Source organism: Lepus europaeus, chromosome 3, assembly GCF_033115175.1.
Source record: "Lepus europaeus isolate LE1 chromosome 3, mLepTim1.pri, whole genome shotgun sequence".
Taxonomy (NCBI): domain Eukaryota; kingdom Metazoa; phylum Chordata; class Mammalia; order Lagomorpha; family Leporidae; genus Lepus; species Lepus europaeus.
Window position 1 is genome coordinate 29,864,423 of NC_084829.1, and position 72,089 is coordinate 29,936,511.

At 38.6% G+C, this 72,089-nt stretch overlaps 1 protein-coding gene and 2 pseudogenes across 1 annotated transcript; 2 read left to right on the forward strand and 1 right to left on the reverse strand.

Annotated features, from left to right (window-relative positions):
- Positions 1-13,822: 13,822 nt before the first annotated feature.
- On the reverse strand, positions 13,823-23,165 carry LOC133756453 (aspartate aminotransferase, mitochondrial-like; annotated as a pseudogene).
- Positions 23,166-29,485: 6,320 nt separating this feature from the next.
- On the forward strand, positions 29,486-30,487 carry LOC133756454 (olfactory receptor 14J1-like). Its single transcript, XM_062187138.1, has one exon. It carries the CDS (start codon positions 29,486-29,488, stop codon positions 30,485-30,487), a length of 1,002 nt encoding a protein of 333 aa, XP_062043122.1.
- Positions 30,488-44,228: 13,741 nt separating this feature from the next.
- LOC133756794 (zinc finger protein 24-like) lies at positions 44,229-46,790 on the forward strand (annotated as a pseudogene).
- The last annotated feature ends 25,299 nt before the right edge of the window (positions 46,791-72,089 follow it).

The following is a 72,089-nucleotide window of genomic DNA, read 5'->3' on the forward strand; positions in this document are numbered from 1 at the left end:
CAACCCTACCCAAGAGATAGCCACTGTAGAAAGAAGGAAAATTTTTGCATATAATTGACAGGTTAACCTCAGAAGACCAGGCACATCAATAGCCATGTTGTCATTGTCACCTTTCCAATTTCCTCTCTGCTCACTTTTTCGTATATTTATCCATTTCCAACTTTTATCACGTTAAATCATCCTTTTGTCTACCCAGTTATTCCAGTCAGATTGTTTAATACTCCCTTTTACTCAACCACCATTTTGAACCAATCAGTGATTATATTTTTTCTCATTACTGACATTTATTAGTCCAGATAAACATTACAGGTGCTTTGTAACAGCCTCATAACTGACTCTCACAAACTTTCTATTTTGAATGCAACATGTGTTTAGATGACATTTATGAAAAAAATGTATTTCACTGATTTAAGGCTTACAAATCAGTGAATTTTGACAACTATCTACACCCATTAAACTACCATCAGAATCATACAAGATGAAGAACCTTTTTAACACTCCAAAGAGATCCGTTTATGTCATGTAGTCAATCTTTTCCCTGCCCTCTGATTTCAAGTAGACTATGACCTAGCAATATAGATGCCTGTATCCCTAGGGCCTGCACTGTGGCATAGTGGATAAAGCTGTTTTTGTGACTCTGGTATAATATGGGCACCTGTTCATACTCCTGGCTCCTCCACTTCTGATCCAGCTCCCTGCTAATATGCTTAGGAAAGCAGCAGAAGATGGCTGGCCCAAGTCCCTGTGCCCCTGCACCCACATGGGAGACCTGGAAGAACCTGGCTCCTAGCTTCAGCCTGGCCTAGCCCTGACTGTTGTAGCCCTATCTCTCTGTAATTCTTCCTTTTAAATGAATGCATACATCTTTTAGAAAAAGATGCCTGCATTCCATATCAGATTGCATAGGTTTGAGTCCCAGCTCTGCTCCTGATTCCAGCTTCCTGCTAACACAGACCCTAGGAGGCAGCAGTGATGGCTCAAGTAGTTGAATTCCTGACACTCACCCACATGGAAGGTCTGGATGCTGTCCCTGGCTCCTGGCTGTGACCTGGGCTACTGCAGCTATTGCTGGCATCTGTGCAGTGAACCACCTGTTGGGGGCTTTCACTACCATCTACCACTTGTTTCTTTCTTCCTGTGTGTGTTTCTCTGATCTTCTACTTTTCAAGTAAATTTTTAAAAATTTAAATAAATCATTAATCTAATATCATTATTACACATTAGTTTTCTTGATTCTTGATTTTTATACAAATAAAATCATATGCACTTAATAGTACTGAACTTCTTGTTCTAAGCATAGTAGTTTTGAGATTGAGCATGTGATTGCATTCCCATTTATTACTGAGTTGTATTCCTTTACATAGATATATTATGCCATTTTATTTATTCATTCATTTATTCATGAGCAATTGAATTTTTACCTTTGGGGCTATTGCAAATAAAGTGCTTATAAACACTTATATACCAGTCATTTTGTCTTTTTAATAAATGCTTGGGAGTTGTATTGCTATTCATATGGTAGGTATTTTATAATTAACAAAGAGACGCCATATTGATTTCCAGAGTGGTTCCAGATTACAACACCTATGTAAAATGGAACAGTAATGTCAAGATTCCATTTATTCCACATATGTGAAAACAATTATTATGTCACTATTTTAAACTTTTAGCTAAAATTTACATGAAGTGGTTCCTGAAGTTTATGGAAAGTGAGTTTTATGAAAAGATTATGTACAGATTCAAAATTTGTCTGCACTAAATTAAATTATCTTTTATTTCCATTTTTCTATGAAATCTTTCCCTCATATTTAGTGGTATATCACTGTGACTTAAACTTCTATTTCCCCAATGATGGAGACTGAATATTTTGTTCATGGACTTCTTGGCTAGTAATATATCTTTAGCTGTAAAGTGTTTATTCAGATCTTTTGTCCATGTTTATGTGAGTTGTTGGTCCTTTATTATTGAGACACTTACATGTATACACACACTCACACGCATGTACATATAGCGTAGGTAATTCACTTGTCAGATTTATATGAACTACACATATTTTCCCAGTCCTCTGTGACTCTTTCTTTTCAGGATTATTTAGAGAACAAAACATTTCAATTTTGATACAATATGTTTTATCAAAATTTTTCTTTTGTGATTCATGTTTTGGTGTCTTATCTTTTAGAAATGCTTCCCTAAAGTCACAAAGATATTTTCCTATGACTTCTTTAAGAAATTCATATTTGTACTTTTACACAAGTTTCTGATCCACATTAAGTTAACATTTGTGAATGTTACAATATCTTTCTTACCCTTTCTAATCACTGTATGATACTCAATAATATACTGAGAATTTCATACATCCAAGATAGTTTTTTTCTTCAAATTTGGTCTTGAAGCTTCTTTCTAGAGAGTAGCTATAACCTGTAGCTCTGTGCCATTGTGACTCCAGGGGAGCTGACCATGGGTATTGGTAATATATCCTTCACAGAAAAATTTTTTATTCTGGTGGACATCCTAATGCCTAAGAGGCCAACCTATGACCTCTGTTCCTCTAACAGGAGATTTGTTGATACTTGCAGATGTGCTTGTGGCTCTTATCTGACCTATGTCCACTTTATTTCTGAAAGATGGTCATTCCCTAGTACAACCTTGACCAGAAAGAAAAACAGGTCTGGAAGTGTTAGTCAAATGAGACACATAAGAGGCAACACAAGAAAACCACATGAAATAATAGAAGCAATTAAGCAATTTATCACTCACAGGTCTATGAAAAAAACATATAAACAAGAGAAATACAGAGACAGTAGGGTACTCAATCAGCAGGTGGAGTATGAGAAATAGAGGATTTGTGGGTCAAGACTGGATCCAAGGTATTACAGAAGCAAGTGTCCCCTAAGAGGCTGTAATTGGTGGGTAGAACAAACAGTTACAAGCTCTGTGAGATTTTGCAGGGACTGGCAGTGGTGACTGTAACATATCTGGGCTGCACATGTGGTATATGGAGTCAATGGAGTGAGTCAAGCAAGTTGTAACTATGTATCCTATGGGAAAGTGATCACTAGGAAGCAATTGCAGAAGGCAGATGCCTGGAACTGGGAGTATGTGAAAACCTGGAAACTGTGTCAAGGGTGACTAGCTCTACTTCTGTGTGTGGAAATTAGACATGGACCAGGAATAGATGGCAAAGCAATATAAAATTTGTTAATGCAGGGCCGGCGCTGTGGTGTAGCAGGTAAAGCTGCCGCCTGCAGTGCCAGCATCCATATGGGCGCCTGTTTGAGTCTCAGCTGCCTCCACTTCTGATCCAGCTCTCTGTTATAGCCTGGGAAACCAGCAGGATATGGTCCAAGTGCTTGGGCTCCTGCACCCACATGGGAGACCTGGAAGAAGCTCTTGGCTCCTGGCTTTGGATCGGCATACTAACGGACGTTGCAGCCATGTGGGGAATGAATCAACAGATGGAAGACTCTCTCTCTCTATCTCTCTCTCTGTTTCTCTCTCTCTCTCTCTCTCTCTCTCTCTCTCTCTCTGCCTCTCCATAACTCTGCCTTTCAAATAAATAAACAAACAAATAAGTCTTTAAAAAAATTGTTAATGCATCCATTTTCTCATTCATGAACATCTGGATTGCTTCCAATTCCTCATTATCACAAATAATGCTGAAATATACATTTACATGTAAGTGTCTACACTAATCTATAAGATTAATTTGAGAGCTATACCTGGGAGCATAGCTGCTCAGCTCCAAGTATAAGACACTTAAACTGCATATTCATGACTAAAACATGCTTCAGAATGGATCCACCAGGTGGCACTCCCACTATCAGGGCAGTAGTACTTCCTGACATAATCTTCACTGCTCCAGTAGAATACAATATATAATACAATGCTTTAATCTTGAACTAATTTTAGACTTATAGAAAATTAGCAGATAATACAGTCATCCCTTCTATTGTTAACATCTTAAATAACTAAAGTATTTGTCTACTTATAAATTATCTTGTGTTTTTTAATATATGTTTGTAGCTTTTGGATTTTCTTTGTATTATATTCCTTGTTCATCTTCCTAGGTTCTACTTTCTTATGTATATTCTTTTTTTATTTTATTTTTTTATTTTTTATTTATTTTTTTTTTGGACAAGCAGAGTGGATAGTGAGAGAGAGACAGAGAGAAAGGTCTTCCTTAGCCGTTGGTTCACCCTCCAATGGCCGTCATGGCTGGCGCACTGCAGCCGGCGCACCGCGCTGATCAGATGGCAGGAGCCAGGTGCTTCTCCTGGCCTCCCATAGGGTGCAGGGCCCAAGCACTTGGGACATCCTCCACTGCACTCCCGGTCCATAGCAGAGAGCTGGCCTGGAAGAGGGGCAACTGGGACAGAATCTTGCTCCCCAACCGGGACTAGAACCTGGTGTGCCAGCACCACAAGGTGGAGGATTAGCCTGGTGAGCCACGGCGCTGGCAATCTTATGTATAGTCTAACATACAGGAGCAATTATAATTACAACAATGATATTTAATTTCTACTTATTATAAGTATTATTCTAAGCTTCGAATATATTATCTCATTTGATCTTCACAATAAGTTTTTGAAGTAGGTAATATTATTAGTCCTAATATACAAAAAAGAACTTGAGGCACAGGTCATTAATTAACTTATCCAAAGTCACCAGTTAATTAGTAGTTAACCAGGGAATCAAACTCAAGGCTGTTTGGCCCCAAAGTCTCCATTCTTTAACATCTTGATATTTTAAGTAAAAATTGGATATTATTCTACAAATACAGTTCTAATTTTTTTGCGATGTCGATAGAGCTTGGACATTTTGACATGCAGAAATGCACTAGTCACTCACTATTTGTAAAAGGCTAACTCAGGACTCTTGTGTTGGTCAAACTCTGCACCTTCCTAAGAAAAGATTATCCCTGGGACTGGCTGCTGGCAGGACAATAGGAGATAAGCTCTTGCTCTAGGAAGATTCTGCCTGGGAACAGCATTTTATTTAAGCCAGAGACCTTGAACTATATCATACTAGTTTGATTAGATAGGTTATGCTTATAAGATTGCTTATAAAGAACACTTACTTTTGCTCTGGTAGATTAGAGCATGAGGACCTGAGGTCAATCACACACATTTTGCAGGCTTAAGTGTCTAACTCCCAATGAAAGCTCCGGACATCCAGGCTTAGGACATTGCACATGTCACATATTAGTTACAGGGAGAATTGAGCCCATCTTTGTGAATCTACTAGGATAGGACATCTGGAAGCTTGCACCCAGTCTCTCCTGAACTTTCCAAGGGTAAATTCTCCTTTTGCAAATTTTGATATGAGAATTTGTTCATAATTTTGTAGAAACAAATATGTGGACACACACACATACCCACTCATATTATTAGCAAATTTCACATACTTCTTAAGTAGACATTCTAAAACAAATAATATCACATTAGAGCACTTGTTTAAATTCCATGTGTCCATAATTCTAAATTCTTTCCATGAAGAACTTAAATTAATATTCACTGTTAGTGATTATAAATTCAATTTAGATATATTCATGTGCTGGAATATATTAGCAACATCTAATGAAGGTAGTGTAATGAGAATGGATTAATTCCTTCTTTTATATCTTTTTCTTTTTTCCTTCTTTGCCATTTAGGAAAACACTTTGAAATAGGTTTCAATGTTGGCCAGTGCCATGGCTCACTAGGCTAATCCTCCACCTGTGGCACCAGTACTCCGGGTTCTAGTCCCTGTTGGGACGCCGGATTCTGTCCCGGTTGCTCCTCTTCCAGTCCAGCTCTCTGCTGTGGCCCGAGAAGCCAGCGAAGGATGGCCCAAATGCTTGGGCCCTGCACCCACATGAGACACCAGGAGGAAGCACCTGGCTCCTGGCTTTGGATCAGCGCAGTGCACCAGCTGTAGCGACCATTTGGGGGGTGAACCAATGGAAGAAAGACCTTTCTCTATGTCTCTCCCTCTCACTATTTAACTCTGTCTGTCAAAAAAAGAAATGGGTTTCAATGTGCTTAGAATCAGGAATTCCTTTTTATTTTCAGCTTCATTTGAATGATTAATAGAAAGAATCATGGGTAAAAATTAAAATAAAATGAAAATTTAAAACAGATGAGGAAATGAAACAAAAGTGAAAGAAATGTTAGCCTTCCCCTAAGAAAACAAGCAAATTTGAGATCAAATAGCTGTAGCATTACAGGCAGATTCCCTACTTTTGCAAATATTTTCTTTATTTTTTTTACTTCAAGGATATAATTACAAGGAACAATGTAACCAAAATCTACATTTCAACTCAAAATAACAACTATTAGCAGTTTATAATTTGGCTATCAGTCATTTTTAAATATAGAACTCATTATGAATAAAGTTTATTTCATTTTATACACATCTACAAGTTCCTTTTCCTCCTTCCTTGTTTTTCAAATATATCCATTATTAAATTCCCCCAAAGGTCATATTCTTCCCTTTCACATATAAAAATTTCCTGTGCAGTGTAAAATTATTCCAAGGTAGTTTTAGCAATGTACACCCTCAATGACTATATAAAAGAATGCTCATGGTTTTAAATACTTACCTGACTTGGCATTGCACTGACAATACCCACAGGCATTAAAGTGAGAGCACATCAGAGTTTTAATTGCCTCTTTAACTTAATCAAATATTTGCAGTTTATTAAAAATGTTTGGTTATTCAGTTTTTTAGTGACCATCTTGTCTTGTTTTTGAACTTTGCCTATTCAGATTTAGATCATTTTCTTTTTCTCATTGATTTGTAAGAAGAATTTGTATATTCATGATATTAGATCATATCATTTAGAAAAGTGAAAAGTTTTCTGTTTTTCATCATGAATGTATACTGACTTTCATGCAAGGATTTTTTTCTGTTTCTATTGAGATGACCACACAGTTTTTTCATTCATTCATTACTATTTCCATCATTCTTCTGTAGTTTTATATTCTGTTTGTTTATGGCTTTGTTTGACAAAGATGTTCTAAGTGTAGATTGTGCAATTTACTAAAATGAACATTTTATTTTCACACAAATACTTTTTCTGTTATTATGAAGTGATTTCCTACCCATTGGGTCATAAATATAATCACCTTTAGGTAATCTTATGGTTTTGGAGTTTTCACTTTACTGTATAAATCTTTGCTCCACCAGGACTTTATTCATGAATATGAAGTCAGGTAGGAGTTCAACCTATTTGTTTTTCTTTTTATTACAGAAGTAACCAATGCTCCAGTGATGTGCAATGCATACGCATGTGAAGATCCCACCTGAGCCCTCTATTCTAGTCTAGACATCTATTCCCCTGCTGATACAGCACTCTCATAATGACTGTACTTGCACAATACAGATTTAGCTATCTAGTGGGACAAGTTCCTGCATGTCTCAGGATGGTTTTGTTGCTATAACAAAATATATTTTGCTGGGTTACTTTCTGCATCACAGCATAGCAGATAAGCAGAAAGGAAACTAGCTGCATGCAGAAGGGGCAAAGCACATGCCTCACTTTATGACTAATCCAATCATAGTCCAGCACACTCCTGCAAGACAGCACTAATCTATCCATGAAGGTGGGGCCATCATGACTTAGCCGACTTCCACTGAACCCCACCTCTTCTAGGCTCTTCTACCTGAGTATCACCACTCTGGGCACCAAGCTTCCAGCTCATGAGTCTTTGGAAGGACTAAACATACCAAACCACAGAATTCCATTTTGTCCCTCAAATGTTTCTCTGATAATTTATACTCTGCTATGTCTGTGTGAATTTTGGAATTTGTATATGAATTTTTTTCAAATCTACAGTAATTTTAGTGTAGTAGAAAACCACACTGCAATAAGCATATGATTAGAGCAGATGATTGCTATGTTTCAAAAGGGTGAAGCCTGGATCCAATTGGCAGCACACAAAGCCCAGAAAATCCTCTTCCCTGATACCACTGTGCATGGCCTGTCACAATGTGAGATGAGTGACTATGCAATCACAAAGACTGAGAAAGCGTCAAGGTCCAATTTGGCAAAGACAACAAATACAAAGAAAAGACAATTTAATAATCATTGGAAGGTCGGAGCCGTGGCTCAGTAGGCTAATCCTCCGCCTAGCAGCACCGGCACACTGGGTTCTAGTCCCGGTCGGGGAGCCGGATTCTGTCCCGGTTGCCCCTCTTCTAGGCCAGCTCTCTGCTGTGGCCAGGGAGTGCAGTGGAGGATGGCCCAAGTACATGGGCCCTGCACCCCATGGGAGACCAGAATAAGCACCTGGCTCCTGGCTTCGGATCAGCGCGATGCGCCGGCCACGGCGGCCATTGGAGGGTGAACCAACGGCAAAGGAAGACCTTTCTCTCTGTCTCTCTCTCTCCCACTGTCCACTCTGCCTGTCAAAAATAAAAAAAATGAAAGTTTAATTTAATAATCATTGGAAAAGATGATGAATTTCAGGCATGGAAAGCCAAGACACTGTGGCAAACGGTGTGCTACACGAAGGACCTCTGTAGGTGAGACCCAGTGGAAAGAAGTGGTCCTCAAAGAAGGATGTACTTTTCTCTGAAGGGAAGAGAGAATTTCTACTTTCCTTATGACTTTGTCTAAATCCCGGAGAAGTTTGTGGATTTAAAAGGCTTCCATAGCCTAGACAGCTCATGTCAGGAGCCTCAGTGATCACTGGTATCATATATAAGAGTGTTAATTGTTAAATTAACAACAGGAGTCATTCTGTGTGCTAACTTCTCATGCAGGACCTCTGTCCTCAAAGAATTGTATGATGAGAGTTAATAGTAAAACTTGTTCTCAAAGATTTACTTCTTTTTGGTGTATTAAGTGGAGGATATTCTTATATTTCATAAGATTTATATAAGCCAAGTGCCCAATTCCATCACTTATTTCTTTAGGTGCTTCTTTAATTAATAATAAAACTTGTTCTCAAAGAAAAAAGTATATTATCACAAAAATTAAAAGAAAAATAAGAAAGGAAATAGGATGAAAAGTAGGAGTAAGGGAGGGGAGAAGCATGGGGTGGAAAGTGTCATTATGTTCTCAAAACTGTATGTATGAGATACATGAAATTTGTTCCATTTATATAAATAAAATTAGAAAATTTTAAAAAAAGAAAAAGATGCTGAAATAAATAGCCATTATCTAATTTTCCACTATTCTTTGCTGGGAAAGGTGAGGATATGGCAAATGCAGAAAATGTTCTTAATTTTTGAATAAATCCTGATAGGGTGGAATTGATGGACAACCAACAGTATGGAGATACCTCAGAAAGTTGAAAAGAGACCTACCATATGACTCAGTCATCCTACTCCTGGGAATTTACCCAAGGGAAATGAAATCAATAGCTGAAGCATCTTACAGTGATAAGGGCTTCCCCGTGGTTCCAGTACTGTCTTCCACAATGGCTGCACCAGTTTACATTCCCATCAACAACAAATTAGGGTATCGTTTTCCTCATATTGTCACCAGTATTTACTGTTTGGTGATTTCCGTATGAGAGTAATTCTAACTGGGATGAAGTAAAACCTCATTGTGTTTTCTTTTTTTTAATTTAATCAATATAGCCGGCGCCGTGGCTTAACAGGCTAATCCTCCGCCTTGCGGCGCCGGCACACCGGGTTCTAGTCCTGGTCGGGGCACCGATCCTGTCCCGGTTGCCCCTCTTCCAGGCCAGCTCTCTGCTGTGGCCAGGGAGTGCAGTGGAGGATGTCCCAAGTGCTTGGGCCCTGCACCCCATGGGAGACCAGAATAAGCACCTGGCTCCTGCCATCGGAACAGCGCGACGCGCCGGCCGCAGCGTGCCAGCCGCGGTGGCCATTGGAGGGTGAACCAACAGCAAAAGGAAGACCTTTCTCTCTGTCTCCCTCTACTGTCCACTCTGCCTGTCAAAAATAAATAAATAAAATAAATAAAAAAATAAATTTATAAAAAATAAAAAATAAAAAAATAAATTTAATTTAATCAATATAAGTTTCCAAAGTACAGATTATGGATTGCAATGGCTTCCCCCCACCAAAACTTCCCTCCCACCTGCAACCCTCCCCTTTCCCGCTCCCTCTCCCCTTCCATTCACATCAAGATTCATTTTCAATTCTCTTTTTTTTTATTTTTAGCTTTTATTTAATGAATATAAATTTCCAGTGTACAGCTTATGGATTACAATGGCTTCCCCCTCCCATAACTTCCCTCCCACCCGCAACCCTCCCCTCTCCCGCTCCCTCTCCCCTTCCATTCACATCAAGATTCATTTTCAATTCTCTTTATATACAGAAGATCAATTTAGTATAAAGATTTCAACAGTTTGCACCCACATAGAAACACAAAGTGAAACATACTGTTTGAGTACTAGTTATAGCATTAAATCAAAATGTACAGCACATTAAGGACAGAGATCCCAAATGAGGAGCAAGTACACAGTGGCTCCTATTGTTGACCCAACAAATTGACACTCTAGTTTATGGCACCAGTAACCACCCTAGGCTGTCGTCATGAGTTGCCAAGGCTATGGAAGCCTTCCAAGTTTGCCGACTCTGATCATATTTAGACAAGGTCATAAAAGACAGAGTGAGGATAGTAACCAATGATCCTAAGAGTGGCATTTACCAGGTTTGAACAATTATACAGCATTAAGTGGGGAAGAGGACCATCAGTACACACAGGTTGGGAGTAGAGCCATGGGTGGTAGAGTAGAGGTTATGATTACAAAGGAATGAGGCCCAAATGTGCTAGACAGGGCCTAGAACAAAGGACAGAGTCATTATTAGAGGAGCTAAGAAAGGTGCTGTCTAAGCTACAAGTAATTTTTCTGATTGAGAGGCAAATAGAACCTGATAGAAGGGGCTTGATAATAATCTGGTGGGCTTTAGGCCTTGTAAGTTCAGAGGCCCAGACCTATCTATCTCTTCACATGGGGTATATCCTAAGGGAGGTGTGAACCTCCTAGGGGAAGGCACTCTGTTGACTTTCATTACTTGGCTGGCCTGGGAGGAGAGCTGGCCAGGTAAAGGCAGGGGGCATCTCTAACAAGAAATTTACAGTTCTGCCTGCAATGTTGCTGACCCTACTTGACCAAACCCTCAGCTGCAGTGGTCACTTTGGAAGTTGGGCTGAGTGAAGGGCTTTTCAGCTTAGAGCCAATAAGATCTGTGGCTCTGACCTGAGCATCCTTCGACTCCAGGGCAGGTCCATTTCCAGTGATCCAACTCTTGGCAGTGCTGCCAGGGCTCTTCACAAGCTGACTTCTGCTGAAGCCCAGGCTTACCACATTGAAAGCCACTGCAGTGGACTGGCCTGTTGGGTCTCCTTGAGGGCAGATCACTGTACAGATCAGCCATTAATAGGCTTGCCACCCATTGCTTCTGATGCTTAGCTTTCTTTTCCTCCTGGTTTGTGTTAAAGCAGACCAGAGGATGCAAGTCAAGGGAGTGCCCAATTTCCCATCTCTAATCTTCGGTGGCCTGAACTACAAGTCTATAGTCACAGGCATGTTCTAAGGTAGACAATGCCCATGAGGAAAATTATATTCTCACTTTAAAACTTTCTTTCCCTTTGGTCTGAAAGGGAGGTTTTTTCTACTTACTGTATACTTCGCTGATGGCGAAGTGAATCTAGCTATGAGATTATTATTTAAGTTCTTATTTTGGCTCTGCTATTACAGAAAAATGTTAGCCATCTCTTTTATAAGGTCTAAAGATTAAATTGTGCGTCCTACAGATTCCTTCATAATAGAATTAGTTTCCTACCTTGAAGAGAATAGAGAAATGAAAGAACAAGTTGGGCTTAGAATAGAGAAATGAGGGAGCAAGTCCTAGATCGTTTGCTGACAATAGCAATATTACATGAATACTTAGCAATTAGTTTCAACTATTAGATAACAACTTAAGAAAACATTTACCAGAAGGTCCAATGCCTTCTATAAATTTTAAGAATCATGTATTTGAAAACACCTCTTAAATATCTAACATGGTGTAGTTTGTTTAGCCAGTAAACTTAAGCACAACCATATAAAATGTTTTTAGTTTCTTTCAACCAACAAGTATAAAACATATGATGCAGAGATTCAGGTCACATGAATTAAAATGTATCTTTGATTGATGTTAGCAGCTTAAATTTATGGACAATCTTATCTATAAGCCAATTAAAATAAAATTCTTAATAAAATTTTCCCATGTGGACATACAATATGTACACAAATATAACATAGTATAGTAGACCAATATAGCAATTTTAATAATAGCTTTTAAAATCTTTAACTCTTTTTGTAGATTGCCAATTGATTTGAATTGCTTTTTGTTTTTAGTAACCTCAGTTAACCATACTTTCTCTCAGTTGGTACTGTTAATACATTATTGGCTTCATCTGTTTACAGAGCCATCCCAAAGTACTGAATACAATAGAAGTGGCTGGAAAAAGTCCATAGGAACCTATAGGAGGACAGCTAAACACAGAACCAACAACGCTTTAGTTTTATGAGCAGCTAATCATATATAATTGTGGATGACAAAAGACTTTAAGTCACCAGGTTTAAAATTATAAACTCATCAACCAACAAGAGGCACTTGCTTACTTCACAGTATTTTTTTATTAAACTTTTATTTAATGAATATAAATTTCCAAAGTATAGCTTATGGGTTACAATGGCTTCTCCCCTCCCACAACCTCCCTCCCGCCCGCAACCCTTCCCCCTCCCGCTCCCTTTCCCCTTCCATTCATGTAAAGATTCATTTTCAATTCTCTTTGTATACAGAAGATCAATTTAGTATATATTAGGTAAAGATTTGCACCTGTAGGATTTTACAAGTATTTAACCCTTTAGGCCTCTGGGGCTTTCTCATTAAGATAACTATCATGTCTAGTAACACAAGATCATTAGACTTTTTAATTCTCAAACATTTGTATTAATAGCATTTTCCATTATAGAAACTTAAAATTTAGTACCACGTCACATCTTGACAGTACTTCTAATATAATCCAAATAGCCTGATTAGTTGGTGCCTCTATAAGATGAGAGATATAGGTCTCTCCCATTTTACAGTCTTTCTACACTATTTGTTGACCTCTTTATTTAGTGTAGGGTTAATCTTATGAGAATAAAGTAAAAATAGATATTTGTAAAAATTAAAAGTGTGAATAGGAGATAGAGAAGGAAGAAGGGTAGGAAAGTGAGTGGGAGGGAGTGTAGGGTGAGAACCACTATGCTCCTAAATGTCTATATAAGAAATGCATGAAATTTGTATTCATTAAATAAAACTCTTTTTAAAAAAAATGATGCTTCAGTTAAAGTTTCTGAAATGTTACAATTGTGTGATTGACAAATTTTTTGTTCTATGACTTTCTGGTTTTTTGACAGGCAGAGTTAGACAGTGAGAGAAAGAGAGACAGAGAGAAAGGTCTTACTTTTTCCATTGGTTCACCCCCCAAGTGGCCACTATGGCAGGTGCACTGCGCTGTTCCGAAGCTAGGAGCCAGGTGCTTCCTCCTGATTTCCCACGTGGATGCAGGGCCCAAGGACCTGGGCCATCCTCCACTGCACTCCAGGACCACAGCAGAGAGCTAGACTGGAAGAGGAGCAACCGGGACTAGTACCTGGAATCCCAACCAGGACTAGAACCCGGGGTGCCAGTGTCACAGGCAGAGGATAAGCCTAGTGAGCCGCAGCGCTGGCCGTTCTATGAGTTTCTTGCACTTGGAAACTTTTTGGGAGATTCTGGAGATAAAAGGATGTAGGAAAAAGCTTTCATTTTGAACCACAAAATTCCAGACACCAGTCACAGATGCTTCTGACCTTTCTCACTACATATGCTTTTCTGAGAAACACAATCACTGAGTATTATCCACTATGGTTGAAACAATCCACCTTCCCTTCATGTGACTCTCACAATAGCATGGGGTAAAAACAGAAATTGCTTGGGGACTAAAGAGAAATTGCTTTCTGACCTGATGAATGGCTTGGGTAAGATAATTCACACTGCCTGAGGTGACATCTGCCACAGAGATGTGACCATCATGTGACATGTGGATAGAAAACTCCTTGGTTTATTGTTCCATGTGTGTAGGGTTTATCCCTGTGAAATAAAGCACGCCAATTTTGTCTACGATATGCTGCCAAATAGCCCTCCTCCTTGAGTCTGGAGACCAGCTGGGTCTACATGCTAATATGCAGTCACTAGCCTTTAATTTCTTGCAAACATTGTTTCCACAAATCCAGGGAAGTCAGAATCATACAGGTAATTTAGGCTCCATTGAGAAGATGTTGGAATACATGGACCAATCAAGATCTTCAAATGTGACTCCACCCTTTTGACTTCATCTGAAAATCACAGTGAACACTCCCATGGGCTTACCATACAAGACCATGCTCTTGGGTATGATTGGCAGAGACAAATGAAGTAGCACACAGCCCCTGCACTCTTCACCATAAACACTGGCAGAAACTTGGTAGACCATGCCGAAGAACTCAAAGAGATTTTTTCTTCTCCACTATTGTTATTTTCTTCCACTGCTCAGGACAATGGTCCACTCCTGCGGTGTTGTAGGCACAGGCATGCAAGAAAAGAATATTTTGTTACTGCATTCTTGAAAAGATCTCTATAGCACCCATGAAGTCAAAACCACAAGTCTTGGGCCGGCACCGTGGCTCAATAGGCTAATCCTCCACCTGCGGCGCAGGCACCCCAAGTTCTAGTCCCAGTTGGGGTGCCAGTTCTGTCCCGGTTGCTCCACTTCCAGTTCAGCTCTCTGCTGTGGCCTGGGAGTGCAGTGGAGGATGGCCCAGGTCCTTGGGCCCTGCACCTACATGGGAGACCAGGAGGAAGCACCTGGCTCCTGGCTTAGGATCGGCACAGGGCGCCAGTCATAGCGGCCACTTGGGGGGTGAACCAACAGAAAAAGGAAGACCTTTCTCTTTCTCTCTCTCCCTCTCTCACTGTCTAACTCTGCCTGTCAAAAAAATAATAAAAAAACACAAGTCTTGGAATCATTGTATCATTAATCTGTCCTTAATGTGTTGTCCAATGTGAAGTAATGCTATAACTAGTACTGAAACAGTATTTTACACTTTGTGTTTCTGTGTGGATGAAAACTGATGAAATCTTTACTTAATATATACTAAATCGATCATTTGTATATAAAGAGAATTGAAAATGAATCTTTTTTTTATTTAATGAATATAAATTTCCAAAGTACAGCTTATGGGTTACAATGGCTTCCCCCTCCCAAAATTTCCCTCCCACCCACAACCCTCCCCTTTCCCGCTCCCTCTCCCCTTCCAATCACATCATGATTCATTTTCAATTCTCTTTATATACAGAAGATCAGGTTAGTATATATGCGGTAACGATTTCAACAGTTTGCCCCCATATAGTAACACAAAGTGAAAAAAAATACTGTTGGAGTATTAGTTATAGCATTAAATAAGAGTGTACAGCACATTAAAGACAGGGAACCTACATAATATATTTTTTTAAAAATTAATTAATTTTCTATGCCATTTCCAATTTAACACCAGGTTTTTCCTTTTTTCGTTTCCAATTATCTTTATATACAGAAGATCGATTCAGTATATAATTAGTAAAGATCTCATCAGTTTGTACCCACACAGAAACACAAAGTGTAAAAATACTGTTTCAGTACTAGTTATACCATCACTGCACATTAGACAACACATTAGGGACAGATCCCACATGGGATGTAAGTACACAGTGACTCCTGTTGCTGACTTAACAATTTGACACTCCTGTTCATGGCGTCAGTAATCTCCCTAGGCTCTAGTCATGAGTTGCCAGGGCTATGGAAGCCTTTAGAGTTCGCTGACTTTGATCTTATTCCGATAGGGTCATAGTCAAAGTGGAAGTTCTCTCCTCCCTTCGGAGAAAGGTACCTCCTTCTTTGATGGCCCTGTTCTTTCCACTGGGATCTCACTCACAGAGATCTTTGATTTAAGTCTTCTTCTTTTTTTCTTTTCCATGGTATCTTGGCTTTCCATGCCTACAATATTCTCATGGGCTCTTCAGCCATATCCGAATGCCTTAAGGGCTGATTCTGAGGCCAGAGTGTTGTTTAGGACGTCTGCCATTCTATGAGTCTGCTGTGTATCCCACTTCCCATGTTGGATCTTTCTGTCCCTTTTTGATTCTATCAGTTAGTATTAGCAGACACTTGTCTTGTTTGTGTGATCCCTTTGACACTTAGACCTATCAGAGCCATCGAATGTGAACTGAAATTGATCGCTTGGACTAGTGAGATGGCATTGGTACATGCCACCTTGATGGGATTGCATTGGAATCCTCTGGCACATTTCTAACTCCACCATTTGTGGCAAGTCTGATTGTGCATGTCCCAAATTGTACATCTCCTCCCTCTCTTTTTCCACTCTTAAATTTAACAGGGATCACCTTTCAGTTAAAATTTAAACACCTAAGAGTAATTGTGTGTTAATTACAGAGTTCAACCACTAGTATTAGAACAACAACAACAACAACAAATACTAAAAAGGATAAAGTATTACATTGTACATCTAGAGTCAGGACAAGAGCTGATCAGTTCATTGTTTCTTATAGTGTCCATTTCACTTTCACAGGTTTTCCCTTTGGTTATCAGTTGTCGCCAATCAGGGAAAACAAATAATATTTGTCTCTTTGGGACTGGCTTAATTCACTCAGCATGATGTTTTCCAGATCCCTCCATCTTGTTGCCAATGACTGGGTTTCATTGTTCCTTACTGCTGTATAGTATTCTATGGAGTACATGTCCCATCATTTCTTTATCCAGTCTACTGTTGATGGGCATTTGGGTTGGTTCCAGGTCTTAGCTATTGTGAATTGAGCTGCAATAAACATTAATGTGCAGATGGCTTTTTTATTTGCCAAATTAATTTCCTTTGGGTAAATTCCAAGGAGTGGGATGGCTGGGTTGTATGGTAGGGTTATGTTCAAGTTTCTGAGGAATCTCCAGACAGACTTCCATAGTGGCTTAACCAGTTTGCATTCCCACCAACAGTGGGTTAATGTCCCTTAATCCCCACATCCTCTCCAGCATCTTTTGTTGGTAGATTTCTGAATGTGAGCCATTCTTACAGGGGTGAGGTGAAACCTCATTGTGGTTTTGATTTGCATTTCTCTGATAGCTAGTGATCTTGACCATTTTTTCATGTGTCTGTTGGCCATTTGGATTTCCTCTTTCGAAAAATGTCTTTTGAGGTCCTTGGCCCATCTCTTCAGTGGGTTGTTTGTTTTGTTGTTGTGGATTTTCTTGATTTCTTTGTAGATTCTGGTTATCAACCCTTTATCTGTAGTATAGTTTGCAAATATTTTTTCCCATTCTGTCGGTTGCCTCTTCACTTTCCTGACTGTTTCTTTTGAAGTACAGAAACTTCTCAATTTGATGCAATCCCAAATGTTAATTTTGGTTTTGACTGCCTGTGCTCCTGGGGTCTTTTCCAAGAGGTCTTTCCCTGTGCCTACATCTTGCAGGGTTTCTCCAATGCTCTCTAATAAATTGATGGTTTCAGGTCGTAGATTTAAGTCTTTAATCCATGTTGAGTGAATTTTTGTGTAAGGTGATAGGTATGGGTCTTGCTTCAAGCTTCTGCACGTGGAAATCCAATTTTCCCAGCACCATTTATTGAATAGACTGTCCTTATTCCAGGGATTGGATTTGGATCTTTGGTCAAATATAAGTTGGCTGTAGATGTTTGGATTGATTTCTGGTGTTTCTATTCTGTTCCATTGGTCTATCCATCTGTTTCTGTACGAGTACCATGCTGTTTTGATGACAACTGCCCTGTAGTATGTCCTGAAATCTGGTATTGTGATGCCTCTGGCTTTGTTTTTGTTGTGCAAGATTGCTTTGGCTATTCGAGGTCTTCTGTGTCTCCATATGAATTTCAGCATCATTTTTTCCAGATCTGAGAAGAATGTCTTTAGTATCTTGATTGGTATTGCATTGAATGTATAAATTGCTTTTGGGAGAATAGACATTTTGATGATATTGATTCTTCCAATCCATGAGCATGGAAGATTTCTCCATTTTTTGGTATCCTCTTCTATTTCTTTCTTAAGGTTTTGTAGTTTTCATCGTAGAGATCTTTAACGTCTTTGGTTAAGTTTATTCCAAGGTATTTGATTGTTTTTGTAGCTATTGTGAATGGGATTGATCTTAGAAGTTCTTCCTCAGCCGTGGCATTGCCTGTGTATACAAAGGCTGTTGATTTTTATGCATTGATTTCATATCCTGCTACTTTGCCAAACTCTTCGATGAGTTCCAGCAGTCACTTAGTAGAGTTCTTTGGGTCCCCTAAATAAAGAATCATATCATCTGCAAAGAGGGATCGTTTGAGTTCTTCCTTCCCGATTTGTATCCCTTTAATTTATTTTTTCTTGCCTAATAGCTCTGGCCAAAACTTCCAGAACTATATTGAAGAGCAGTGGTGAGAGTGGGGATCCCTGTCTGGTACCAGATCTCAGCGGAAATGCTTCCAGCTTTTCCCCATTCAATAGGATGTTGGCCGTGGGCTTTTCATATATTACTTTGATTGTATTGAGGAATGTTCCTTCCATACCCAGTTTGCTTAGAGTTTTCGTCATGAAAGGGTATTGTATTTTATCAAATGCTTTCTCTGCATCCATTGAGAGAATCATATGGTTTTTCTTCTGCAGTCTGTTAATATAGTGTATTACGTTGATTGTTTTGCGAATGTTGAACCATCCCTGCATACCAGGGATAAATCCCACTTGGTCTGGGTGGAAGATCTTTCTGATGTGTTGTTGCATTCTATTGGCCAGAATTTTATTGAGTATTTTTGCATCTATGTTCATCAGGGATATTGGTCTGTAATTCTCTTTCAATGTTGTGTCTTTTTCTGGCTTAGGAATTAAGGTGATGGTGGCTTCATAGAAAGAATTTGGGAGGATTCCCTCTTTTTCGATTGCTATGAATAGTTTGAGAAGAATTGGAGTTAGTTCTTCTCTAAATGTCTGGTAGAACTCAGCAGTGAATCCATCTGGTCCTGGGCTTTTCTTTGTTGGGAGGGCCTTTATTACTGTTTCAATGTCTGTGTCAGTTATTGGTCTGTTTAGATTTTCTATGTCTTCCTGGCTCAATTTAGGTAGGTTGTATGTGTCCAAGAATCTGTCCATTTCTGATAGATTTCCCTGTTTGCTGGCATACAAGTCCTTGTAGTAATTTCTGATGATTCTTTTTATTTCTGTGGCGTCTGTTGTTACGTTTCCCTTTTCATCTCTGATCCTATTGATTTGGGTCTTTTCTCTTCTTTTTTTAGTGAGTTGGGCCAATGGGGTGTCCATTTTGTTTATTTTTTCAACAAACCAGCTCCTCGTTTGGCTGATTTTTTGTAATGTTTTTTGGATTCAATCCTGTTGATTTCTTCTTTGATTTTAATTATTTCTCTTCTCCTACTGGGTTTGGGTTTGGTTTGCTGCAGATTTTCTAGATCCTTGAGATGACTTGAAAGCTCATCTATTTGGTGCCTTTCCAATTTCTTGATGTAGGCACCTATTGATATAAACTTTCCTCTTAACACTGCTTTTGTTGTATCCCATAGGTTTTGGTATGTTGTGCTGTTATCCTCATTTACTTCCAGAAAACTTTTGATTTCTCTTTTAATTTCTTCTATGACCCATTGTTCATTCAGGAGCATGTTGTTCAATCTCCATGTGTTTCCACGTGCTCTAGGGATTCCCAAGTTGTTAATTTCCAATTTCATTCCTTTGTGGTCTGAGAAGCTGCATGGTATAATTCTAATTCTTTTGAATATGCTGAGACTTGCTTTATGGCTTAGTATGTGGTCAATCCTAGAGAAGGTTCCATGTACTGCTGAGAAGAATGTAAAGTCTTTAGATGTAGGATGAAATGTTCTGTAGATATCTGTTAGATCCATTTGGGCTATAGTGTCATTTAAATCTGCTGTCTCCTTGTTGATCTTCTGTCCTGTTGATCTGTCTATCTCTGAGAGTGGAGTATTGAAGTCCCCCAGTACTATTGTATTGGGGTCTAAGTCTCCCTTTAAGTCCCTTAACAAGTCTTTTAAATAAGCTGGTGCCCTATAATTAGGTGCATATACATTGATAATCGTTATATCTTCCTGTTGAATGGATCCCTTAATCATTATATAGTGCCCCTCTTTGTCTCTCCTGACAGTTTTTGTGGTAAAGTTTATGTTGTCCGATATTAAGTTGGCTACGCCCGCTCTTTTTTCATTTCTGTTGGCATGGTATATATTTTTCTAGCCTTTCACTTTCAGTCTGTGTGCATATTTGTTGGAAAGATGTGTTTCTTGTAAGCAGCAAATAGATGGGTTTTGTTCCTTAACCCGATCAGCCAATCGGTGTCTTTTAACTGGACAGTTCAAGCCACTAACATTCAATGTGACTATTGAGAAGGAGTAACTTTGCCCTGCCATTTGCCAAAGATATTTTCTAATATCTGGTTTGAGATTCCTGTGATCTTTTGCTGTGAGGTTTCCTTCCTTTACCTTCTTTCATATTGGTGACCATGTTTCTGTGTTTCTGTATGTAACACATCTTTAAGCATCTTTTGCAGGGCTGGACAAGTGGCGACAAATTCTTTCAATATCTGTTTGCTGTGAAAGGTCTTTATTTCACCTTCATTCATAAATGAGAGCTTTGCAGGATATAATATTCTGGGCTGGCAGTTTTTCTCTCTTAGTACCTGGGCTATATCTCGCCATGCTCTCCTAGTTTGTAGGGTTTCTGATGAGAAGTCAGCTGTGAGTCTAATTGGAGATCCTCTGAGAGTAATCTGGCATTTCTCTCTTGCACATTTTAGGATCTTTTCTTTATGTTTCACTGTGGTGAGTTTGATTACGACGTGTCGTGGTGAGGATCTCTTTTGGTCATGTTTATTAGGGGTTCTATAAGCCTCCTGTACTAGGATGTCTCTGTCCTTCTCCAAACCTGGGAAATTTTCTGCTAGTATCTCACTAAAAAGGCCTTCTAATCCTTTCTCCCTCTCCATGCCTTCAGGGGCTCCTAGGACCCGAATGTTGGGTTTTTTAATAGTATCCTGTAGATTCCTGACAGTATTTTTTAGATTTCTGATTTCTTCTTCTTTTCTTTGGTTTGCCTGTTTCCTTTCCTGTTCTCTGTCTTCTAATTCCGATATTCTCTCTTCTGCTTCACCCATTCTGTTTTTAAGGCTCTCTAATGTGTTTGTCATTTGATCTATTGAGTTCTTCATTTCATTATGGTTTCTTGTCACTATCACAGTTTCATGTTCTACTAGTTGTTTCATTTCATTTTGATTCCTCCTTAATATTCCATTTTCACGAGAGAGATTTTCTATCTTGTCCATTAAGGATTTCTGTAGTTCAAGAATTTGTTTTTGAGAACTTCTTAATGTTCTTATCAGGTTTTTGAGATCCGCTTCTTGCATTTCCTCTATCTCTTCATCTTCATAATCTTGGATTGGGGTGTCCTGTTCATTTGGGGGCATCATAGTGTCTTCCTTGCTCTTGTTACCTCAGCTTCTACGTTTGTTGTTTGGCATGTTGGAGATAATTTATGTTTTTTTTTTTTTTTTGCTGTGGTGTTTCTTTCTCGTTATACTATGCCTCTAAGTGGGCTGTCTGCTTTGATGGATCCTTAGAGGCTGTGATGGGTGTGGCCAGAGAGCTCTGCTTGATTCTTCAGGTTTAAGGCTGTGCAAAAAGTGACCTATCTTGCTCCTTGCTGGATCTCTCTCTCTCTCTCTCTCTCTCTCTCTCTCTCTCTCTCTTTTTTGACTCAGTTGGGAAGTAATTCCGAATGGCTGAGTGGAATTGAGGGTAGTTGAAATCTGGCCTCTGTGAGTATTCGTTTGAACTACCCCTTGGACCACACACAGTGTTTATGCAGCCCTCAATGTGTTCTCAAGTTTCACCTTAGATCCAAAGTTACTGTTTGTGTACTCATTGCCACTTTACATATGTATAATGGTGCCTGCTCTTTGTTTTGCTCAAATGAAGGGAGGGGCCTCTGCCTTTCCCCACTAATGTCTCCCGTTTCTGAGGCTTTTGTCTTACCTCCCGTTCGTTCCCGCGCTGGGGAGATTCTGCGGCTCGGGTCCCGCGGTTAGATTTCCACGCGGTGGGCTCCTTGTAGGTCCTCTGTGTCACATCCACTAGATCCGGAAGCATTTCCTCTGCAGTTTTTTTCTTGAATCTTTTCCTGAGGCTAAGGTCCACAGGCAACTCAGTTTCCTCCTCAGAGACATGGAAGGACGCGGAGGCTGCCCACACTGCGTGGGCCGTTTAACAGCTCGGCAGTGCCTTTTCCCCGGCCCGGGGACCACGCTCTCTCTCCCTGGGCTCCATCCTCCTGCCCAGGCTCGAGCCCGGCGCGGGGATGCCCTGCAGGCTGGGTCTCCGAGGGAGGGACACACCAACCGGACTTGTTGGCAGCAAAGCCCCGGGCGACCTGAAAATGAATCTTGATGTGAATGGAATGGGAGAGGGAGCGGGAGATGGGAGGGGTGCAAGTGGGAGGGAAATTATAGGGGGGGAAGCCATTGTAATCCATAAACTGTACTTTGGAAATTTATATTTACTAAATAGAAGTTGAAAAAAAAACACAAGTCTTGGAATCATTGTATCATTAATCTTTTTTTTTTTTTTCATTTGAGAGGTAGAGTTATAGACAGTGAGAGAGAGACAGAGAGAAAGGTCTTCCTTCCATTGGTTCACTCCTCAAATGGCCACTATGGCTGGTGCTGTGCCAATCTGAAGCCAGGAGCCAGGTGCCTCTTCCTGGTCTCCCATGCGGGTGCAGGGCCCAAAGCATTTGCTCTCCCGGGCCACAGGAGAGAGCTGGACTGGAAGAAGTGCAACCAGGACTAGAACCCAGTGCCCATATAGGATGCCGGCACTGCAGGTGGAGGATTAACGCAGTGAGCCACGCCACCAGCCCCTCATTAATCTTGAAGCTGCATGCCGGCGTCCGTGCAGATGTATGTGTGATTTCCCCGGGATAATTTGAGTAGAAGGACATTTCTGCTGATCTTAAAAAATCTTTGCAGAAAACTGGCTCCCATCAAGGCTCCAAGTCCAGAAATGGTCTATACAGTGAAAAACTGGCTGCTTTTCATCACTTCGTTTTCTCAGTGCTAGTTCTGTGGATGCCTTGTCGAATGCATGTAGGTCAGGGAGCATGGACAGGTGGCCCAAAGGCCACACTCCCTGGAGGCACAGGACAGCCAGGGCCAACAATGAAAAAAACCAAAAAGAATAGCTGGGCCCACCATGTCCCAGGCCTTGAATCCACTTCTAAAGGGGAGTGGTTAATTAGTCTGATTGCCGGTGGGCACACACATATGGTCAGGTAGGAGCATGAGGTCACACAGAGGCATGGTGAAGGCATGATCTTCCAACTCACAAACCTAATCAATTTTATTCTATTTGCCTGCCTACAACAGTATCAATTCCCCAACAATTGCCAAGGAAAACATTCATATTTATGTAGATCATTGTTAATGTTTTTCAATAAACTCTCATAATAATTTTGAAATGTCATTTTTGGTTTTTATTAGATTTATTTCTGGGTGTTATTATTTTAGAGGTTATAAATTATAGTTTTTAAATTATATTTTATTCTTTATTACTAATATGTAGAAGCAATAGATTTTCTATTTCAGCCAAGAAATTTGCTAAATCATCTTATTTCTAGTGATTTGTCTGTAGGTTCTTAAGATTTTCTATGTAAGAAAATATAGCTTGTCATTAAAGATTTTGATTCCTACATTGAAATTCCTGATGGAGCAAAGACAAAAAGCCTTAGATCCACACTGACCTCTCATCTACATAGCAACAAGCAGGCCCCCATTTCTCTGTACAACTAACACAGCCCCACCCTGCCTTGACTAACACTGCCCTATCTGTATTGGTAAACACAGCACTATCTGAAGAGCCCAGCTATCAGCCTAAGCTCTCCCCACTCCTCCCAATCCCTCTCCCTCCAACTCAGCAGTTCAGCCTCAAGGTCCAGCCTCAGCCTCAGCCCAAACCCCTTCCAGTTCACACTGCTATCTCGAAGGACCTTTAGATCTAACCCAAACTCTCCCATTATCCCTGCAGCCCAGTTCTAGTACAGACCCCAAGTCCCCCCTGCTCCACTATTTTGTACTACATAAACCACTAGTCTGTAATGGAGGGAGCTCTCTCTCTGCCATGTGTTCACCTGGGAATGAGCCCCTGCCAGGCTTTGTTCTGAATAAACCTGGTCTGCCTGTGGCTTCATACTCTGGCTCTCTTTCCTGACAATTCCTATACTTTTCTTTACTTTCCTTGCCTCATGTGAGTACGTTCAGCAATGCAGTGAATTTATAATGAGTGAATGCTTACTTTTGTCATATTTTTCCTATATCTGTTTGTATAGTGAAAGTTTCTTCTTTCGTGTGTATGTAAATCTTCTCTTTTGTGTGTCTGATTTTATTTTTAATATTATATTACCATTATGAAAATATTTCCTCTTTTTCATTTTCTGGAAAATTTTATGTGATAAAATTTTAAATAAAACATCAAGAAGCATTACACTTATCAACAAATGCCCAATTATTTTGGGGTCATTCTGTTGACATTAATTTTTTAGTTAATACCCTCATGAGCAATCAAAGATTTGAAGTTATAATTCAAAGTCACTTCAAAGAAATTAAATGGCAGAGCCAGGACTCAAACTTAGGCGATTGGATTATATATGAAACAGTGCACATTCTGTTGTTTAGCAAAAAAAAAAAAAAAAAAAAAAAAAAAAAAAAAAAAAAAAACCACCACGCACACACACAAAGAATAGTCCTTTTCTCAGAAAGACTACTGGCAATTACTACTAGAGGCAATAATATAACAATCTGCAATAATTTTAGCAAATAACTTGGTTATACTTGAAACCCATAAAGCTTTTTCATAGCCTTAAGTTCAGTAACACATCTCAATTTTATTTTAATAAAAATGTCAACTGTACAAAATACTATTTATAAAAATGATCATGCTAACATTACATGTTGTTATATTATTCATAATTAAGAAAAATACTTACAGAGTTTTTATACCTGTTTTAGGTGAATGTGATAATGACTGCTACATACTAATGCTATTTATAATGTCAACAAATTGGAAAATTGCCTGAATCACAATAGGCATTCAATAAATATTTAAGGAATACATCAATAAACAAAATTTTTCTGCAAATTGTGATCTATAATCTGAGAAGAATGCTATATAGCTTTTAAAAATATAGTGAATATGCACCAGGACTGTGGCATAGCAGGTGAGGCTATAGGCTGCAGTGCAGTCATTCCATATGGGCACCGTTTCAAGTCCTGGCTGCTCCAATTCTGTTCCAGCTCTCTGCTGTGGCCTGGGAAAGCAGTGGAAGATGGCCCAAGTCCTTGGGCCCCTGCACCTGGAAGAACCTCCTGGCTCCTGGCTTCAGATAGGCACAGCTCTGGCCATTGCAGCCAATTAAGGAGTGAACCAGAAGATGGAAGATCTTTCTCTCTCTCTCTCTCTCTCTCTCTCTCTCTCTCTCTCTCTCTGTGTGTGTGTGTGTGTGTAACTGTGTTAACTCTCACTTTCAAATAAATAAGTAAATCTTTAAAAAAAGAAAAAAATATATAGTGAGAATGCTCACAAATCCACTTATTTTCAGAGAAAACTTTGGAATGTAAATTAAACAAACTATATAATTATTGCTGAGAAATACCAATAGAGTATGTAAAAGATGGTTAAAAATTCAGAATTTATGTCTATTTCCAATTACTTAGAAAGTTACTGTGAAGATTTGTGTATGTGTGAATTAAAGATTCAGTGTTTAATATATTTCTGATATACATCTTTCACTGAATAAGCAATTTGAGCACTAATTGAATTTTATTATTGCAGAATATTTAAATAACAAATATATAATGGACTGAGCCACATTATGAAGTTTTCAGATAATGTTGCCAGATTTGTTGTCATATTTTGTTTTAGTGCATGTTGCACAATTGCTAGAGATCGAAATGGATCATCAATGTTCTTGTTCAAAAATCTGAGATTTGAAGCATAGTCTCAATTTCTCTTTTTTTTTAAGATTTATTTTGTGTATTTGAAATGCAAAGTTAAAGAGAGAAAGAGACACAGGCAGAGAGAGAGTGTGAGAGAGAGATATATCTTACATCCACTGATTTGCTACCTAAATGGCCATGATGTCCAGGGTGGTCCAGGCCAAAGTCAGGGGCCCATTTCAGTTTCTCCCATTGGAAGCAAGGGCCTAAGTACTTGGGGCCATCATCTTCTGCTTTCTCAGGCACATTGATAGAGACCTGGATCAGAAAAGGAGCAGCTGAGATTAGCACAGGCACTCAATATAGGGGTGCCAGCATTGCATATGGAAGCTTAAACTGCTGCGTCACCACACCCACCCCTGTAGCCTCAATTTCCACCAGAAAAAATAACTGCAAATATTGATTTCTACTTGGACTGGAAGCCTGGCATTTGAGATGCATTTAGAGATTCTTAAAAAGTTTAAATTTTCCTGTTTGTCAGTCAGAAAAGTGATTCATCAAGAGTTGGCAGTCAGACCAGCTGCCAGCAACAGAACCTGGGAGCTTGTTAGCAGTTAATTCGTGCTTGTCATCTGGGACCTTCTGAATCAGATTTTATGAGTATGAGGTACAGGTACCTTTGTTTCACTAAGCTCTCTGGTGATTTACATGTCTGCTAGAGTTTGAGAGCTACTGAACCATATGGACAAAAAACAAAAGCAAAACAATCAGAAAACCCCACTTCTTGCTGATTTATTACACCTTTGTGGGCAAATTTCAATGGCTCCAAGGTCCATGTGACAAATGACAGAAAAAAATCAATTAGTTATATCATTCAATTCAGGCTTCTAACATGAAAGATGCCAAAAGAAAATCAACCAACAAACCAAACAGAACAGCCTGTTCTCAAGGGAAATGTGTTTTTTAAAACTCTGTGTGATTATAAATAAGAAATTTCAGAAACTCTACGATAGCTACCTATACAAGAAGTACATCTGTGGTGAGTTTTCCAATCTTGAATAAAGAAGGGATGGAATTTTATGAAACACCAACAAAACTTATATTCTTCCAATTAAGTTTAGGAAAGAAAGTGTGAATTCTAACAAGGAAAGAAGCTCAATTTCCCAAAAATGAGCACAGCAATAAAGTTATCTATTTAATTATAAAGTTATATATTTAATTCCTATAAGTGTGCTATAATAATGAACCACTTGAGGAAAATGAGTGAACTGGAAATAGTTAATATTTTATGTTTATATTAAGAAAACCTCAGTAAAGCACTTCTTCAAATAGTCTGTAATATCAGTATGGAAGACAATGCCTTCCATGATTACTAAATCAGTGTAATTGTGGCTATTTTCTTTCATAGCCTTCAGTAGTATCTCTAGATGCTGGGTGTGGGGAAGTGGTATGAATTACAAAGGTGAAGGAATTGAGACTCAGACCTCCATTCTGTTAGTTAAGTATTCTGATCCTGAATTTTTCCCTATAAAAGTAGAGTTTAAAACATTTAACTTCCAAGAGATAAAAATATCTGTGTGGATTAATTCATATCTTCTTTATAACAGATTCTGTATAGTGTCTGTCTCATTAAAATGAATACTCAATAAAATAAATACTCAAAAAATACTCAGTTGTTTCTAATTACCAGTCTGTTGATAATACTTGTGCAAATTTTGCAGATATACCAAATTCAAAATCAAGTATGACAGTATAGTTTACCATTTTATCAGCTCAAGAAAAGGGGACAGTACAGCAGAACATAGATAAATTATGTTAGAAGCACATTTTTGTTCTCAAATTTTCCTTATTTTCTATTATTTGCTGTGAGGTTTTGATGGAAATCAATAAATGTAAGAATCGATTAATTCTGTGATTCATATTCACAGAGTAAGAGTGAAGAGGTCTTCAAATGTAGCAGCTAAAATAAAAGTTTAAGATTTTGTTTACGTTAATATTCATTTTTATCCAGTTTAAAACCAGCAACCACTGTAAGACAGAACAATGTAGAAATGGAGCATTTGGATGCTAATTTCACTCTTTACAGAAATGAGAAAGGCAGAATAAGTCTGGAGTGTGAGAAAGAGAGATTAGCATCAGATAAGAGAAAAATGGAGCAAATGAGAGAGGCTGTGGAATGACTAAAAGAAGCCTCTCACAGACAGAAAGAGGAGGGATGGGTTATTGGTCTCAAAGTCAGGAGTCTCCCAGATATCATTCCTAAGAAGAGAAATATCTAAGATACAAAAAAAAAAATCTGAAGGGACTTTTTCACATAGTCTTACTATAATAAAGTCCAAAGAGACTGTCTAATATGGCAGTTTTTCCAGTTCTTCCCTAGATCTGACAGATGGAAGAGAAAAAATGCAGGAACATGAGACACTGAATACTGGTGAGTCACTACTCACCAGTATTCATATATTAACATGTATTTTATTGAGGAAAGAATATTTGTTTAATCTCTTCCTGAAAAGTCCAAAACATTGGCCCATAAACAAAATTTGGTCTCTACCTTCTCCAAAATATAGGTTTATTTATACCTTTTTAGTTTCTTCCTTACATTGCACATTGGGCATATGAATAGTTTTCTTCCAACTTTTAAACTACTTCAGGTGAAGCATTGTCTTTCTCTTCTCTGCAAGTGCCTTTGATTGTACTCAATGGTCAAAACTACTCAGTGTCTTAAACTAAAAACAATAAGAAAATAGTGAAATAAAATGAAGATTCAGAGAAAGCTATTAGATTCAAGAATATACTCTACACAATCACACTAAACACTGTATCAGAAAGTGACATATAAGGAAATATTCCCTTTGCAAAAGGATTTTTCTCTTGGTTGCAACAAAATGTCTATCCAACAAAATGTTAATTGGAAGAGTAATAACGCTACTCAATTTATCCCTTGGCTTCACAATTACTGGGTGTGTGCTGTTAGTTAACAGAAGTGTCTTTCAGGAAACAACTTCTGGTATTGCCTTCACCAACAAACTAACCCCTTGTTTCAATTCTTTTACTTTCCTCTAAAAGGCCAGATCATCTACTAAAATAGAGCAAAGTCCACTCAAATGATGCCCATTAGGTTTCCAGAAATCTCTAGTCAAAAGTCTATCACTGCTTTTCTCTTGACCAAATCAACAGGTTTCATCTGTAGAAATGGAATTGTGTTTTTTCTGGGGGGTAAATATAATCATTTTTCCTTGACAGTATCAGTGACTTGACAGCATTTGTACTTCACTAAAACTACTGGTTTACTAACATGGACTGTAAACTCCACGCATATAAGAAATGCATTACTTCACCTTTGGGTCCCCAACATCTAGAGCACAACTGCTGAATAGTACATACTTAAAAATTAAATGTTAATGATAGATGTATAATTTCTTTTAATGTCTCTCTACTACATTCTGCATATCTCTTTATCTTCCAGCTGTCACCTCAATTTGAATATGCAAAATGATTATGACAAATGTAACCACAATGAGTGGATTCCTCCTCAAGGGTTTTTCTGATGATCATGAGCTGCAGATCTTACACGCTTTGTTTTTCTTGGTGATATACCTACTGGCTTTGGCAGGTAACATTATTATTATCACCATCACAACCCTAGACCAGGGTCTCCAATCCCCAATGTACTACTTCTTGAAGCACCTGTCTCTCCTGGACCTCACCTTCATTTCTGTCACGGTCCCGCAGTCCATTGACAACTCACTGGCAGACAATGGCTATATTTCCTATGGTCAGTGTGTTCTTCAGGTTTTCTTCTTCACATCTTTGGGCTGGGCAGAGATGGCAATTCTCACTGTGATGTCCTATGACCGTTATGCATCTATTTGCCTGCCACTGAACTATGAGGTCATCATGGATCCTAGAAACTGTAAGTGGTTTGTGATAGCTGTATGGCTAAGTGGAGGCATATCTGGAATTTTGTACACAGCAGCCACATTTTCTATTACATTCTGTAGAGCCAAAATAATTCATCATTTCTTCTGTGATGTCCCTCAGTTGTCAAAGCTATCCTGCTCTACCAACAACATGGGGGTTATTGGAGTGTCTCTTTTTGTGTCTGTGATTGCATTTATCTGCTTCATCTTTATTATCTTCTCCTATATCCACATCTTCTCCACAGTCTTAAGAATACACTCAGCTGAGGGCCAATCGAAAGTCTACTCTACTTGCCTGCCGCACCTCTTTGTTGTCTCATTTTTCCTCTGCACAGGAGTCTTTGCATATCTAAAACCAACTTCAGATTCTCCAACTACTTCTGACCTTGTGACATCTATCTTTTATACAGTAATACCTCCAGCACTCAACCCTATTATCTACAGTCTGAGGAATGAGACTATGAAGGCAGCTTTAAGAAAGTTACTGTTGGGTGAAAAGCTTACAAGGGAAAAAACATGTTTTTTACATTGTAGATGGATGTCCAATACAACGCACAAAGAATTATTTGAATAACTGGTTTTCTTCAAAACATAAAGTGGATTAAAATCAATAGCTTTTTTCTGTAGGTAAATCATGGAATATAACCATTTTCATGATAGAAACTCTCGGTGCCAGCACTGTGGTGTAGCAGGTAAAGCCACCACCTGCAATGATGTCATTCCATGTGGGCGTGGGTTTGAGCCCTGGCTGTTCCACTTCTGATCCAGCTCTATGATATGGCCTGGTAAAGCAATAGAAGATGGCCCAAGTCCTTGAGCCCCTGCACCCACGTGGAAGACCTGAAAGAAGATCCAGGCTCCTGGTTTTGGATTGGTGTAGCTCCAGCCCTTGCAGCCATCTGGGGAGTGAACCAGCGGATGGAAGACCTCTCTCTATCTCTCTCTGCCTCTGCCTCTGCCTCTCTGTAACTCTGCTTTTCACATAAATAAATATATCTTTAAAAAAGAGAAACTAGTCGTCTTATTTGTTCACCTTTTTAGTCATTTAAACTATGTTCATGATATTTTAAAGTGACAGAAAGTGAACAGTTATAATCTTGTGATATAGGCCTTCAACTCCCTTTTCTTTCCTAACAAACATACATGCAACTACATATACATACACAAACTCATCAACATAGCACATGTCATAAAGTCCTCTGCACAGGCAATAATATAACAAAAATAGGAACTAAAATACGATAATTTACTCAGAATTCTACCCATCAACTATTTTTCCTTCAATCATTTAATTTAAATTTTTGTCTTTATATATACCAATATTTTATATTTCTACAAATTTGTATACCTTTTTTTGTACACTTGTTTTTATTATTGTAGTTTTCTATTCTTGAATGCACAGCATTGAATGGAATTAACACCAAAATACATTTGACAATTCATCTGATTTATATGTATTGGTTATTTTCAACTTTTCATTCTTTTAAGAAAGGTTAAAAATTGAAGTTCTCCTCTTCATAATTCCAAAAAATGAGGTTGTTGAATCAAGGAATACAAAATTTCAAGCATCTTGAATATATAACCATATTGTTTTATAAAAATATTAAAATATTTTAAATAGCCATTGACAATGTATGGGCATATAACTTCTCCTCAATATTTCACATGACTTTTAAACAAATATTAACATAAACTACCACCTGACTGAAATCATAGCATGTGCTTGGAACACAAAAATACTTAAGATACACATAGCTTTGGAAATTATAGACTTTTCTTTTTATGGTAGCAACATTTCATAATTCTAAAATACATGATAGCTCAAGAGTTTAAGCATGTTTTAACATTTATTTACCAATTTTCTATTTACTCATATTTATTTTACATATTTTTTACACATTTTTATATTTGTCTTGCATGCATTATAATTCTGTCCTATAGTGGCAAAACCACTTTATATCTTCCTTAATTTCAACTTATCTGGGAAATTCTTCCCATGCAAAATTTATATTAAAAAGTTGAATGTGAGTTTTTTAACTGTTGTGGCAACAAATATTTTTTAATTTTTCATTTGCATGCATTTCATAAATAAAACATTAGGAACATAGTAATTTTCCCACTGTACCAACCTTCCCTCCCACACTCCCACTCTTCTGCCTCTTCCCTCTGCTATTCCCAGTCTTATTTTTTACTAAGATCTATTTACATTTAACTTTTTTTTTGACAGACAGAGTGGATAGTGAGAGAGAGAGAGAGAGACAGAGAGAAAGGTCTTCCTTTTTGCCATTGGTTCACCCTCCAATGGCCGCTGCGGCCGGCGCATCTGAAGCCAGGAGCCAGGTGCTTCTCCTGGTCTCCAATGCGGGTGCAGGGCCCAAGGACTTGGGCCATCCTCCACTGCCTTCCCCAGGCCATAGCAGAGAGCTGGCCTGGAAGAGGGGCAACTGGGATAGAATCCGGCACCCCAACCGGGTCTAGAACCCAGTGTGCCGGCGCCGCAAGGCGGAGGATTAGCCTGTTAAGCCACAGCGCCGGCTACATTTAACTTTATACACAGAAGTGAACTCTACTCTGGGTAAAGAGTACAGCACTTTGTATGAGAGAGAAAAAGAAAAAGAAAGAGAGAAAAAAAAAAACAAACAAGCAAACCAAGAAAAAAGAAAAAGAATAACTAAAAACAAAAAACATTAAAAACAAGCACAAAAACTATTCCTCAACAGTCCAGACAAGTGCGTTTCAAAGTCATTGCATCTTGATGGTAATTTTGCTTTTCTTTTTTTGGAAGCTTACATATCTTTAAAGAACTCAAGAATGAAACTCCTTTTGTGAGCACTTAGACATAACCATAATTTGTGTGACATAAGAATATCCTCCTTAATACATTAAAATGAAGTGATTATTTGAGAACAAGTTTTACTATTAAGTCTCCTCATACAACTCTTTGAGGACAGAGGTCCTGCATGGGAAGTTAACTCACAGTGACTCCTGTTGTTTATTTAACAATTAACACTCTTATGTATGATGTCAGTAATCACCCAAGGCTGTTGACATGAGCTGTCTAGGCTATGGAAGATTTTGGAATCACAATCTCCTTCAGTATTTAAATAAGGTCATTGGAGAAGTTGAAGTTCTCTCCTCCCTTCAGAGGAAAGCACATCCTTCATTTTGAAAGATTTATTTTATTCATTTATATGAAAGACAGAGTTACAGAGAGAGGTAGAGACCAAGAAAGAAGTCTTCCATCCACTGGTTCACTCCCCAGATGGCCACAATGGCAGGAGCTGTGCCAAAACAAAGCCAGGAGCCAGGAGCTTCCTCCGGGTCTCCCACACAGGCAGGGGCCCATGGACTTGGTCCATCTTCTACTGCTTTCCCAGGCCACAGCAGAGAACTAGATCAGAAGAGGAGCAGCCGGGACCAGAACTGGTACCCATATGGGATGCCAGAACTTCAGGCCAGGGCTTTAACCCACTGTGCTAAAGCTCTGGCCCCAGTACATCGTTCTTTGATGATAACTTCTTTTTTTAAAATATTTTTTTATTTATTTGAAAGACAGAGTTACAGAGAGAGGTAGAGACAGAGAGAGAAGTCTTCCATCTGCTGATTCACTCCACAGATGGCTGCAATGGCTGGAGCTGTGCCAATCTGAAGCCAGGAGCCTGGAGCTTTTTCTGGGTCTCCCACATGGGTGCAGATGCCCAATTACTTAGGCCATCTTCTGCTGCTTTCCCAGGCCATAGCAGAGAGCTGGATCGGAAGAGGAGCAGCAGAACTGGCGCCCATATGGGATGCCAATGCTTCAGGCCAGAGCTAACCCACTGCGCCACAGCACTGGCCCCTGATGATAACTTCTTTCTGATGGGGTCTTGCCCACAGATGTCCTTCATGGAGAACATTTTTTGCCACAGTGCCATGGCTTTCCATGCCTAAAATTCTCTTCTATGCTTTCAGCCAAACCAGAATATCTTAAGGGTTGACTCTGAAATCAGAGTGCTATTTAAGGTGATTGTCATTCTATGAGTCTGCAGAATGAACTGCTTCCCATGTTGGAGCATTCACTCCTTTTTAATTCTATTATTATTACCAAACATTCTATTTATATGATCACTTTAACATTTAATCCTATCTCTATGATCTCAATGACACCTAGAATGCTATTTTTACCACCCAGAATGAGAGGACTTGTGGTCCCATGGCAAGTTTTTAATCTGTACCCTTAAAAGTAGGTCCATAGAAATGTATGCAGAACTATACTGCTTTATAGTTACAAACATCATACATTTCACAATTAGGGCTTTAGGGTCATGGTGATTCTTCCCTCTAAGCCTGTTCTCCCACTCACATTCCCTCCACCTTTTCCCTCTCTTATTCTGACTCCTATTTTTAACTAAGATCTATTTTTAATTCTTAACCAGTCCAATTAGCAAGATATAATTAAATGACTAATAGTCAAATCTCTTGCTTCCTCAGTTATGGGACTACTCAATCCATCTGCAGTGTAAGTTACATCTATTTCTAAGTTATATTCCAGTGAAATATGTTAACATGGTTTCTGAAATACTTCATTCATTGACCTATTATTTTTATGAGATTACTGAATTACCAAAAAGTCATTTCTGTTTCCATTTCTATGCCTTCAGTCCTTTTTTTTATTAATCTGTTTTAAGATACTTTTGCTACATATATGCATTGTATTTTTGTTTGATGCATGATTTGAGTAAGAAAGTCGTTCTAAATACTTTTATTGTCCTCTGTAACTCCTGTAACTGCATTTTGAACTTCACTTATTTTAGAATTTGTATTTGTCCTTGAGATTAATAATCATCTAAAATGCATAAGTTAATAAATGGTAGTCTCTATAAAATTAAATTGTTTGTTCTTATCAATCAATATAAAAGTTTTGTTGTTTGCTTCAAATAAAAATCCTGCTGATTTTCTTTACAAAGTAACATATTTCTTGATAGACTCACTCTATGATACTGTTTTTGTGGTTAATGTAAAGGTGACTCACTTCATATTTATATTAAACATACAGCACAGCTACTAAAGATCTCTAAATAGTATCATAAACTGTAGTAATTCACACGCCATTACTTCTTTCTACCTACCAAGCCAGGAAAAACGGAACACACTTTCTGGGTCCCATACCTCTAGAATGCAGGCAGGGGAATTGGGTTGTAAACTAGACTAAGGAGAAAGCAGACCCTCTGCAGCATCTGTTTCTACTGGAGTCAGGGGTTGAGACATCCAGGTTCAAGGAGAGAAGCAGCGGCAACTGGATTCTAGTCCCAGCAATAGCATGAATCATGCCATACAATGTCAGTGGTGTGGTGTCTCTGAGAGTGGTTTCATGGACATACACACTCTTCCAAGCACAATTCTCTGGACTTTCAAGAGATTCTGCCATGTACTTAACACTTTTAAATACATTTTTTTAAATCACCAAGGAAAAGGAAAGTAATGGACAATAAATGGACAGCCTTACATTTTGATGCAGGGAAGAAGAAGCTGCCAGGGTAAGATTGTTTGTAATCGGGTAAATTTAGGGTTGAGTAATGCCATCAATGGCCAAGCAGGAATTGGTACAAGTTGAGATTCCAAAGGGATTCCTTAGATTCACTTTTCTACATGTAATATTTCAGCTAACTGAGACTTACTTTTGTTACATTATAGTTAAGAAAAATAAGAAGTGAATAGTTTTCCCATGTTCTTCTCTTTTTTCAACTCATAAAATAAGTAGACACATATTACAGCCCTGGTTTGCTTCAGTGTTCTGTTATTGTTCTGTAATAAAACACATCCTGTGATACTACTTATCCAAGTTTTGAGTGCTAAGTATGGGGAACTCTCAGTCTTCCTCTTTAAAAAAAAAAGTACTTTGTGTCTAAGTTTTGTAACTACCAGAAATAGGTCCTGAAAAAAGGATTTGAGTAAAGATATTCAAGTTGATAGTAAATTACAAGAAAAATTGTAGGCAGGTGGTAAAGTGATCCATGGAAAAGGAAGAAGCCAAAAAGGTTATAAAATGAGTGTGTGATTACCATGAGAAAAAGGAGCTTCATCACACTACACAATGTTTAAGAGACAAAGGGAAATATATGATCAAAATTACCACACTTGAGGAGCTACAAAATTAGGTCTACTCTGACAAAGATGATCAGTGGTGGTGAAATGCTGCGTGATGGTGGGGATGTTTTTTATTTCCAAGAACTACAAACAAGTAGATCAGGTTCTAGCTGTAAAAGGAAGTTCCAGGGGCCGGCGCTGTGGTGAAGCGGGTAAAGCCTCAGCCTGCAATGCTGACATCCCATATGGACACTAGTTCAAGTCCTGCCAGCTCCACTTCCAATCTAGCTCTCTGCCATGGCCTGGGAAAGCAGCAGAAGACAGCCCAAGTGCTTGGCCCCTACACCCATGTGGGAGACCTGGAAGAAGCTCCTGGCTCCTGGTTTCAATTGGTGCAGCTCCACCCATTGTGGCCACTTAAGGAGTGAACCAGCAGATGGAAGACCTTTCTCTCTCTGCCTATGCCTCTCTGTATCTCTGCCTTTCAAATGAATAAAGAAATATTTTTTAAGAAAAGGAAGTTCTAAAGTAAAAATACACATGTTGAAAGTCAAGTACATTTTGGGACAAGCTCAAGCTGACTTGCCCCAAATGGTAGAGTTAGAAACATGCCTGGGGATTCCAATTCAATTCTATCAAGGTGGCATGTACCATTGCCATCTCTCTAATCCAAGTGATCAATTTCTGTTCAAAACTGATCATAATGATAGGTCTCAGAGTCAAAGGGATCACACAAACAAGACAAGTGTCTGCTAATACTAACTGATAGGATAAAAAAAGGGAGAGAACGATCCAACATGGGAAGTGGGATACACAGCAGACTCATTGAATGGCAGATGTCCTAAACAGCACTCTGGCCTCAGATCAGCCCTTAAGGCATTCGGATCTGGCTGAAGAGCCATGAGAGTATTTCAGGGAAGACACTCTGGTAAAAAAAAAAAAAAAAAACCCTAAATGAAAGCTGCCCCAGTGAAAAGAACGGGGCCATCAAAGAAGGAGGTACCTTTCTCTGAAGGGAGGAGAGAACTTCCACTTTGACTTTGACTATGACCTTGTCTAAATAAGATCAGAGTCAGCGAACTCAAAAGGCTTCCATAGCCTTGGCAACTCATGACAAGAGCCTAGGGAGATTACTGACGCCATAAACAAGAGTGTCAATTTGTTAAGTCAACAACAGGAGTCACTGTGCACTTACTCCTTATGTAGGATCTCTGTCCTTAATGTTTTGTTCAATGTGAATTAATGCTATAACTAGTACTCAAACAGTATTTTACACTTTGTGTTTCGGTGTGGGTGCAAACTGATGAAATTTTTACTTAATATATACTAAATTGATCTCCTGTATATAAAGAGAATTGAAAATGAATCTTGACATGAATGGAATGGGAGAGGGAGTGGGAGATAGGAGGGTTGTGGGTGGGAGGGAAGTTATGTGGGGGAAGCCATTGTAATCCATGAGCTGTACTTTGGAAATTTATATTTATTAAATAAAAGTGAAAAAAAATAAAAAAGAAAGTCAAGGCCATAAGCACAGTATTTTAAGTGATGTTGAAATATGCAGAGGGCAGAGAAAATTTGGGTTTTCCTATTACCTTAATTTTCAATTAATGGATAAAATGATATGTATTATCAAATAGAATATATTTTGAGGTATACATTATACAATGACTAAATCTAGCAAGTTAACATATATATTACCTCACATAGTTATTTTGTGGTGAAGAGAACACTTGGTGTCCACTTATAATATTTTTTAAAATTATAGCATATTTATTATTAAATAGTCATTCTATTATACAGTGTTATCTTTTGAACTTATTTCTTCTGTCCAACTGAAGTTTTGTGTTTTGACAAACAAATCCACTTCCCCAGCCCTGGTAACTACCATTCTACTCTTTAGTTTTGAGATCAACTTTTTTTTTAATTAAACTTTTATTTAATGAATATAAATTTCCAAAGTACAGCTTATGGGTTACAATGGCTTCCCCCTCCCAAAACTTCCCTCCCACCCACAACCCTCCCCTTTCCCGCTCCCTCTCCCCTTCCAATCACATCATGATTCATTTTCAATTCTCTTTATATACTGAAGATCAGTTTAGTATATATTAGGTAACGATTTCAACAGTTTGCCCCCATATAGCAACACAAAGTAAAAAAAAAAAAAATACTGTTGGAGTACTAGTTATAGCATTAAATAACAGTGTACAGCACATTAAAGACAGAGATCCTACATAATATTTTTTTAAAAAATTAATTAATTTTCTATGCCATTTCCAATTTAACACCAGGTGGTTTTTTTCATTTCCAATTATCTTTATATACAGAATCGCTTCAGTATATACTAAGTAAAGATTTCATCAGTTTGCACCCACGCAGAAACACAAAGTGTAAAACTACTGTTTCAGTACTAGTTATAGCATCACTGCACATTAGACAACACATTAAGTACAGATCTCACATGGGATGTAAGTACACAGTGACTTCTGTTGCTGACTTAACAATTTGACACTCCTGTTCATGGCGTCAGTAATCTCCCTAGGCTCTAGTCATGAGTTGTCAGGGCTATGGAAGCCTTTAGAGTTCGCTGACTTTGATCTTATTCCGATAGGGTCATAGTCAAAGTGGAAGTTCTCTCCTCCCTTCAGAGAAAGGTACCTCCTTCTTTGATGGCCCCGTTCTTTCCACTGGGATCTCACTCACAGAGATCTTTCATTTAGGTCTTCTTCTTTTATTCTTTTCCATGGTATCTTGGCTTTCCATGCCTACAATACTCTCATGGGCTCTTCAGCCAGGAGATCAACTTTTTTAGATTAAACATAAAAGTGAGATCATGCAGTATTTGTCTTTCTGTGCCTGTCTTAATTTCATTTGATATAATGTCCTCCATGCTTATCAATTTTGTTGAAAATGACAACATTTCCTTTTTTCTTTTATCGCTGAATAATGTACCATTGTGCAGATATAGCACATTTTCTTTTTTAATGAACATTTATTTATTTTCAACTTTTATTTAATAAATATAAATTTCTAATGTACAACTTTTGTTTTTTTCTTTTTTTTTTGACAGGCAGAGTGGACAGTGAGAGAGAGAGAGAGACAGAGAGAAAGGTCTTCCTTTTGCCGTTGGTTCACCCTCCAATGGCCGCCACGGCCGGCGTGCTGCAGCCGGCGCACCGCACTGATCCGATGGCAGGAGCCAGGTGCTTCTCCTGGCCTCCCATGGGGTGCAGGGCCCAAGGACTTGGGCCATCCTCCACTTAACTCCCTGGCCACAGCAGAGAGCTGGCCTGGAAGAGAGGCAACCGGGACAGAATCCGGTGACCCAACCGGGACTAGAACCCGGTGTGCCGGTGCCACTAGGCAGAGGATTAGCCTATTGAGCTGCGGCGCTGGCCAATGTACAACTTTTGGATTATACTGGCTTTTCCTCCCAGAACCTCCCTCCCAGCTGCAACCATCCCATCTCCCACTCCCTCTCCCATCCTATGCACACCAAGATTCATTTTCATTTACCTTTATATACATAAGATCAACTTAGTATACACTAAGTAAATACTTCATCAGTTTGTACCCACACAGACACACAAAGTATAAAGCACTGTTTGAGTACTAGTTATACTGTTAATTCACATGTGCAACACATTAAGGACAGAGATCCTACATGGGGAGTAACTTCCACAGTGACTCCCGTTGTTGATTTAACAATTGACACTCTTATTTATGATGTCAGTAATCTCCCTAGGCTCTTGTCATGAGCTGCCAAGGCTGTGGAAGCTTCTTGAGTTCACCAACGCTGATCTTATTTAGACAAGGTCATAGTCAAAATGGAAGTTCTCTCCCCCCTTCGGAGAAAAGTACCTCCTTCTTTGATGGCCTGTTCTTTCTGCTGGGATCTCACTCACAGAGAGTGAGTTTCATTTAGGTCATTTTTTTTTGCCAGAGTGTCTTGGCTTTCCATGCCTGAAATACTCTCATGGGCTCTTCAGCCAGATCCGAATGCCTTAAGGGCTGATTCTGAGGCCAGAGTGCTGTTTAGGACATCTGCCATTCTATGAGTCTGCTGTGCATCCCGCTTCCCATGTTGGATCGTTCTCTCCTTTTTAATTCTATCAGTTAGTATTAGCAGACACTAGTCTTGTTTATGTGATCCCTTTGACATTTAATCCTATAATTATGATCAGTTATAAACTGAAACTGATCACTTTGACTATTAAGATGTCATTGGTAAATGCCACTTTGATAAGATTGAATTGGAATCCCCTGGCACGTTTTTAGCTCTACCATTAGGGATAAGTCTGAGTGAGAAAGCACATTTTCTTTACCTATTCATCAACTGAGGGACATTTAGGTTTATTCTATATCTTGGCTATTGTGAATAACCCCACAATAAACATGGACGGCAGATATGCCTTCAATATACTGATTTCTAAGTAGTAAGATTGCTGAATCACATGGTAGTTTTGTTTCTAGCTTTTTGAATAATGTATACACTATTTTTCACAATGGCTGTACTAACTGGCATTCCCACCAAAAATATGCAAGTATTCTTTTCTCTCTACATCATTCCCAACACTTCTTTTTTATTTTCATTTCATTTGAAAGAAAAAGAGATAGAAGATAGAGAGAAAGACACTTAGAAATCTTGCCTCTGCTGCTTCACTCCACAAATGCATTCAAAAAACAAGGCTGGGCCAGTACAAAGCCAGGAACCAGGAACTCAACCCTTGTGTCCCACATGTGTGGTTTGCTCAAGTACTTGAGCCATCATCTGCTTCCCTCCAGCAGGGACATTTATTGGGAAGCTGCATTGGGAATGGTACTACGACTTGAACTGCATATTCTGATATGGAATGCAGGTTTTCCAGGCGGCATCCCAGCCAACTCACCAGATACAGACCTCTCACATCATTGTCAAATATTTGTATCCTTCCTAAAGGCTTCCATAGCCTTGGCAACTCATGACTAGAGCCTAGGGAGATTACTGATGCCATAAACAAGAGTGTCACATTGTTAAGTCAGCAACAGGAGTCACTGTGTACTTACATCCCATGTGGGATCTGTCCTTAATGTGTTGTCCAATGTGAAGTGATGCTATAACTAGTACTGAAACAGTATTTTTACACTTTGTGTTTCTGTGTGGGTGCAAACTGATGAAATCTTTTCTTAGAATATACTGAATCGATCTTCTGTATATAAAGATAATTGAAAAAAACCACCTGGTGTTAAATTGGAAATGGCATAGAAAATTAATTAATTTTTTAAAAAATATCACGTGGAATCTCTGTCTTTAATGTGCTGTACACTGTTATTTAATGCTATAACTAGTACTCCAACAGTATTTTTTTCACTTTGTGTTGCTATGTGGGGGCAAACTGTTGAAATCTTTACTTTGTATATGCTAAACTGATCTTCAGTATGTAAAGAGAATTGAAAATGAAGCTTGATATGAATAGAAGGGGAGAGGGAGTGGGAAAGGGGAGGGTTGTGGGTGGGAGGGAAGTTATGGGGGGGAAAGCCATTGTAATCCATAAGCTGTACTTTCGAAATTTACATTCATTAAATAAAAGTTTTAAAAAAATTTTGTATCCTTTGTCTTTTTGAGAGTAGTCATTGAGGTCATTGTGGTTTTAATTCACATTTCCTTTATGATTAGTAGTTTTCAGGTACTTGGTATCCAATTGTATGTATTCTTTTGAGGAATGCCTATGTAAATCTGTAATTTTTTAGTCAATTTTTTGCTTTACTTCTATTCAGTTGAGTTCCTTATTTATTTTGTGTATTTCTCTTTTAGCAGATGTATAGTTTGCAAATAATTTCTCTCATTATGAAGACTGTCTCTTCACTCTGTTGATTGTTTCTTTTGCAATGGAGAAATTCTTTAGTTTGATATGATCCCATTTGTCTATTTTTGGTTTGGTTTTACTTTTAAGGCCACTCCTCAAAAAAGATTATTTGATCAGAACAATATTTTGTTGTAGTAATTTCATAGTTGGAGATCTTTAGTTTATGTCATATCTATTTTGAGATGATTTTTGAATACTATATGAAATAAGAGCCTAACTTCATTCTCTTGCATGTAAATATCCAGTTTTTCCAACAGTATTTATTGAAGAGGCTATCATTTCCCTGTTGTGTGTTTCTGAAATTTAAAAAAGAATTTCTTTTTATATTTATGTACTTATTTACTTACTTATTTGAAAAATGGAGTGACACAGAGAAAAAGACAGAGACTCACAGAGACAGAAATACTGACATACAGAGATCTTTCCCATCTGCTGCTTCAATCTCCAAACACATGCAACACCTCTTGTTGAAACCAGAAGCTTGGAACTCATTCCAAGTCTCCTCCATAGGTGGCAAAAACAAAATTACTTCAGCCCTCTTCTGCTACTTCCCAGGATGTTCATCAGCAGAAAACTGGAATCAAGAGCGGAGCTAGGACTAACAGTAAGGCACTCTTGAATGCTGATATTCGAAGAAGTATCTTAACTGCCACATCAAAGGTGGGTCCCCTGTTATTGGCATATTTAATGAAAATCAGTGGGATGGAAATTGTAGAATTATTTCAAGCTTTTCTGTTCTCTTCCACTGGTTATGTATCTACTTGTGTGCCAACTGGCATACTGTTTTGGTTACTGTTATTTGTTGTATATTTTGAATCAGGCAATGTGATGAATCCATCAATCTCTATTCGTTTTTCTCAAAACTGCTTTGACACTTCAGGGTATTTTGTGGTTTTACATGAATCTCAGGATTGGTTTATTTTTCTGTAAAGAATAGTGTTGGAATTTTGATAGAATTTGCGTGAACTGTAAACTGTTTTGGGTAACACAGGCAATTAAAAATATCAGTTTTTCCAATTCATGAACATGAGATTTTTCCATATATTTTTATTTGTTCTATTTTCTTCAGTGTTCTGTATCTTTAGTGTGCAGATCTTTTTACCTTTTTTTGTTAAATATTCTACTGTTGGGTTTCTTTAGCAGCTATTGCAAATAGGATTGCTTTCTTCATTCCTTTTCCAGATAGCTCACCATTAGTATATATAAATGCACTGATTTTTGTATGTTTATTTACTACTCTACAATTTTACTGAATTCATTTATTAGTTCCAGCAGTTTTTGGTAAGAGAGTTTAGAATTTTCTACATATAAGATCATGCTGTCTGCAAATAGCAACAATTTAAATTCTTCTTTTGCATCAATGCCATTTATTTACTTCTTTTGCCTAATTGATCTGGCTAGGACTTCTAACACAATCTTGAAAAGATATATGCTGAGAGCTAGCATTCTTGCTCATTATCTTAGAGAAAAATATTTCCATTTTTTCCCAATGAGTATAATGTTACCTGTGGATAATCATGTATGACTTTTATTTGGATCTGTTCCTATTTACAATCTGATGAAGGATTTTTTTAAAATTTATCTTCAATTTTGGATTGACATGCAATATTTGCACATTTTAAAGTGATATACTGCAACATTTCAACACAAATGCATATCATCAACTGACAACACCAGGCAAACAGAATTTCCAATTCTTCATCTTTCTTTGGGATTGGAGTCTACCAGATTCTTTGTCTCACTTCATTATACTAAATATGGTACATCAACATAAGCCATCATCACACTGACCACAATATAACACACCAGAACTGTTATGTTCTCCCTATTGTGTTTTTTTCTAGAAAACATTTATTTAAGGCATACAAACTTCATGCATTTCATACATACAAATTTAGGAACATAGTGATTCTTCCCACCCACAGGACTCTGACCCTTCTTCCTCCTCCCTCTCCTATTCACATTCTTATTTTTTACAAAGAACTATTTTCTTAAATAAATAAAAAAGATCTATTTTCTTTTTAAAAATATTTATTTATTTATTTATTTGAAAGGCAGGGTTACAGAGAGGCAGCGGCAGAAAGAGAGAGAATTTTTCCATCCATTGGTTCACTCTCCAAATGGCTGAAATGGCCAGAGCTGGACAGATTCAAAGGCAAGAGCCAGGAGCTTTTTCCAGGTCTCCCACGAAAGTGCAGGGGCCCAAGCTTGGGCCATCCCCTACTGCCTTCCCAGGTCATAGCAGAAAGCTGGATCAGAAGTGGAGAAGCCAGGGTTTTCTTCATTTGCCATGGACAGTAAAGCTGCTGAAGTTTCCAAGCCAGAGGAGTGCCTGTGAAGGAAAGGGAGTATTTTCCTGAGGTTTCTATCTTGCCTTGATTGTCTTGAATAGTATTACAAATCAGAATGTCAGCACAGTCAGTGGAAGAAGATTCCATACGTACAATCCCAAATCCAGATGAAGAGGAAAAATTCTGAGAGTGAAGTTGGAGGAAGATCCTGATGGTGAAGAGGGATCGAGTATTCCCTGGAATCATCTCCCTGACACTGAGGTTTTCCGACAGTGATTCAGGCAGTTTGGATACCAGGACTCACCAGGACCATGTGAAGCTGTGAGCCAGCTCTGAGAACTTTGCCATCTGTGGCTCAGGCCAGAGACCCACACAAAAGAACAAATATTGGAGTAGGTAGTGCATCAGCAGTTTGTTGCTATCCTACCGAAGAGCTACAAACATGGGTTTGGGAGAATCATCCAGAGAATGGGGAGGAGGCAGTGACCATGCTGGGGGATTTGGAGAGTAAACTTGATGACCCTGGACAGCTGGTTTCTCCTCATTGGTGAAAGCAGGAAGTGCTTGTAGAAGAGATAGGGTCTCAAGAAGAGGCTCAAGGGCTACTAGTTCTGAGCTTGATGCTGTGGAGAACTAACTCAAGTGGCCATCCTGGTAGCTCCATCCCCTAAGGCACTGTGATAATGATGCTAGGACTGAAAATGGAGCACCAGCTCCAAAGCAGGAGATCCCTTCAGCAGCAGAATCTCATGAAGTTCCTGGCACTCTGAATATAGGTGTTCCTCAGGTTTTTAAATGGAGAAACTTATTTCCCCAAAGGCAGGTTTGAAAGAAAGAGAAATCCCTCTCGGAAGAAACAGCACATGTGTGATGAATGTGGAAAACATTTCAGCCAGGGCCCAGCCCACAGTCTTCATCAAAGAATCCGCAGTGCGGAGAAACCTAATGGATGTGTTGACTGTGGGAAAGCCTTCAGCAGAAGTTCCATTCCTGTGCAACACCAGAGAGTCCATACTAGAGAAAATCGGGGGCGGAGCCAAGATGGCAGATAGTGAGGACGTGTGCCTTAGTTTGGGAAAATTTAGTTTCATAAAAGTGGAATTACTGTAGCCTCAGGAAAAGACTCAAGAAAAAAACTGCAGAGGAAATGCTTCCGGATCTAGTGGATATGACACAGAGGACCTACAGGGAGCCCACCGCGTGGAAATCTAACCGCGGGAGCCGAGCCAGAGAATCTCGGCAGTGCGGGAACGAACGGGAGGTAAGACAAAAACGTCAGAAACCCAAGACATTGGTGGGGAAAGGCAGAGGCCTCTCTCTCCACTCACGGAGCAAAACAAAGAGCAGGTGCCATTTTACATATGTAAAGCGCCAACCAGTACAAAAACTCAGTAACTTTGGGACTATAGTGAAACTTGAGAACACATCGAGGGCTGCATAAACTCTGTGTGTGGTCCCAGGGGTAGATCAAACGAATACTCACAGAGGCCAGATTTCAAATACCCTCAATTCCACTCAGCTGTGTGGAATTACCTCTCAACTGAGTCCAAAGAGAGAGAGAGAGAGAGAGAGAGAGAGAGAGAGATCCAGCAAGGAGCAAGGGAGAGAACAATCTGGGTGAGTCACTTTTTGCACAGCCTTAAACCTGAAGAATCAAGCAGAGCTCTCTGGCCACACCCATCACAGCCTCTAAGGATCCATCAAAGCAGAAAGCCCACTTAGAGGCATAGTATAACGAGAAAGAAACACCACAGCAAAAAAAAAAAACCATAAATTATCTCCAACATGCCAAACAACAAACGTAGAAGCTGAGGTAACAAGAGCAAGGAAGACACTATGATGCCCCCAAAGGAAAAAGACACCCCAATCCAAGATTATGAAGATGAAGAGATAGAGGAAATGCAAGAAGCGGATCTCAAAAACCTGATAAGAACATTAAGAAGTTCTCAAAAACAAATTCTTGAACTACAGAAATCCTTAATGGACAAGATAGAAAATCTCTGTTGTGAAAATGAAATATGAAGGAGGAATCAAAATGAAATGAAACAACTAGTAGAACATGAAACTGTGATAGTGACAAAAAACCACAATGAAATGAAGAACTCAATTGATCAAATGACAAACACATTAGAGAGCCTTAAAAACAGAATGGGTGAAGCAGAAGAGTGAATATCAGAATTAGAAGACAGAGAACAGGAAAGGAAACAGGCAAACCAAAGAAAAGAAGAAGAAATCAGAAATCTAAAAAATACTGTCAGGAATCTACAGGATACTATTAAAAAACCAAACATTCGGGTCCTAGGAGCCCCTGAAGGCATGGAGAGGGAGACAGGATTAGAAGGCCTTTTCAATGAGATACTAGCAGAAATTCCCCAGGTTTGGAGAAGGACAGAGACATCCTAGTACAGGAAGCTCATAGAACCCCTAATAAACATGATCAAAAGAGATCCTCACCACGACACGTCGTAATCATACTAGAGAAAATCCTTACAGATGTCTTGAGTATGGGAAAGCCTTTAGCCAGAATTCTGGGCTTCTTAATCATCAGAGAATCCATACTGGGGAGAAATCTTATGAATGTGCTCAGTGTGGGAAATCATACAGTCAAAACTCAAAGCTTTTTAGACATCAAAGAAGACACAATGCAGAAAAACTTCTGAATGTTGTGAAAGTTTGAGAAAGTGAAAAAAAAGAATCAGCATCAGGTCTTTCACTTCAGAAATGAAGACAAAATTTAAAACATGAAATATTACATAATAGTTTTTTCCCTATTGACTGTCAGAAAATCCACTTGGAAATGTAAAAATATATAAACTCACCATTATTATTTTATCTTGAATGAAATGGGAATGAAATGCCTCCTAGAAACTGAAATTTCAGATTAATTCAGGTTATTAATGCCTAAATTTTCCATGTGATGTTTATATTTTCTATTTTCCAAATAATGAACTGCCTGACTCTTTGTGCTTTTCTTAAGTTTCCTTTTTTAGTCGGATTGTTTATCTTGATCATTGAAATGTTCTTTATAAGAATACATTCCCTTCTACATTAAAAGGTAACATAGGCCAGCACCGTGGCTCACTTGGCTAATCCTCCGCCTGCGGCACTGGCACACCAGGCTCTAGTCCCAGTGAGGGCGCCGGATTCTGTCTCTGCTGTGCCCTGGGAAGGCAGTGGAGAATGGCCCCAGTGCTTGGGCCCTGCACCGGCATGGGAGGCCAGGAGGAAGCATCTAGCGCTTGGCTTCGAATCGGTGCAGCGTGCCGGCCGTAGTGGCCATTTGGGGGGTGAACCAACAGAAGGAAGACCTTTCTCTCTGTCTCTCTCTCTCTCTCTCTCACTGTCTAATTATGCCTGTCAAAAAAGGCAACATAGAGGATTTAAGAAACCTGAAATCCATCTTAAACTTTTAAGATACCTTTTAAGAATTTGCACTTCTGTTTCCTTTTACATAATTTGAATATGCATTTAAGAAAATAGAAGATAAAAGATGATTAAAAACTTCAAAGTAAAATGAGCCTTAAGATCTCAGGTAAGAAGTGATGTTGATAAAACATCAAAAGTGAATGGGACATCTAGATTGGAGAAGATAATGCAAATACTTTGATCAGTTTATCTAAATGCTGTCATTCACCTATAGGAAACTCCAACTACTCATCCTGTCTGTAATTTGGAAGGATCTAATTAATGAAGATAGGTCTTTTTCTAGATATTACTGAATGGTAGACAGTCTAAATGATAAACAATTGTAAAACTATAAAGGTGGAAAATACAACACTTGGGAAGAAATTTTTTTTTAACTTTTATTTAATGAATATAAATTTCCAGTGTACAGCTTAGGGATTACAATGGCTTTCCCCTCCCATAACTTCCCTCCTACCCACAACCCTCCCCTCTCCCACCCCCTCTCTCCTTCCATTCACATCAAGATTCATTTTCAATTCTCTTTATATACAGAAGATCAATTTAGTATAAAGATTTCAACAGTTTGCACCCACATAGAAACACAAAGTGAAACATACTGTTTGAGTACTAGTTATAGCATTAAGTCACAATGTACAGCACATTAAGGACAGAGATCCCACATGAGGAGCAAGTGCACAGTGGCTCCTGTTGTTGACCCAATAAATTGACACTCTACTTTATGGCGCCAGTAACCACCCTAGGCTGTCATCATGAGTTGCCAAGGCTATGGAAGCCTTCCAAGTTTACTGACTCTGATCATATTTAGACAAGGTCATAAAAGACAGAGTGAGGATAGTAACCAATGATCCTAAGAGTGGCATTTACCAGGTTTGAACAATTATACAGCATTAAGTGGGGAAGAGGACCATCAGTACACACAGGTTGGGAGTAGAGCCATGGGTGGTAGAGGAGAGGTTATGATTAAAAAGGAATGAGGCCCAAGTGCACTAGACAGGGCCTAGAACAAAGGACAGAGTCATTATTAGAGGAGCTAAGAAAGGTGCTGTCTAAGCTACAAGTAATTTTTCTGATTGAGAGGCAAATAGAACCTGATAGAAGGGGCTTGATAATAATCTGGTGGGCTTTAGGCCTTGTAAATTCAGAGGCCCAGACCTATCTATCTCTTCACATGGGGTATATCCTAAGGGAGGTGTGAACCTCCTAGGGGAAGACACTCTGTTGACTTTCATTACTTGGCTGGCCTGGGAGGAGAGCTGGCCAGGTAAAGGCAGGGGGCATCTCTAACAAGAAATTTACAGTTCTGCCTGCAATGTTGCTGACCCTACTTGACCATCCCCTCAGCTGCAGTGGTCTCTTTGGAAGTTGGGCTGAGTGAAGGGCTTTTCAGCTTAGGGCCAATAAGATCTGTGGCTCTGACCTGGGCATCCTTCGACTCCAGGGCAGGTCCATTTCCAGTGACCCAACTCTTGGCAGAGCTGCCAGGGCTCTTCACAAGCTGACTTCTGCTGAAGCCCAGGCTTACCACATTGAAAGCCACTGCAGTGGACTGGCCTGTTGGGTCTCCTTGAGGGCAGATCACTGTACAGATCAGCCATTAATAGGCCTGCCACCCATTGTTTCTGATGCCGAGCTTTCTTTTCCTCCTGGTTTGTGTTAAAGCAGACCAGAGGATGCAAGTCAAGGGAGTGCCCAAATCCCATCTCTAAACTTCGGTGGCCTGAACTACAAGTCTATAGTCACAGGCATGTTCTGTAGTAGTTTTTCTAAGGTAGACAATGCCCATGAGGAAAATTATATTCTCACTTTAAAACTTTTTTTCCCTTTGGTCTGAAAGGGAAGTTTTTTCTACTTACTGTATACTTGGCTGATGGCGAAGTGAATCTAGCTATGAGATTATTATTTAAGTTCTTATTTTGGCTATGCTATTACAGAAAAATGTTAGCCATCTCTTTTATAAGGTCTAAAGATTAAATTGTGCGTCCTACAGATTTCTTTATAATAGAATTAGTTTCCTACCTTGAAGAGAATAGAGAAATGAAAGAACAAGTTGGGCTTAGAATAGAGAAATGAGAGAGCAAGTCCTAGATCGTTTGCTGACAATAGCAATATTACATGAATACTTAGCAAACCATTTCAACCATTAGATAACAACTTAAGAAAACATTTACCAGAAGGTCCAATGCCTTCTATAAATTTTAACAATCATGTATTTGAAAATACCTCTTAAATATCTAACATGGTGTAGTTTGTTTAGCCAGTAAACTTAAGCACAACCATATAAAATGTTTTAGTTTCTTTCTACCAACACGCTTAAAACATATGATACACAGATTCAGGTCACACAAATTAAAATGTATCTTTGATTGATGTTAGCAGCTTAAATTTATGGACAATCGTATCCATAAGCCATTTAAAATAAAACTCTTAATAAAATTTTCCCATGTGGACATACAATATGTACACACATATAACATAGCATAATAGACCAATATAGCAATTTTAATAATAGCTTTTAAAATCTTTAACTCTTTTTGTAGATAACCAATTGATTTGAATTGCTTTTTGTTTTTAGTAACCTCAGTTAACCATACTTTCTCTCAGTTGGTACTGTTAATACATTATTGGCTTCATCTGTTTACAGAGCCATCCCAAAGTACTGAATAAAATAAAAGTGGCTGGAAAAAGTCCACAGGAACCTATAGGAGGACAGCTAAACACAGAACCAACAACGCTTTAGTTTTATGAGCAGCAAATCATATATAACTATGGATTTCAAAAGACTTTAAGTCGCCTTGTTTAAAATTATAAACTCATCAACCAACAAGAGGCACTTGCTTACTTCACAGTATTTTTGAAAGCACCTGTAGGATTTTACAAGTATTTAACCCTTTAGGCCTCTGGGGCTTTCTCATTAAGATAATTATCATGTCTAGTAACACAAGATCATTAGACTTTTTAATTCTCAAACATTTGTATTAATAGCATTTTGCATTATAGAAACTTAAAGTCTGGTACCACATCACATCTTGACAGTCCTTCTAATATAATCCAAATAGCCTGATTAGTTGGTGTCTCTATAAGATGAGAGACATAGGTCTTTCGATTTTTTCAGTTGGGCCCAAACTGGAAAAACCAAAGTCCAGGATTTACTGGAAATTTTAGAGACCAGATTGTTTGAATCTTTGATTTTTTTTTAATTTTTGACAGGCAGAGTGGACAGTGAAAGAGAGAGACAGAGAGAAAGGTCTTCCTTTTTGCCATTGGTTCACCCTCCAATGGCCGCCGCGGTAGCGCGCTGCGGCCGGCGCACCGCGCTGATCCGATGGCAGGAGCCAGGTGCTTCTCCTGGTCTCCCATGGGGTGCAGGGCCCAAGCACTTGGGCCATCCTCCACTGCACTCCGTGGCCACAGCAGAGAGCTGGCCTGGAAGAGGGGCAACCGGGACAGGATCGGTGCCCCGACCGGGACTAGAACCCGGTGTGCCGGCGCCGCAAGGCGGAGGATTAGCCTAGTGAGCCGCGGCGCCGGCCGAAACTTTGATTTTTTGAATGCCTGTCAAGAATGCCAAGAAGGCTCAAAATCCAAAATATCTGGTTGAAATAAGATTCCTTAAAATTATGACATAACATAGACCAAATTTGATCTTGTTACAAGGTGATTATTCAAATCTTTGAAAATAAGCACATATTTACATAACCCATAACTCTTAATAAAAATGCAGCTGTTTTTGAACAATTAGAATTTAACAGACATCAAGAGAACATAATAGATTACTTTAACACATTGCTTTAACAGAGCATCAGAGTTTAATTCTATGTCAAAGAGAAATTGAGCTTCCTGTGATCTTTTGCTGTGAGGTTTCCTTCCTTTACCTTCTTTCATATTGGTGACCATGTTTCTGTGTTTCGGTGTGTAACACATCTTTAAGCATCTTTTGCAGGGCAGGTCGACTGGCAACAAATTCTTTCAGTTTCTGTTTGCTATGAACAGTCTTAATTTCACCTTCATTCACAAGTGAGAGCTTTGCAGGATATAGTATTCTGGGCTGGCAGTTTTTCTCTCTTAGTACCTGGGCTATGTCTCGCCATTCCCTTCTAGCTTGTAGGGTTTCTGATGAGAAGTCTGCTGTGAGTCTAATTGGAGATCCTCTAAGAGTAATCTGACGTTTCTCTCTTGCACATTTTAGGATCTTTTCTTTATGTTTCACTGTGGTGAGTTTGATTACAACATGTCGTGGTGAGGATCTCTTTTGGTCATGTTTATTAGGGGTTCTATAAGCTTCCTGTACTAAGATGCCTCTGTCCTTCTCCAAACCTGGGAAATTTTCTGCTAGTATCTCACTGAAAATGCCTTCTAATCCTTTCTCCCTCTCCATGCCTTCAGGAACTCCTAGAACCCGAATGTTGGGTTTGTAAATAGTATCCTGTAGATTCCCGACAATATTTTTTAGATTTCTAATTTCTTCTTCTTTTTTTTGGTTTGCCTGTTTCCTTTCCTGTTCTCTGTCTTCTAAGTCTGATATTCTCTCTTCTGCTTTGCCCATTCTATTTTTAAGGCTCTCTAGTGTGTTTGTCATTTGATCTATTGAATTCTTCATTTCATTATGATTTCTCGTCACTATCACAGTTTCTTGTTCCACTAGTTGTTTCATTTCATTTTGATTCCTCCTTAAGATTTCATTTTCACGAGAGAGATTTTCTATCTTGTCGATTAAAGATTTCTGTAGTTCAAGAATTTGTTTTTGAGAACTTCTTAATGTTCTTATCAATTTTTTGAGATCCACTTCTTGCATTTCTTCGATCTCATCATCTTCATAATCTTGAATTGGGGTGTCTTTTTCATTTGGGGGTGTCATAGTGTCTTCCTTGTTCTTGTTAGCTTGGTTTTTGCGTTTGTTGTTTGGCATGTTGGAGATATTTGGTTTCTTCACTGTGGTGTTTTTTCTTGTTACACTATGGCTCTATATTAAGTGGACTGTCTGCTTTCGGTGGAGCCTTAGAGGCTTGAGATGAGTGTGGACTGAGAGCTGTGTTTGGATCCTCAGGGTTGAGGGTGTGTCAAAGATGACACTCCCAGGTTAGGTGTGGCAAATCTCTCTTTTTTTCTTTCTTTTTTTGATTCAAAAGGGAAGCAATTCCGCACAGCTGAATGTAATTGGAGGTAGTTAGCAGGCAAATGATATACCCACAGGAGCCAGAGATCGGAAGCTCTTTCCCAAGGACCACACAGGGAATCTCTGCTGCCCTCAGTGTGGGCTCCAATTCTCCTGCAGTCTCCCACTGGGTTGCCAAGTTAGATGCTAATCTCCTGTTATTTCACCCCTCCCCCCAGAGTAAGGCGCTTCTGCTAGGCTCAGGGCTGGTGCAGACCTGAGGTCGCCCTGCTTATGACGTATGTCCAAAATGGCACCTGCTCTGTCTTGCTCGCCTTTGAGAGGTGAACGGAGAGAGAGAAACTTGTGTCCGTATCGGTCACTTTTTTTATTTTTTTCCTCTCTCTGTTCTAGTTAGCCTGGTGAATTTTTCCCCATGGAGTTTCAAGCCTCGTTCCCTCTAGCCTCCTCTTTCCGCTTGCCCGCTGGTGTCTCGGGCTATTGAGGTTCGGCTCACCTCGCGTTCCAGCGCTGGTGTGTTGAGTCTGCCGCTGGTGTCCCGAACTTGGGCTCCCACGTTCTCCACGCAGGTCCACTGTGAATCACTAGTTCCGGAAGAGTTTCCTCTGCTCTTTCATCCCCTACTCTTCCTTGACCCTGCAGTGTCTCCACTTTTATTAAAGTGTCTCTCCCCCGGACTAATAGTGTGCTCCCTGCCTATTCCGCCATCTTGCCGCTCTCTCACTTGGGAAGAAATTGTAAGAAATGCAGTGTTGAAGGGTAAATGTGAACATAAAGGTAACAGTCTGTCTGGAATATTTCGCCTTCATCTTTGTTAGGGATAAAATTCCCTGACAAGTGGGCAACTTACAATCAGGTTTGCTATTTTTATTTCTTTGGTATAAAAGAGTTGCACACCAGGCTAAAAAAGCAGTCCTGAATTTATTACACATTTTCTACAGTTGAGGCATTGTGCTAGGTACTATAATCCTACTTAGGTGGGTAGGTGTTTCTTCCACTGTAAATTGTTAAGGGGTTTGGTACAAAGTTGTTGAGTGTGAGTTAGCCTCTTCTCCACATTCTGTTGGCTGCCTCATTACTTTTCTGATTGCTTCTTTTGCTGCACAGAAGCCTCTCAATTTGATGTAATTCCACTTGTTAATCTTGATTTTTTTATTGCCTGTGCTTCTGGGCTCTTTTCTAGGAACTCTGTGCCTAGGCTGATATCTTGCAGGGTTTCCCCAATGCTCTCTAGTAATTTGATGGTATTGGTTTGTAGATTTAGATCTTTAATCAGTTTTGAATGGATTTTTGTGTAAGGTGTAAGCTAGTGCTCTTGTTTCATATTTCTGCATGTGGAAATCCAGTTTTCCCAGAACCATTTGTTGAAGATACTGTCCTTGCTCTGGAAAATGGTTTTAGCTCCTTGGTTGAATATGAGTTTCTTGTAGATGGATGTGTTTGCATTAGTTCTAGAAATTCTTGAGTTGTTGATTTCCAGCTTCATTTCATTGTAGTCTGATTGTATGATTTCAATTTGTTAAATTGCCTAGACAGATTTATGGCCTAGCATGTAGTCAATCCTAGAAAAATTCCATCCACTGGTGAGAAGAATGTATATTCTGCACTGTAGGATGAATATTTCTGTAGATATCCATTAGGTCCATTTGGTCTATAGTGTCAATTAACTGTGCTTTCTTTGCTGTTTTACTGTCTGATTGGTCTGTCCTTTGCTGAAAGTGTAGTGTTGAAGTCCCCATTACTACTGTATTAGAGGCTATGTCTCCCTTAGATCCATTAAATTTTCTTTTATATAGCCAGGTGCCCTATAATTGGGTGCATATATGTGTTTTGTAATCACATCTTTTTGTTGAATTCATCCTTTAATCATTAGAGAGGGCCCTTTTTGTCTCTCTTAACAGTTTTTGTGTCAAAGTCTATTTTGTCTCATATTAAGATGGTTACACCTTCTTTTTTTTTTGGTTTCCATTATCATGAGATATCTTTTTCCAATCTTTCACTTTCAGTCTGCAGATATCTTTATTGTTGAGATATATTTCTTGTAGGCAATAGAGATGGATCTTGTTTTTTTGATGCATTCAGCCAGTCTGTATCTTTTAACTGAAGAGTTGACATTTACATTCAAGGTTAGTGTTTATAGTAGCAACTTGACTCTGCCATTTTTCCATGAATATTCCTATTGTTTACATTGAATTTCCCTTGTACTTTTGCTGGGAGATTATCTGCTTTCTCATTCTTTCATAGTGATGACTATGTTTCTGTGTGTAGCATTAATTAAACATCTTTTTTTAGGCTGGATAAGTGGTGACAAATTCAATCTGTTTGTTATGGAAGGTCTTTATTTCACCATCATTCATAAATGAGATCTTTGCAGGGTATAGTGTTCTAGGTTGATAGTTTTTTTTCTTAAGACTTGGACTATATCTCACCATTCTCTGCTAGCCTGTAGTGTTTCAGATTAGAAGTTAGCTATGAGTCTAATTGGAGATCCTCTGAAAGTAATCTAATGTTTCTCTCATGCACATTGTAGAATTTTTTTATGTTTTACTGTGGAAATATTGACTGCAATGCATTATTGTGAAGAACTTTTCTGGTCATGATATTAGAAGTTCTCTATGTGCTTCCTGTACTTAAATGTTGCTTTCTTCCTCAAACTGAGGAAATTTCTGTAATTATTTCACTAAATAGGCCTTCTAGCCCATTCTCTCTTTCCATACCTTCAGGAACTCCTAAAACCTATATATTAAATCATTTGATAGTATCATATAAATCTCCAATACTGTTTTTAAATTGTCTAATTTCCTTTTCTTGTAATAAATGTTTGCTCTTACACATATCTGTGTGAGCCTCATTCAGTTTGTTGTCTAAGGTTCAGAATAATCTGGTCTTTGCCTTTCTACTCTTTCTGTTGTTGTTGTTGCTGTTGTTGCTAAAGATTAATTTATTTATTTGAAAGACAGTTACAGAGACAGGAAGAGACGCACAGAGAAAAATCTTCCATCCACAGGTTCACTCCCCAGATAGCCACAAAAGCCATAGCTGGGCCAATCCAAAGCCAGGAGCCAGGAGATTCTTCCTGGTACCCCACATGGGTGCAGGGGCCCATGTACTTGGGCCATCTGCCACTGCTTTTTCAGCCCATTAACAGGGAGCTGTATCATAAATGGAGCAGCCTGGATTTGAATCGGCAAAAGCATAACAGGGTGAATGCAACATGGTTTAGTACTTTTCAGTAGGGTAAGTATGGCTCATGATGACATAAAATATCCATAAAGAACTAGAAGAGAGGATCTGGTAGACTCCAAACACAAAAAGAAAATATAAGAAATTAGAAAGATTGATTTATTTATACAGTGAGTTGAAAATATGTATTTATAGTGAAAAAGAATTGTACCCTTTAAAATGTGCAAGTATTATATGCTAATCTAAAATATAAAAAGGAAAAAATTTTAATCTCTACTCTTTTTTAACTTTTTTCATATCAACTGTTGTACTTAGCACAATGTTTTCAAATTATATATGCCTGTTTCCCTCTTTATATGATGGCATGTTTATGGTTGGAAATTGAAGCTTGACGTTATACTCGTTTGTATTTTCTTATTTTGAGCACATACCATACTACTTCATACTGATTTAATGATCAATGATAATTTAAAAGAAAATAACAAATGAGTAAAGTTGAAGAGGTCTGAGGTTATTGTAGAGGCAGGATTTTCCACCTGATATTGTTTATGCTAGCATGATGATGAGTGTGAAAAATGTATTCACAACATAGAAGCCTGAGAGACAGCAAAATTGATGCTGAGAAGAAATCACTAACACAGCTGCCCAATCATTAGGAGCATGCTTGGAAAATGAATAGAAGCATAAAACAAAAACAAAAAAAATAATTTTACCATAAGAAAAACATATTTTGTGGTAGGGAAAAAATAATAGTCCAGAAACAATAAGTAATTTATAGAATACAGACTTTGCCCTCTTCTAAAACTCCAAAATGTGAAAGTAGAGCAGCTTGGAATTGAATAATGATAAAGGAAAAATCTATGAAAAAAAATGAATGTCAGTCAAAGGAAAGATAAAATCATCATGAGAAAGTAGTGATATTAGAGAAATTGTTCACAATACTGTTTGTCTTCCAAGGAGTTTTATTAGTGAGAAAATGATTAAAAGAGATGCATCCCAAAATAGAATAGGAATGATAGTATGGGGTATGAAAAATAGTATTATCTACAGTAAAGAAGAAAATAACACATTATGTTGCCTGATTTACTTTCCTTATAAAACTCCCCAACTGAAACCATTTCTCCACCATCTAGATATGCACATGTTGGTCATAGAGAAGGAAAAAAATGATGATTTTCCAACACACAAAACATTCAGCTTGAATTTTATGCAATACAGTAATTCACACATGCAGCAGACTTGTGGGATATGAAATATTTAAGAATTGTTTATTTTTGTTTGTTTGAAATAGTTTAATATATTGGGTACAAGGAGATTTCAACAGCAAAAACAGCCTCTGTTGGAAACATCTCATTTAATTACCAGCTTGAAACATTTACTGTGGATTAAATTTCTTTTTTTAACTTTTATTTAATAAATATAAATTTCCAAAGTACAGCTCAGGGATTACAATGGCTTCCCCCCCCATAACTTCCCTCCCACCCGCAACTCTCCCCTTTCCCGCTCCCTCTCCCCTTCCATTCACATCAAGATTCATTTTCAATTCTCTTTATATACAGAAGATCAGTTTAGTATATATAAAGTAAAGATTTCAACAGTTTGCACCCACATAGAAACACAAAGTGAAAAGTACTGTTGGAGTACTAGTTATAGCATTAAATAACAGTGTACAGCACATTAAACACAGAGATCCTATGTGAATAATAAGTGCACCGTGACTCCTATTGTTGACTTAACAAATTGACAAACTAGTTTATGGTGTCAGCAATCACCCTACACTCTTGTCATGAGTTGCCAAGGCTATGGAAGCCTTTTGAGTTCACCGACTCTGATCATATTTAGACAAGGTCATAGTCCAAGTAGAAGTTCTCTCCTCCCTTCAGAGAAAGGTACCTCCTTCTTTGATGGCCCTGTTCTTTCCACTGGGATCTCACTCACAGAGATGTTTCATTTAGGTCATTTTTTTCCAGGGTGTCTTGGCTTTCTATGCCCACAATACTCTCATGTGCTCTTCAGCCAGATCCGAATGCCTTAAGGGCTGATTCTGAGGCCAGAGTGCTGTTTAGGACATTTGCCATTCTATGAGTCTGCCGTGTCTCCCGCTTCCCATGTTGGATCGTTCTCTCCTTTTTAATTCTATCAGTTAGTATTAGCAGACACTAGTCTTGTTTATGTGATCTCTTTGACTCTTAATCCTATCATTATGATCAGTTGTGAACTGAAATTGATCACTTGGACTAGAGAGATGGCAATGGTACATGCCACCTTGATGGGATTGAATTGGAATCCCCTGGCATATTTCTAACTCTACCATTTGGGGCAAGTCTGATTGGGCATGTCCCAAATTGTATATCTCTTCCCTCTCTTATTCCCACTCTTATGTTTAACAGAGATCACTTTTCAGTTAAATTTAAACACCTAAGAATAATTGTGTGTTCATTACAGAGTTCAACCAATAGTATTAAGTAGGACAAAAAAAATACTAAAAGGGATAAAGTATTAAGTTGTTCATCAACAGCACGATGGCTGAACAAGTCACTGTTTCTCATAGTGTCCATTTCAAATCAACAGTTTCCTTTTTGGTGCGCAGTCAGTTGTCAATGATCAGGGGGAACATATATTTGTCCCTTTGGGATTGGCTTATTTCACTCAGCATGATGTGTTCCAGATTCCTCCATTTTGTTGTAAATGGCTGGATTTCATTGTTTTTTACTGCTGTATAGTATTCTATAGAGTACATGTCCCATCATTTCTTTATCCAGTCTACTGTTGATGGGCATTTGGGTTGATTCCAGGTCTTAGCTATTGTGAACTGAGCTGCAATAAACTTTGAGATGCAGACAGCTATTTTGTTTGCCAATTAAATTTCTTTTGGATGAATTCCAAGGAGTGGGATGGCTGGGTTGTATGGTAGGATTATATTCAGGTTTCTGAGGACTCTCCAGACTGACTTCCATAGTGGCTTAACCAGTTTGCATTCCCAGCAACAGTGGGTTAGTGTCCCTTTTTCCCCACATCCTCGCCAGAAACTGTTGTTGGTAGATTACTGTATGTGAGCCATTCTAAGTGGGGCGAGGTGAAACCTCATTGTGGATTTGATTTGCATTTCCCTGACTGCTAGTGATCTTGAACATTTTTTCATGTGTCTGTTGGCCATTTGGATTTCCTCTTTTGAAAAATGTTCACTGAGGTCCCTGGCCCATCTCTTAAGTGGGTTGTTTGTTTTGTTGTTGTGGAGTTTCTTGATCTCTTTGTAGATTCTGGTTATTAATCCTTTATCTGTAGCATAGTTTGCAAATATTTTTTTCCCATTCTGTCGGCTGCCTCTTCACTTTCTTGACTGTTTCTTTTGAAGTAAAGAAACTTCTCAATTTTATGCAATCCCAAATGTTAATTTTGGCTTTGACTGCCTGTGGCTTCTGGGTCTTTTCCAAGAAGTCTTTGCCTGTACCTATATCCTGCAGGGTTTCTCCAATGATTCCTAATAATTTGATGGCGTCGAGTCATAGATTTAGGTATTTAATCCATGTTGAGTAGATTTTTGTGTAAGGTGAAAGGTAGGGGTCTTGCTTCTCACTTCATGCTTCTGCACGTGGAAATCCAGTTTTCCCAGCAACATTTATTGAATAGACTGTCCTTGCTCCAGGAATTGGTTTTAGATCCTTGATCAAATATAAGTTGGCTGTAGATGTTTGGATTGATTTCTGGTGTTTCTATTCTGTTCCATTGGTCTATCCATCTGTTTCTGTACCAGTACCATGTTGTATTGATTACAACTGTACTGTAGTATGTCCTGAAATCTGGTATTGTGATGCCTCCTGCTCTGTGTTTGTTGTACAAGATTGCTTAAGTTATTCCAGGTCTCCTGTGTTTCCATATGAATTTCAGCATCATTTTTTCCAGATCTGAGAAGAAGTTCTTCGGTATTTTGATTGGTATTGCATTGAATGTATAAATTGCTTTTGGGAGAATGGACATTTTGATGATATTGATTCTTCCAATCCATGAGCATGGAAGATTTTTTCCATTTTTGGTATCCTCTTCTATTTCTTTCTTTAAGATTTTGTAATTCTCATCATAGAGATCTTTGACATCCTTGGTTAAGTTTATTCCAAGTTATTTGATTGTTTTGTGGCTATTGTGAATAGGATTGATCTTAGCAGTTCATTCTCAGCCATGGCATTGCCTGTGTATACAAAGGCTGTTGATTTTTGCGCATTGATTTTACATCCCGCTACTTTGCCAAACTCTCCTATGAGTTCCAATAGTCTCTTAGTAGAGTTCCTTGGATCCCTAAATAAAGACAAGCCAAATTCCAGTTGCTATGTGCTACCATGTTTTTTTACATAACACAATACTTATGTAAATCATTTTGTAAAATGTCTGTACAAAAAAATCTTTAAAAATTCATTGAAATACATATTGTGATAAAGCTGCCCATGAATTTCAAAAGCAATAGCGACAAAATAAATATGTCTTTCAATTCTACTTTTCTATGAACTTTTTGAAGTGCCTTCATATTCAATGTCTCTCATAGACTGAAAGATAACAGAATCACTTCTCTCTGCTAGATAATTCTGGCATGATTGTAAAGGAAATTTTCACATGAGAAATATTAAATGGTCACAAACATATAGAAATGTCAAGATAAAATCTAAGAGGAGTCATAAGGACTTGTATTGCTATGCTAATATAATGATCTCACTATGCATACATATGCACACATATGTGTAAATTTACAATACACATTTAGTACTTCTTTTTTCTCTTTTTTAAGGATTTATTTATTTATTTATTTTAACTGCAGAGTTACAGAGAGTCAGAGGCAGAGAACGAGAGAGAAAGGTCTTCCATCCACTGATTCACTCCCCAGATGGCTGCAATGGCCAGAGTTGTGCCAATCTGAAGCCAGGAGCCAGGAGCTTCTTCTGGGTCTCCCATATGGGTGCAGAGGCCCAAACACTTGGACCATATTCTGCTTTCTCAGGCCATAGCAGAGAGCTGGGTCAGAAGTTGAGCTGCCGGGACTCAAACCAGAGCCCATATAGGATGCTGGCACTGCAGACGAGAGTTTTAACCTGCTGTGCCACAATGCTGGCCCCCACATCTAGTGTTTCAAAGCCAGAGCAAAAGAACTTATGAGCTATAGGGTATACACAACAGTAAATTGTATTTGTATGTGAAAAATCCATTCCACAATTCATGAACAGCAGGGAATTGTAGAAAATCCTGCTGTTCTCCACATCCCCCCAGGATCATAGACAGGCCTTCATATTTATAGCCTTAATTTATACACCACCTTTAGTGACCATCATGAAAGCAAGTGCTATTATTCAGTTTGTAGTTTAGTTAAATAAGATTTAATATGGTAGACTATAACAGCAATTATCCAATATATCAGAATAACTGATTGAGTAAAATTATTGAATAAGTAATTGAATGATTTCATTTATAAAAACACATTCATGAATGAAAATGAGAATCAGAATCTATTGGAATCTTGTTAATTCTCTCTCTTGTATGTATATATGTATATTGCATACACACATATGTGTGTTTATGGGCTGTTTATTATTATAAATATGTGTGATGTATTAATGAGGTTCTAGTTCCCATGCATTTTGTAGTTAGTGGTCTTTAGAGGAAAGTGAGAATGCTGAGGTTTCCTGAGGTGTCTTCCTGTGTTAGTGGTAATGACTTTTCTCCTTTATGGTTGAGTGGAGCTTTGTGTGCAGTCGCTTCTTTTTCCCTGAAGAGTCCTTAAACTTTGAAGAAAGTTTATGTCAATGATGTATATTCATGGCTTGCCCCAAGAGATCTTTTCCAGAAGAAGTTGTTAAAGGCATGAGGCAAAATTGAGATAGAGGCACCTAACAAATTGGCACCTCTGGAGATTACCTTGAGTATGTTAGTGCATAGCCTGATAGATTAATCACCTTGCTCTTCAGAGTTTCCACGCACCTGAACAATTATGTACTTAATAACTTTGTGAAAATATTTATATCATTTAATAGTACAATTATCTGTAAGCTCTTTAATGAGCTCCCAGATGACCTACTGATAGAACAAAAATTTTCTGGACAAGAGCCAGTTTCCAAGAGACCATTTTTAATTGCATCAAAACTTTAAAATGATGGCTTTAATCAGCTATTGCTTGCTCTGTGTAAAACATGTCATTGTTCCCTGGTACTGATCTCAGGGAAAAAACACATTCAGTACAGATTAAGCACTGTAGTCTCAGAAAAAAAAAAATACTGAGGTGGGGGGGTTGGCAGGGAGTCTCTAAAGTCTTTCTACTTACCTACTCCCTACATTGGGAGAGATAATTTAAACTCCAAAAGTTCAAATTCTTCTTTGTTTTATGTTTAAATGGGGTGAATAATAAAAGGATATACTTCCAATAGACTTACTCAACTCCACATTCTTTATAAATGTTACAGGCAAACAATAAATTCTGCTAATTTTCAATATTGTTAGCATCCTCTTAAGAATATGGCTTTTCAGTGGAAGATGGCCCAAGTCATTGAGCCCCTGCATTCAAGTGGGAGACCTGGGAGAAGTTCCTGGCTCCTGCCTTCAGATCACCTAATTGGGAAGTGAACCAGTGGATGGAAGTTCTCTCTCTCTCTTTCCCCCTCCTCCTCCTCCTTCTCTCACTCTCCCTCTCCTTCTCTCTGTGTAACTCTGACTTTCAAGTAAATAAATAAATCTTTAAAAAAGAATATACCTTTTAGAATCAGACTGAATAAGTTTGAAGTATGTCACCTAAGGGGAACTAGTTAAAAATTCTGTGCCTCAATTGTTTAGCTGTAAAAGGATACCAGTACCTCTTTTATGTGGTTGTTCTGAATGTCAAGAACATGTTAATATCTTAACCATGTTAAACAGTATCACACATAATAACCAAGAAATATTTGCACTCATTCAGTTATAGCAGTGTATTGCTTTCTTTAGTTCTTTCAAAAATTACTCTTGCATTTATAGTCTTCACTGAAAATAAAATTGAACCATGAAAACACAGAGAATCTGAACAGATCAATAATGGTAATCAAAACTTTGGTAATCAAAGTTGTCAAACAAAGAAAAGCCCAGGACCAGATAGCTTCACTGTTGAATGCTACCATTTAGGAAAGAACTAAAACCAATTACAAAATGTTGAAAGGAAGGAAATCCTTCCAAACTCACTCTAAAAGGCATTACCTTGACTCCAAAATCACATAAAGATACAACAAAAGAAGGAAATCATCAATGCCTGATGAGCATAGTTACAAAAACTTCCAAGAAAAACATTAATAAAGTGAATCCAACAACACTTCAAAAAGATTATTCAGGGGTGGGCATTTGGCTTAATGGTTAAAAATCTGTGTTGTCCACACCCTATATTTGAGTGACTGGGTTTGATTCCCAGCCATGCTCCCAATTCCAGCTTCCTACTAATGTACATGCTTAAAGGCAGTAGTGAAGGCTCAAGTAGTTGGGTCTATACCACCCAAGTTGGAGAGTCAGATTTAATTTCTGATTTTTTTCCTGAGCCTGTGGGTATTTGGGGAGTGAGCCAGTGGAAGGGAGTTCTCTGTATGCCTGTTTGTTCTGTCTCTGCCCTTCAAATAAATCTAATAAATAAAAAATTCAAAATTAAGCCATGAAAGGTTCATAAAAAATTATTTGTCATTATCAAAAGGTATTTATCTCAGGAATAGATAAATAAATACATACATAAATCAATAAACATAATAAACATATCACATCAAAAGAATAAAAGATAAAAATCACATGACCATTATAATAAATACAGAGAACATATTTGATAACATCCAGCATCCATTCAAGATAGAAATATTGAGTGAAGTAAGTATAAAAGAAACATACCTCAACATAATAAAGGCCATATATGAATGGGGAAAACTAAAACAATTTGATCTAATATCTGGCACTAAGGATGTCAACCCTCAATGGAAATTTTAGCCATAGTAATTAGGCAAAAAAAGAAATAAAATGTATACAAATAGGAAATGAGGAAGTCAGGTTAACCCTATTTTCAGAAGACACGGTTCCATACAGAGAAAGACCTAAAAACTCCATACAGAGACTATCAGATTAGCAGGTGTTGTGGAATAATGAGTTACATCACACCACTTGAGATTCTTGTGTCCCATATCTGAATGCCTGGGAAAGGCACTTCTGCTCCAGCTTTCTGCTAACGCCCAACCTGATAGCTCAAGTATTTACATGTTATGTGAGAGATTTGGATGGAGTTTCTAGTGCCCGGCTTCTTTGATTACAACTGCTCTGTAGCATGTCTTGAAATCTGGTATTGTGATACCTCCAACTTTGTTTTTTTTTTTTTTTAATTAAACTTTTATTTAATGAATATAAATTTCCAAAGTATAGCTTATGGGTTACAATGGCTTCCCCCCTCCCATAACTTCCCTCCCGCCCGCTACCCTCCCCTTTCCCGCTCCCTTTCCCCTTCCATTCATGTAAAGATTCATTTTCAATTCTCTTTGTATACAGAAGATCAGTTTAGTATATATTAGGTAAAGATTTCAACTTTTTGCCCATATAGCAACATCAAGTGAAAAAACTACCATTGGATTACTAATTATAGCATTAAATAGCAATGTACAGCACATTAAAGACAGAGATCCTACATAATTTTTTTTTCAAATTAATTAATTTTCTATGCCATTTCCATTTTAACACCAGGTTGTTTTTTTTTTTTTCATTTCCAATTCTCTTTATATACAGAAGATCACTTCAGTATATAATTAGCAAAGACCTCATCAGTCTGCGCCCACACAGAAACGCAAAGTATAAAAATACCGTTTCAGTACCAGTCATAGCATCACTTGGCTTTAGACGACACATTAGGGACAGATCCCACATGGGGTGTAAGTACACAGTGACTCCTGTTGCTGATTTAACAATTTGACACTCCTGTTCATGGCGTCAGTAATCTCCCTAGGCTCTAGTCATGAGTTGCCAGGGCTATGGAAGCCTTTAGAGTTCGCTGACTTTGATCTTATTCCGATAGGGTCATAGTCAAAGTGGAGGTTCTCTCCTCCCTTCGGAGAAGGGTACCTCCTTCTTTGATGGCCCCGTTCTTTCCACTGGGATCTCACTCACAGAGATCATTCATTTAGGTCTTTTTTTTTATTTTTTCCATGATATCTTGGCTTTCCATGCCTGCTATACTCTCATGGGCTCTTCAGCCAGATCTGAATGCCTTGAGGGCTGATTCTGAGGCCAGAGTGTTGTTTAGGACATCTGCCATCCTATGAGTCTGCTGTGTATCCCACTTCCCATGTTGGATCTTTCTCTCCCTTTTTGATTCTATCAGTTAGTATTAGCAGATACTTGTCTTGTTTGTGTGATCTCTTTGAGTCTTAGACCTATCAGAGCTATCAATTGTGAGCTGAAATTGGTCACTTGGACTAGTGCGATGGCATTGGTACATGCCATCTTGATGGAATTGTGTTGGAATCCCCTGGCACGTTTCTAACTCCACCATTTGCGGCCAGTCCGATTGAGCATGTTCCAAATTGTTCATCTCCTCCCTCTCTTTTTCCACTCTTAGATTTAACAGGGATCACTTTTCAGTTAAAATTTAAACACCTAAGAATAATTGTGTGTTAATTACTGAGTTCAACCAATAGTACTAGAACAACAACAATAACAACAAATACTAAAATGGATAAAGTATTACATTGTACATCTAAAGTCAGGACAGGAGCTGATCAGTTCATTGTTGCTTATAGTGTCCATTTCACTTAACAGGTTTCCCCTTTGGCACTCAGTTGTCACCGATCAGGGAAAACAAATGATATTTTTCTCTTTGGGTCTGGCTTAATTCACTCAGCATGATGTTTTCCAGATTGCTCCATCTTGTTGCAAATGACTGGGTTTCGTTGTTTCTTACTGCTGTATAGTATTCTATGGAGTACATGTCCCATAATTTCTTTATCCAGTCTACTGTTGATGGGCATTTGGGTTGGTTCCAGGTCTTAGCTATTGTGAATTGAGCTGCAATAAACATTAATGTGCAGATGGCTTTTTTATTAGCCAAATTAATTTCCTTTGGGTAAATTCCAAGGAGTGGGATGGCTGGGTTGTATGGTAGGGTTATGTTCAGGTTTCTGAGGAATCTCCAGACAGACTTCCATAGTGGCTTAACCAGTTTGCATTCCCACCAACAGTGGGTTAGTGTCCCTTTTTCCCCACATCCTCTCCAGCATCTGTTGTTGGTAGATTTCTGAATGTGAGCCATTCTCACCGGGGTGAGGTGGAACCTCATTGTGGTTTTGATTTGCATTTCTCTGATTGCTAGTGATCTTGAACATTTTTTCATGTGTCTGTTGGCCATTTGTATTTCCTCTTTCGAAAAATGTCTATTGAGGTCCTTGGCCCATCTCTTTAGTGGGTTGTTTGTTTTGTTGTTGTGGATTTTCTTGATTTCTTTGTAGATTCTGGTTATCAATCCTTTATCTGTAGGATAGTTTGCGAATATTTTTTCCCATTCTGTTGGTTGCCTCTTCACTTTCCTGACTGTTTCTTTTGAAGTACAGAAACTTCTCAATTTGATGCAATCCCAAATGTTAATTTTGGTTTTGACTGCCTGTGCTGTTGGAGTATTTTCCAGGAAGTCTTTGCCTGTGCCTATATCTTGCAGGGTTTCTCCAATGCTCTCTAATAATTTGATGGTTTCGGGTCGTAGATTTAAGTCTTTAATCCATGTTGAGTGGATTTTTGTGTAAGGTGATAGGTATGGGTCTTGCTTCAAGCTTCTGCACGTGGAAATCCAATTTTCCCAGCACCATTTATTGAATAGACTGTCCTTATTCCAGGGATTAGATTTGGATCTTTGGTCAAATATAAGTTGGCTGTAGATGTTTGGATTGATTTCTGGTGTTTCTATTCTGTTCCATTGGTCTATCCATCTGTTTCTGTACCAGTACCATGCTGTTTTGATAACAACTGCCCTGTAGTATGTCCTGAAATCAGGTATTGTGATGCCTCCGGCTTTGTTTTTGTTGTACAGGATTGCTTTGGCTATTCGAGGTCTTCTGTGTCTCCATATGAATTTCAGCATCGTTTTTTCTAGGTCTGAGAAGAAGGTCTTCGGGATCTTAATGGGTATTGCATTGAATGTATAAATTGCTTTTGGGAGAATAGACATTTTGATGATATTGATTCTTCCAATCCATGAGCATGGAAGATTTCTCCATTTTTTGGTATCCTCTTCTATTTCTTTCTTTAAGGTTTTGTAGTTTTCATCGTAGAGATCTTTAACGTCTTTGGTTAAGTTTATTCCAAGATATTTGATTGTTTTTGTAGCTATTGTGAATGGGATTGATTTTAGAAGTTCTTCCTCAGCCGTGGCATTGCCTGTGTATACAAAGGCTGTTGATTTTTGTGGATTGATTTTATATCCTGCTACTTTGCCAAACTCTTCGATGAGTTCCAGCAGTCTCTTAGTAGAGTTCTTTGGGTCCCCTAAATAAAGAATCATATCATCTGCAAAGAGGGATAGTTTGAGTTCGTCCTTCCCGATTTGTATCCCTTTAATTTCTTTTTCTTGCCTAATAGCTCTGGCCAAAACTTCCAGAACTATATTGAATAGCAGTGGTGAGAGAGGGCATCCCTGTCTGGTACCAGATTTCAGTGGAAATGCTTCCAACTTTTCCCCATTCAATAGGATGTTGGCCGTGGGTTTTTCATATATTGCTTTGATTGTATTGAGGAATGTTCCTTCCATACCCAGTTTGCTTAGAGTTTTCATCATGAAAGGGTGTTGTATTTTATCAAATGCTTTCTCTGCGTCTATTGAGAGAATCATATGGTTTTTCTTCTGCAGTCTGTTAATGTAGTGTATTACGTTGATTGTTTTGCGAATGTTGAACCATCCCTGCATACCGGGGATGAATCCCACTTGGTCTGGGTGGATGATCTTTCTGATGTGTTGTTGCATTCTATTGGCCAGAATTTTATTGAGTATTTTTGCATCTATGTTCATCAGGGATATTGGTCTGTAATTCTCTTTCAATGTTGCGTCTCTTTCTGGCTTAGGAATTAAGGTGATGGTGGCTTCATAGAAAGAATTTGGGAGGATTCCCTCTTTTTCGATTGCTCTGAATAGTTTGAGAAGAATTGGAGTTAGTTCTTCTCTAAATGCCTGGTAGAACTCAGCAGTGAATCCATCTGGCCCTGGGCTTTTCTTTGTTGGGAGGGCCTTTATTACTGTTTCAAAATCTGTGTCAGTTATTGGTCTGTTTAGGTTTTCTATGTCTTCCTGGCTCAATTTAGGGAGGTTGTATGTGTCCAAGAATCTGTCCATTTCTGATAGATTTCCCTGTTTGCTGGCATACAAGTCCTTGTAGTGATTTCTGATGATTCTTTTTATTTCTGTGGCGTCTGTTGTTACGTTTCCCATTTCATCTCTGATCCTATTGATTTGGGTCTTTTCTCTTCTTTTTTTAGTTAGTTGGGCCAATGGGGTGTCAATTTTGTTTATTTTTTCAAAAAACCAGCTCCTCGTTTGGCTGATTTTTTGTAATGTTTTTTTGGATTCAATCCTGTTGATTTCTTCTCTGATTTTAATTATTTCTCTTCTCCTACTGGGTTTGGGTTTGGCTTGCTGCAGATTTTCTAGATCCTTGAGATGACTTGAAAGCTCATCTATTTGGTGCCTTTCCAATTTCTTGATGTAGGCACCTATTGATATAAACTTTCCTCTTAACACTGCTTTTGTTGTATCCCATAGGTTTTGGTATGTTGTGCTGTTATCCTCATTTACTTCCAGAAAATTTTTGATTTCTCTTTTAATTTCTTCTATGACCCATTGTTCATTCAGGAGCATGTTGTTCAATCTCCATGTGTTTGCACGTGCTCTAGGGATTCCTGAGTTGCCAATTTCCAATTTCATTCCTTTGTGGTCTGAGAAGCTGCATGGTATGATTCTAATTCTTTTGAATTTGCTGAGACTTGCTTTATGGCCTAGTATGTGGTCAATCCTAGAGAGGGTTCCATGTACTGCTGAGAAGAATGTAAAGTCCTTAGATGTAGGATGAAATGTTCTGTAGATATCTGTTAGATCCATTTGGGCTATAGTGTCATTTAAATCTACTGTCTCCTTGTTGATCTTCTGTCCTGTTGATCTGTCTATCTCTGAGAGTGGAGTATTGAAGTCCCCCAGTACTATTGTATTGGGGTCTAAGTCTCCCTTTAAGTCCCTTAACAAGTCTTTTAAATAAGCTGGTGCCCTATGATTAGGTGCATATATGTTGATAATCGTTATATCTTCCTGTTGAATGGATCCCTTAATCATTATATAGTGCCCCTCTTTGTCTCTCCTGACAGTTTTTGTGGTAAAGTTTATGTTGTCCGATATTAAGATGGCTACGCCCGCTCTCTTTTCATTTCTGTTGGCGTGGTATATCTTTTTCCAGCCTTTCACTCTCAGCTTGTATGGATCATTGTTGGATAGATGGGTTTCTTGTAAGCAGCAAAAGGATGGGTTTTGTTCCTTAACCCAGTCAGCCAATCGGTGTCTTTTAACTGGACAGTTCAAGCCATTAACATTCAATGTGACTATTGAGAAGGAGTAACTTTGCCCTGCCATTTGCCAAAGATATTTTCTAATATCTGGTTTGAGATTCCTGTGATCTTTTGCTGTGAGGTTTCCTTCCTTTAACTTCTTTCATATTGGTGACCGTGTTTCTGTGTTTCTGTATGTAACACATCTTTAAGCATCTTTTGCAGGGCTGGACGAGTGGCGACAAATTCTTTCAATTTCTGTTTGCTGTGAAAGGTCTTAATTTCACCTTCATTCACAAATGAGAGCTTTGCAGGATATAATATTCTGGGCTGGCAGTTTTTCTCTCTTAGTACCTGGGCTATATCTCGCCATTCTCTCCTGGCTTGTAGGGTTTCTGATGAGAAATCAGCTGTAAGTCTAATTGGAGATCCTCTGAGAGTAATCTGGCGTTTCTCTCTTGCACATTTTAGGATCTTTTCTTTGTGTTTCACTGTGGTGAGTTTGATTACGACGTGTCGTGGTGAGGATCTCTTTTGATCATGTTTATTAGGGGTTCTCTGAGCTTCCTGTACTAGGATGTCTCTGTCCTTCTCCAAACTTGGGAAATTTTCTGCTAGTATCTCACTAAAAAGGCCTTCTAATCCTTTCTCCCTCTCCATGCCTTCAGGAACTCCTAGAACCCGAATGTTAGGTTTTTTAATAGTATCCTGTAGGTTCCTGACAGTATTTTTTAGATTTCTGATTTCTTCTTCTTTTCTTTGATTTGACTGTTTCCTTTCCTGTTCTCTGTCTTCTAATTCCGATATTCTCTCTTCTGCTTCACCCATTCTGTTTTTAAGGCTCTCTAATGTGTTTGCCATTTGATCTATTGTGTTCTTCATTTCATTGTGGTTTTTTGTCAGTATCGCGAATTCCTGCTCCATTAGTCTTTTCATTTCATTTTGATTCCTCCTTAATATTTCATTTTCACGGGAGAGATTTTCTATCTTGTCCATTAAGGATTTCTGTAGTTCAAGAATTTGTTTTTGAGAACTTCTTAATGTTCTTATCATAAATTTTTTGAAATCTGTATCTTTCATTTCTTCTATCTCATAATCTTCATAATCTTGCATTGGCGTGTCTTGTTCACTTGGGGGCGTCATAGTGCCTTCCCTGTCCTTGGTACCTCCGCTTCTATGTTTCTTGCTTGGCATGTTAGAGATAATTTGTGGTGTTTTTGTTTTTGTTTTTTTCTCTCGTTATACTATGCCTCTAAGTGAGCTGTCTGCTTTGTTGGAGCCTTAGGGGCTGTGATGGGTGTGGCCAGAGAGCTATGCTTGTTTCTTCAGGTTTAAGGCTGTGTAAAGAGCAACTCTCCCAGATTTCTCACTCACTTGCTCCTTGCTGGCTCGCTCTCTCTCTCTCTCTTTTTTTTTTTTTTTTTGACTCAGTTGGGAGTGGGGTTGAGTGTAGTTGAAATCTGGCCTTTGTGAGTATTCGTTTGATCTACCCCTGGGACCATCCACAGAGATTATGCAGCCCTCAATGTGTTCTCCAGTTTCGCTAAAGATACTGAGTTTGGCTGAGCTTTACATATGTAAATTCGCAGTGTTCTTTGTTTTGCTTGGTGAGTGAAGGGAGAGGCCTCTGTTCCCCCTCCCCCCAATGTCTTGGACTTCTCAGGTCTTTGTCTTACCCTCCTCCTCCGTTCCCGCGCTGGCGAGATTCTGAGGCTCTGGCTCCTCTCTCGCCGCTGCCACTCAGCTCCTCTCGGTTGGTTTTCCACGCGGTGGGTTCCCTGTAAGTCCTCTGTGTCTCATCCACGAGATCCGGAAGCGTTTCCTCTGCAGTTTTTTTCTTGAGTCTTTTCCTGAGGCTACAGTAATTCCACTTTTATGAAAGTTTATTTTCCCAAACTAAGGCACACGTCCTCACTATCCGCCATCTTGGCTCCGCCTCCAACTTTGTTTTTGTTGTTTAAGATTAGTTTAGCCATTCCGGATCTCTTATGTTTCCATATGAATCTTAGCATTGTTTTTACTAGATCTGAGAAGAATACCTTTGATGTTTCCTTTCGAAACACACTGAATCTGTAAATTGTTTCGGGTAATATGAACATTTTAATGTATTAATTCTTCCATTTTCAAGCAGTCCTTCCATGGGGTGGGATGAATGTCTGTTGCCTCTGTGCATGAATTCCATGTGGAAAGATCAGCTCCAATGAGAACCTTCAGCAGCATCTGCAAGTATAGCTGTAACAGTGGTCATACAACTTTAGACTCTGTATCCATACTGATTGAAAAAAATGAAGTATGCCTTGGGAAAACATTATAAACGGAGCAATTATCTTGAGATAATAAAACATTATGCATACTCATATACGCTACTTAAGCAATGCAGCAAATTTTTAATTTAAAAAATTTAAATACTCACCAACCTCTCTCCACTTGCACCTGATAACATTTCTATATACATTATCCCACACCTTTATAATGCAAATAAGTAAAAGCTACAATGTAGAGTTTCTTTGTTATTTTTATGCACATAGGGAATCTTCTTACACAAATCATTATTCAAATTATTCTTACTAGGGTTAAATACACAATGGAACTGACTGGATTTAAGATGGCAGAGTAGGGACGGAGCTTATGACTCTAATCTAGGAAAAGATGGTTTTAAAAAGTGGGGAGAGTGCAGTTTCAAGGAAGAATTAGGAAGAAAATGGCAGAGAAAATTCCACA

Bases quoted from the DNA above. Each gene is read 5' to 3' on its own strand.
- LOC133756454 (XM_062187138.1), top strand. From the start codon at position 29,486: ATGATTATGACAAATGTAACCACAATGAGTGGATTCCTCCTCAAGGGT.